Raw genomic sequence first — 61115 nt, 5'->3', positions numbered from 1 at the left:
TCTACGGAGAGACATGTTTAATTCATTCTATCAAAAAAAAATTAAAAGATACTCTACTGTAATAAGGGGCTCTTTAATAATAAAAAAATAATTTAATGAGGATTGTTTTGGATATCAAGACTAGTGGGGATTGTTTTGGATATCTCTATGAAAACCATAACCCATGCATCATGAAAAGTAGATATCGATCGATCGCTAGTAATCGCTGGTCAGCCACACGGCGGTGAATTTGTTCTCGGGTCTTGTACACACCGCCCGTCACACTAGGGTAGCTGGCTTTGTTTGAAAGCTTTTCCGAGAGAAGTTTTTTCAAAATAAATAAATAAATAAAATATCAATCGGCTAGATTTTTCCCTTGTCTAACCAAATTAAAGATCTCCAGAAGTAATTTTTTTATTTTAAAAACAAAAGAGTTAGAACATTATTCATAAGAAACACTTTGGTGTCAACAGGATAAATTGAAGGTATACAATATACCATTAATTTGATACATACACAAATATAGACATTATATGTCCTTAACAACCACATAATATTAATATTAATACTCAAGATGAATTCCATAGATCATGAACTTCAATTTGTCTCTTTGGATCTTTCTCATCTCAGCAACTTCACTCGATTTGGAGAACCTCTGCAATGATGCGATTACCGTCTCTCTACTGTGAAACATGTGTAATTCGTTCTATCGAAAAAAATTTAAAACATATTGGAGTGTATGGTGTTCTTTAATTTAAAACAAAAAGAAAATAGGAGGATCCACTTGATGGAATTAAGACCAGTGAGGATGGTTTTGGATATATCTATCAAAACCATAACATATGCATCATAAAAATAGATATCGATCCCAGAGAAGTTTCCTCAAAAAAATATATATATTTAAGTATCAGTCAGCTCAAGATTTTTTCCTTGTCTAACTAAATTAATTATCTCCAGAAGTAATTTTTTTTATTTTGAAAAAAGAGTAAGAACATTATTCATAAGAAACACTTTGATGTCAGCAAGATAAAGTAATGGTATATAATATACCATTAATTTAATACATACACAAATATCGACATTATATGTCCTTAACAACCACATAATATTAATATTAATACTCAAGATGAATTCCATAGCTCATGAACTTCAATTTGTCTCTTTTGATCTTTCTCATCTTAGCAGCTTCACTCGAGCCCTATTCAACTCCTTGACAACTTCTTTGCTCCCAATGCGCTCCTTTGGAGACAACTTGGAGCACAAGAGGCCACATCGAATCACTGAAACCAAGCAATCATAAACATCCTCTGTTACATTTGCACTATCTCCTCCAACATTGACTGGGAAAAGTTTATGGTCGATAATCTCAGTAACACGATCAGAAAAAGCCATCTCAACATACATGTGGAGGTTCAATCCGTCTCTGAATCTTTCGTCGGTGGGGCTTATGCCAGTAAACATCTCAAGCACTAGAATGCCATAGCTGTAGGCATCTCCTTCAACTGATGCCTGACCTCCCATGCCATATTCTAAAAAAAATGACAAATTAAAATCATACCCTTCTACAAATTATTCACCAATGTCAGTAACATAGTGTTGTTTTTTCTTCTCAATTCAAACATACAAGCCTTTTTTTCCTTATGTATGTTGCCAATGTTAATTAGATGCACTGATTTTAATTTGACCTTCTGAAAGCTTTTGCTAAATTTCTATACATATCAATTTGATAGCTAGGAGCTAACTAGTTTGGTACCATCCATTAAGATAATTAAAAGAACATATGAGACAATACAGATTATGTGGAAGCTATTCTTTCCGTACCGTGATAGGGTAAAACAAAGTCAAAATAAATAATAAACACACCCACTATAAATTAATCTGGTCCGTAACTACTTATACCTATATAAATACTAACACACAAAATTAATTTATCATAAGAATAAGCTTGTACCTGGAGGAATATAACCAATGGAACCTCTAAGTCCAGCCGTACTTCCTGTCAACAGAGAAGACATACCATCAGGTTGAACCAGAAATCTGGCAAGCCCGAAATCACCCACATGTGCAGTCATGTCATCATCCAAAAGAACATTGCTAGGTTTAAGGTCACAATGTATGATTGGAGCGGACCCATGGTTATGAAGATATTCCAAGGCTGTCGCAACATCGATTGCTATATTCAACCTTTGGATAAGGCTGAGACTCCTAAATGGCCTATTTGTACACATGTCGGGATGCAACCATGTTTCTAAGCTGCCATTATGCATGAACTCAAAAATCAAAGCTTTAAAATCATTACCATGGTTGTTACGTTATGAAATTTTTACAATTAAATTCGAATGATTTAAAAGAAAGAATCGATAAATCATGTTAATAAAATGGAAGATTAAACCTTAATTAAGGTTCCCCTAAATAAGTAAGTTAATTGTGAATTGAAACCGCGTCGAAATTTCGAGATTTCGGAATTTTATAGCCCCAGTGCGGATTAGGTTGACCGCAGTGCGGGTGGAAGCCATCCGCAGTGGCTCAGACTTTTTCTGGAATTTTGCAAAAAAAAAAAATGACTAAGTAGTGAGTGCGGGTGAGGGATCCGCAGTGCGGATGAGTTTAGCCGCACTCATGAATTTCTGTATTGCACTGAATTTTCCTGAAATCGGCTAAGTAGTGAGTGCGGATGAGGGTGAACCGCAGTGCGGATCAGGTTCATCCGCAGTAGGCTCGGACTTTTCCTGGATTCGGCTGACAACCGACTAAGTCTCGAGTGCGGATTAGGTAACCCGCAGTGCGGATTGGCTAATCCGCATTCAGGATAATTTTAACCCTAAAACCCAAGTTAAACCTTCTCTCTCTCTCACTTCACCATTTTCCCCATTTTTAAGTGAATTTCGGTTAAGAGAGAAGGAAAAGATCCCGTGAGTTTCCGTTTCGTTCAGACTCCCGATTGTTGCGAGAAATCAAGTTTGGAACCGAGAAAGCAGCCGAGGATCTCTCAGAACCCTTCTATTTGGTATTTCTTTCTCTCCTTTTTACTTTCGAAACCTCGAATTTTCTCGATTTCTCGGATTCTCATTTTAAACCCGAGATTTGTGATCGAATTGCTCGAGGACTAGTTCCTCTACACTTCTTACTAGTTTGTTTGTCATTCTTTTTCCCGATTTCTTCCGATTTATGAAATCTGATTTCTAGGGTTTCGTGCCAAAATTGAAAGTTGGCATAATCGTGATTTGATTTGCCTAACCTGACCAATTAGACTTGTAATCGGTAGGGTTGCCTCCTGATCGTGAATTTTTAGAACATTTAACGGCCGATTTGAGGTTTTGACCAAATTAGGGTTAACCAAACGGTGGATTGAATTGAACCGAGAACCAAAGTAGTGAAACGGTGATTGATGGTCACCAAATGGAGTTTGTATGGTCCCGAGGACCTAGATGAATTTTGTGTGGTTTTAGAGGATTTTGGTAAGAAATAATGAACCGAACGAATTGATACCAAAAACATCGAAATTGATTTGGGAAGGTATAAGCCCTAGAAGTAACTCGAGTAAACCTCTCGACCCTGAACCAATGTTAAACCAAGTAAACGTATAATATAGGTGTAGGCTCGGTCGAGCAAGAACTTGCTAGACAATACGAGACGTCCGATCCTTAAGCTAAGCGGTACGCTCGTCATAATAAGGTGCGGGATTCTTGGACTTGTTTGATACTTTATTTTCAGGAATTAAACTGTGTTTTCGTTTGTCATGTTGAATATCATTGATTGCATCACTGAATTGCGTAGAGCATTTGCATAGCCCAATCAAATTAAACTCGAATTGATCTGAATTGAATGATTTGCATACTGGTATGGTTATAAGTTATGTCGATCTATTGTGATCTGATTTTGATTTAAAGTCACCACGAGTGGAATTGATATGTGTGTGAATGGATTTACGAAGTTAAGCACTTGGATCCAATTAATTTGCCAAGTCGGGCTGTATGCTGACTTGGATTCCCAGGATCCTAAATGGCCTTAGGTGAACGGCCCTCGATATTCCCAGTACCGGTTGGGACGAGGGAGGGTGATTATGTTATGAGATGTGTGATTGGAAATCGTGGTTGACTTGTGTAACGTCTATGGCTCGGTAGCATTTTCCTACGTGTTAATGCATTTGAACGGTCGATTGAATATGACGAATATTGGAAACGATTCTAAAGTGGATTTTCTTGACATGATTTGAACCAGACCTTAATAAACTGTTAAGCCAAGCGGTTGCAGATGGGTGTCAAATAAAGGGTCCAGCGGTTGGCCATCTGTAGGTGTCAGTAACCCTACAGATGTGGGTTTGATAAAGGTTCAGCTCGAAAGAACATCTGTAATTGCTACAAGCCCTACTGAACTGAGTTAGGAATCGAGTTAAGCCAAAATATATGTTGTGTTTGAGATTCATCTTGGAAATTCCGTAAACTGTGTTTCAGGTTGATTAACTGTTGTCGAGTAGTGGCATTCTGTTATTTATGTTTTCTTATATAACTGTTTGCATTGTTGTTGTTTGGGTTTCATTATTGAATATAGAGTTTGATTGCAAGTCCAATAATTCAAATGTGGCAAATTCGCACTGAGAATTTATTCTCACCCCCACCTTCCCCGTTATTTTACAGGTATTGGTGCGACTGATTCCGGAGAGGCACGAGAGTAGTAGGCCTTAGTAGCTTACCAGTATATGACCCTAGATATCTTTTGTTGTATAGATTTAGGGTAGGCCTCGTGGTTGGTATCCGGATGAGATACTTTTGTTGTATTATATGCTGACCAGACTGTGTACTCTGATATATATATTAGAAACTTGTTTGAATTGCTTGTTGTTTGGTTTGAAATGTGAGTAGCCTTGTAAGCATACACGGCGTTGTATGCTTACGGCGGGGGACTGTTACGACCCGTGGCCGCGGGGTGTGACAGCTCTCTTCGGTGGTATCAGAGCTCAAGGTTTAAACCCTAACCAGACTGATAGGATACATGAGTGGGGTACGTTATACTTCGGGTCGTCACGGCTAACGACTTGTTCGTTCTATGAGATAAGTATATGCAAATCTAATGACTATTTTCTTCTTATTTAAGAATTATGGAAGGACGTCGAGGTAGGGGACGACCTAGAACCAGGAACCCACTGAACGAACCGATCATTCATGCGAGCGAGGCTGGATCTGCAGGGCCTGAGGTCCAGAGAGTTGATCTTGGACCTGGAGGTGCGCAGAACCGGGACCGAGATCTAGACGATAGGTTGATCGCGGCTTACGAGAGAGGTCGCCAAGCAGAAAGACGTGAGGTGGCACCGGAGGCTCCCCGAGGAGGTCCGGAAGATTTTAGGAGGTTATACGACTCCTTTATGCGCCTTAATCCACCTCGGTTTAATGGCACTGGTGAGTATGCCGCTGCTGAAGAATGGCTCGAGAGCGTGAGTGCGAAGCTAGTTCTATGTAGAGCACCAGAACAAGATATGGTGGAGCTGGCAGAGCAGCAGTTAGAGGAGGGTGCGAGGTTCTGGTGGGATGGAGCCCGACGTAGTTATGTCGGGGAGGAGGCCAAGATTCCGTGGGAGTGGTTTGAACTGCAGTTCACTCGACGGTTTTTGAGTAACATCCAGCGAGAGGCGCTGCGGAGGAAGTTCCTAGACTTAAAGCAGAGTGGGCGAGCAGTGGCGGAGTATAACAATGAGTTCCTTGCCTTGTCCAGGTACGCGATTGATGTGCAGACTGATGTGGTGAGATACCATAGGCAGTACCTGGATGGACTGGATGGAGGGATATCGATGATTGTGGATACCCCTATGGCTACTGAGTTGCAGGCCATGATGGATCACGCTGAGCAAGTGGAGTTGCACAACAAGAGAAGGAGGTCGGAGATGACAGAGAGGAATGTCAAGCAGAGGGAGGACCAAAACCGACGGTTTAGGTCAACGGGAGGACCGTCGACAGCTAGACCACCCCCGAGACAGTTTATGGCACCTAGACCCCCTCCGAGGCAGATAGCAGCACCGGTACTCCGGCCGGGCTTCGTTTCTGTGTGGTGCCGTTCATGCAACCAAGCACACTCTGAGATCGATTGCAGACGCCGCAACCAAGCGTGTTACACCTGCGGCAGCATGGAGCATTGGGCAAGAGAGTGCCCGAATGCGGCACTAGGGTTCCAGAGGAACGGCGGTGGCAGAGGGCCCATGGGACGTGGATCTGGTAGACCACCATTCCGTGGTCGAGGTGCGTCACAGACCAGCGGAGGCAGGATTGGAGGTCGAGTGGCTGCCCACGCACTCGGCATAGCAGATGTTGCATATGACGCAACGAGGGCTCTGGAGGAAGGTGAAGGCTCGCAACCATCTGATTCTCGAGCTGATGTGATGACAGGTATACTTTCTATCTCGGATGAGAGTGTCTATTGTTTGATAGATACTGGGTGTAGCCATTCCATTGTATCGAAGGCTTGGGTAGAAAAGTATAACTGGTCAACTGAAACCAATAACCAAGTCCTGAGTGTCCAAACCCCTTTCGGTTCGACTGACCGAAAAATAACCATATGCCGAAACCGAAAAGTCAGAGTTGATGGAAGGGATCTCGAGATAGACCTGTTGGTTATGGAGATCACGGGTTACGACGTTCTATTGGGGATGGATTGGTTAACAAGACATGCCGCAACGATCGACTGTCCGCACCGCAGGATTTGTTTTGTGACCGCAAAAGGTGGTATGTCGTGCATGCTGAACTGTAGGAAGGTTGGAGGGTTGATACCGTGCATCTCGGCTGTGGAAGTTAGGCACCTGATCGATTCAGGGTGCACTGCATATCTGACAGCAATAGTGTACACTGATACGGAAGTTCCTGAGATGAATACGATTCCAGTGGTGTCGGAGTTCGTGGATGTGTTTCCGGAAGAAATAGTCAGATTACCACCGGAACGAGAAGTGGAGTTTGGCATAGAAGTGGTACCAGGTACGACACCAATTTCAAAGAGTCCGTATCGTATGGCTCCTGCAGAATTGAAGGAACTCAAGGCCCAATTAGAAGAGATGCTGGAAAGCGGGTTTATTAGACCGAGCACATCTCCATGGGGTGCTCCGGTGCTGTTTGTGAAGAAGAAGGATGGTACCTTACGGTTATGTATCGACTACCGTGAATTGAACAAGGTGACCGTCAAGAATAGATACCCGTTACCCCGAATCGATGACTTGTTTGATCAGCTGCAAGGATCTTCGATCTACTCCAAGATAGACTTGAGAACGGGGTACCACCAGCTGAGAATACGTCCGACTGATGTGGAAAAGACAGCCTTCCGAACGCGCTATGGGCATTACGAATATATGGTGATGCCGTTCGGGCTAACGAACGCTCCGGCTGCATTTATGGACATGATGCAGCGAGTGTTTCACGACCTATTGGATTCAACTGTGGTGGTGTTCATCGATGACATCCTGATATATTCAAGGTCACGTGAGGAGCATGAGGTACATCTGCGGATAGTGTTACAGAGATTGAGTGATCATCAACTATTCGCAAAGTTTTCGAAGTGTGAGTTCTGGCTTGAGAAAGTGGCCTTCCTTGGGCACGTGATATCAGGTGAAGGGTTGGCCATGGATTCAGAAAAGATTCGGGCGGTGACCGATTGGAAGAGGCCAGAAACAGTTACGGAGATTCGCAGTTTTCTGGGGCTAGCCGGATATTATAGAAGGTTCGTACTTGGATTCTCACAGTTAGCTGCTCCCCTTACGAAGCTTTTGCATAAAGGTGTGAAGTTCGAGTGGGGTGTCACTCAAGATCAAAGTTTTGAGGAGTTGAAGAGTCGGTTGGTAACTGCACCGGTTCTTGCCATGCCCATCACCGACGAGGAGTATACCGTCTACACCGATGCATCCGGATCTGGTTTGGGATGTGTATTGATGCAGAAGGACCATGTTATAGCATATGCTTCTCGGCAGTTACGATCACACGAACAGAATTATCCGACCCATGATCTGGAGCTAGCTGCAGTGATCTTCGCTTTAAAGATTTGGCGGCATTACCTGTATGGAGTGAAGTGCCGTATCTTCACGGATCACCAAAGCTTGAAGTATATCTTCACTCAAAGGGAGTTGAATTTGAGGCAGAGGAGATGGTTGGAGCTGATGAAGGACTACGATCTGGATATCCAGTATCATGCCGGAAAGGCAAACGTGGTAGCAGATGCGCTAAGCAGGAAGAGTCAGATCAATCTGGCATCGATTATCACCAGCGAGACACACCTCCTCGAAGAAATGAGAAGAATGAATCTGCACGTGGGTGCATCCCGTGAGTTTGCATTGGAAACGTCATCTCGATTGATTGGAGCGAGCAATAGTGCAGGTACAGCTACAGTTGCCTCGATTATCTTGGCTGCGGTCGAGGTTCGACCAGAGTTACACGAGCAGATTCGAGCAGCACAACAAGAGGACCCAAAGTGCCAGAAATTCCGACAACATTTCGAGTCAAAGGCAGACTCGCCATTTCAACTCCACGAAGATGGTATTCTGCGGTTCCATGACCGCATATGCGTTCCGAATGTCTCAGAACTGAAGAATCTGATTCTGTCAGAAGCACATGACTCGGGGTATACCATTCACCCTGGTGAAGTCAAGATGTATCAAGATCTAAAGCGATATTTCTGGTGGCCAAAGATGAAAAGGAACGTGCAAAACTATGTGGAGAAATGTCAGGTCTGTCAGCAAGTTAAGGCAGATAGACGGAAGAGGGCGGGCTTACTAAGACCTTTGGAGATACCCATGCGGAAATTCGAGTCTATCACTATGGACTTCGTGACTGGATTTCCGAGAACCGTTGGACGATATGATGCCATATGGGTGATAGTGGATCGGTTGACGAAGATTGCACACTTCATTCCACTCCGGATCGAGACATCCGGAAGAGAGCTAGCCGATTTGTTCCTGCAATACCAGTTTAAATACCACGGATGTTCGCGACACATTGTCTCCGACCGAGACACTCGATTTACATCTCACTTTTGGGGAAGCTTTCAAAAAGCCATGGGCACGAAACTGAGATTCAGTACAGCCCATCATTCGCAAACCGACGGTCAATCCGAATGAACCATACAAACATTGGAGGACATGCTTCGATCCTGTGCTTTGAGTTTCCGAGAATCTTGGATCAACCATTTGTACTTGGTAGAGTTTGCGTACAACAATAGCTACCATTCGAGCATTGGAATGTCACCACAAGAGGCACTTACGGGACAGCAGTGTCGCACACCGCTGTGGTGGGGACCCGCAGGTACGTATTCACCTACCGGGCCTCAAATGTTAGAAGAGATTGCCGAAAAGACGAAAGTCGTTTTGAGTCGGCTTAAGTCGGCCCAAGAGAGACAAAAGAAATATGCGGATGTGCATCGAAGACCGTTGGAGTTTCAAGAAGGGGATCATGTGTGGCTTCGAGTTTCACCCTTCAGGGGTGTACACCGATTTGGCGTATCAGGCAAGTTGAGTCCTCAATATATTGGACCGTTTCAGATTTTGAGACGAATGGGACCGGTGGCATATGAGCTTGCATTGCCACCAGCATTGGACCGGGTTCATCCGGTGTTTCATGTGTCACAATTGCGCCGATACGTACGAGATACATCTCATTGCATTAATCACTCGGACCTGCATGTCCAAGGTGACTTGTTCTATCAAGAAGAGCCAATGCAGATATTGGACCGAAAAGAACAGCAACTTCGGAGCAAAACGATTAAGCTTGTCCTGGTCAAATGGGGACGCCATTCGACTAAGGAAGCAACGTGGGAACATGAGGAAACCATTCGTGAGAAGTACCCGGAACTATTCAACGACCAAGGTACACAATTTAGTTCAGAGGACTGAACTCTATTTTAAGGGGGGGAGAAATGTTACGTTATGAAATTTTTACAATTAAATTCGAATGATTTAAAAGAAAGAATCGATAAATCATGTTAATAAAATGGAAGATTAAACCTTAATTAAGGTTCCCCTAAATAAGTAAGTTAATTGTGAATTGAAACCGCGTCGAAATTTCGAGATTTCGGAATTTTATAGCCCCAGTGCGGATTAGGTTGACCGCAGTGCGGGTGGAAGCAATCCGCAGTGGCTCAGGCTTTTTCTGGAATTTTGCAAAAAAAAAAAATGACTAAGTAGTGAGTGCGGGTGAGGGATCCGCAGTGCGGATGAGTTTAGCCGCACTCATGAATTTCTGTATTGCACTGAATTTTCCTGAAATCGGCTAAGTAGTGAGTGCGGATGAGGGTGAACCGCAGTGCGGATCAGGTTCATCCGCAGTAGGCTCGGACTTTTCCTGGATTCGGCTGACAACCGACTAAGTCTCGAGTGCGGATTAGGTAACCCGCAGTGCGGATTGGCTAATCCGCATTCAGGATAATTTTAACCCTAAAACCCAAGTTAAACCTTCTCTCTCTCTCACTTCACCATTTTCCCCATTTTTAAGTGAATTTCGGTTAAGAGAGAAGGAAAAGATCCCGTGAGTTTCCGTTTCGTTCAGACTCCCGATTGTTGCGAGAAATCAAGTTTGGAACCGAGAAAGCAGCCGAGGATCTCTCAGAACCCTTCTATTTGGTATTTCTTTCTCCTTTTTACTTTCGAAACCTCGAATTTTCTCGATTTCTCGGATTCTCGTTTTAAACCCGAGATTTGTGCTCGAATTGCTCGAGGACTAGTTCCTCTACACTTCTTACTAGTTTGTTTGTCATTCTTTTTCCCGATTTCTTCCGATTTATGAAATCTGATTTCTAGGGTTTCGTGCCAAAATTGAAAGTTGGCATAATCGTGATTTGATTTGCCTAACCTGACCAATTAGACTTGTAATCGGTAGGGTTGCCTCCTGATCGTGAATTTTTAGAACATTTAACGGCCGATTTGAGGTTTTGACCAAATTAGGGTTAACCAAACGGTGGATTGAATTGAACCGAGAACCAAAGTAGTGAAACGGTGATTGATGGTCACCAAATGGAGTTTGTATGGTCCCGAGGACCTAGATGAATTTTGTGTGGTTTTAGAGGATTTTGGTAAGAAATAATGAACCGAACGAATTGATACCAAAAACATCGAAATTGATTTGGGAAGGTATAAGCCCTAGAAGTAACTCGAGTAAACCTCTCGACCCTGAACCAATGTTAAACCAAGTAAACGTATAATATAGGTGTAGGCTCGGTCGAGCAAGAACTTGCTAGACAATACGAGACGTCCGATCCTTAAGCTAAGCGGTACGCTCGTCATAATAAGGTGCGGGATTCTTGGACTTGTTTGATACTTTATTTTCAGGAATTAAACTGTGTTTTCGTTTGTCATGTTGAATATCATTGATTGCATCACTGAATTGCGTAGAGCATTTGCATAGCCCAATCAAATTAAACTCGAATTGATCTGAATTGAATGATTTGCATACTGGTATGGTTATAGGTTATGTCGATCTATTGTGATCTGATTTTGATTTAAAGTCACCACGAGTGGAATTGATATGTGTGTGAATGGATTTACGAAGTTAAGCACTTGGATCCAATTAATTTGCCAAGTCGGGCTGTATGCTGACTTGGATTCCCAGGATCCTAAATGGCCTTAGGTGAACGGCCCTCGATATTCCCAGTACCGGTTGGGACGAGGGAGGGTGATTATGTTATGAGATGTGTGATTGGAAATCGTGGTTGACTTGTGTAACGTCTATGGCTCGGTAGCATTTTCCTACGTGTTAATGCATTTGAACGGTCGATTGAATATGACGAATATTGGAAACGATTCTAAAGTGGATTTTCTTTACATGATTTGAACCAGACCTTAATAAACTGTTAAGCCAAGCGGTTGCAGATGGGTGTCAGATAAAGGGTCCAGCGGTTGGCCATCTGTAGGTGTCAGTAACCCTACAGATGTGGGTTTGATAAAGGTTCAGCTCGAAAGAACATCTGTAATTGCTACAAGCCCTACTGAACTGAGTTAGGAATCGAGTTAAGCCAAAATATATGTTGTATTTGAGATTCATCTTGGAAATTCCGTAAACTGTGTTTCAGGTTGATTAACTGTTGTCGAGTAGTGGCATTCTGTTATTTATGTTTTCTTATATAACTGTTTGCATTGTTGTTGTTTGGGTTTCATTATTGAATATAGAGTTTGATTGCAAGTCCAATAATTCAAATGTGGCAAATTCGCACTGAGAATTTATTCTCACCCCCACCTTCCCCGTTATTTTACAGGTATTGGTGCGACTGATTCCGGAGAGGCACGAGAGTAGTAGGCCTTAGTAGCTTACCAGTATATGACCCTAGATATCTTTTGTTGTATAGATTTAGGGTAGGCCTCGTGGTTGGTATCCGGATGAGATACTTTTGTTGTATTATATGCTGACCAGACTGTGTACTCTGATATATATATTAGAAACTTGTTTGAATTGCTTGTTGTTTGGTTTGAAATGTGAGTAGCCTTGTAAGCATACACGGCGTTGTATGCTTACGGCGGGGGACTGTTACGACCCGTGGCCGCGGGGTGTGACAATGGTGGTCAGTGCTAGAGCATGAACTTAAAACTTTGATAAGATTTCTGTGTCGAACTTTTCTTAATACCTCACATTCAGACAAGAAACTTTTAGAAGCACCACGTTGATTCATATTTAGTACCTTCACAGCAACAGTTGTCACGTTCTCAAAATTCATCAGAGCTTTGTAAACAACTCCAAAGGTACCTCTTCCAACTAGATTCTCTGATGAAAAGTGATCCGTATCCCGGAGAATGTCATTGTATGACACTTTTTGATACTCTGAATTTTTGGCCACAAATGGTAAGGGATTATTCTGAGATCCCTTTTTCCAATAAAAAGGGGCTATCAAAAACATGATTATACAAATGCATATAATTCCACCTATGCAACAAATTATTACAATGATAATTTGGGAAAAGTGCTTCTTCTTTTGATTATCCAAAACACATTTGAGTAAATGCATTTCAGGTAGCCCGCCACAAAGTTTGGGATTTCCTCTTATGTCTACTGCACTAGAATTCTGGAAAACCCCATCTTTTGGTAATTCCCCCTCAAAATTGTTGAAAGAAATATTCAAATGCTGAAGTTTCATATGACCAACAAACACAGGTATTGGACCAGATAAAGTATTATTGGAGATATCAAGATCTTGCAACCCTATCATGTTGCTCAAAGAGAAGGGAATAGAACCATTCAACTGGTTTCCTTCAAGATGAAGTACTTGAAGTACCTGGCACCCTTCGATTGTGCTAGGAATTTGACCAGATAATTTATTGTTTGATAGGTAAACTCCTGCTACATTGTTTAAATGACCAATTTCTGGTGGCAGTGATCCATTCAAATAGTTATTTGACAAGTCGAGGCTGATAGAAAGTGAATGAAGATTGAAGAGTTCCTTTGGGATTGAGCCTATCAATTTATTATTTGAAAGATTCAAGGTATTTAGTAATTGCATATTGCTTAATTCTTCTGGTATACTCCCAGTGAATGCATTGTTGCCGAGATAGAGTGCAACCATTTTTGTGAGATTACCTAAAGTTGATGGTATTTCACCTGATAACATGTTTCCCACTAGGTTTATCCCTTCAAGATTCCAAAGATTGCCGATTTCTTTTGGGATAGTGCCTTCAATAAATGTTTGACTGAGTTCTAAGGTAACAAGGTTGGTTAGTTTTCCTATCTCTGCTGGAATATTTCCTGAAATTGGATTTATATAAAGTCCTAGATAGTGAAGACTAGTAGAGAGATTTGCTATGGAACGAGGGAGCATGCTGTGGAGTTGATTGTCTCCAAGGTCCAATGCTTTTAGAAATGTACAGTTGATTAAAGAATCAAAGAATCTCCAATTGTCAGCAGTGGCCGTAATTTGATTTTCATGGAGGTTAAGCCAAGAAAGGTTTTGTAAGGTTCCTATACTATCTGGTATTGTGCCTCTGAAATTGTTTGACATTAACTCGATCATAATCAAGGATGAACAATTGGATATGGATATTGGAATCTGACCATGCAGTTGATTTTTGCCCAGTATTAGCAACTGTAGGTTCTGAAATGCATCACAAAAGTTTGACGGAAGATTTCCATCAAGCTGATTTATATTCAATCTCAAGTTAACCAATGCTGAGAGGTTGTAAATGGAATGTGGTATCTTACCTGACAAATTGTTTGCATCGAGGGAAAGGTTCTTGAGAGCCTTTAGATTGCCGAGTGAAGGTGGGATGAGACCATCTAAATTATTTTCATAAAGACGAAGAACTGATAGATGCGTAAGGTTGCCTAAGGTGCTTGGGATAGATTCTGTAAGATTATTTCTACCTAGACTCAATATTTCGAGTAGTTCTAGGAAACCAAATTGTGGAGGGATGCTTCCTTGGAGATTATTGGAACTCATGGAAATATATTCTAAATTGGAACAATTACCAAGAGTTGATGGAATGTTTCCATCAAGGTTATTCATATACAAATTGAGAATTTGCAATCTACTCAAATGACCAAGCTCTGCTGGGATATTGCCATCTAAATTATTTTCATAAAGATAGAGCTCTGATAGATGCGTAAGGTTGCCTAAGGTACTTGGGATAGATTCTCTAAGATTATTTGTACCTACACTCAATATTTCGAGTAGTTCTAGGAAACCAAACTGTGGAGGGATGGTTCCTTGGAGATTATTGTTTCTCAGCCCAAGAAATTTTAAATTGGAACAATTACCAAGAGTTGATGGAATATTTCCATCAAGGTTATTCACACTCAATCTGAGCATTTGCAATCTACTCAAATGACCAAGCTCTTCTGGAATGTTTCCAGTAAGTTGGTTAAATGAAAGATTCAAACTTTTGAGAAAGGTGAGATTTGCCAAAGAGGGGCATATACGGCCTGACAAACTTAATGAACCCAGAGAGAGAGAAGTTACTCTATCGGGATGGCGGTTGCTGCACCTTATGCCTTGCCATTGACAATAGTGGAGAGAATCATTCCATGATGATAATGCCTCGAATGAGTCATTAGACATGAGAGACTTGAAGGAGAGAAGTGCAAACTTGTCAGTTTCATTTGTGGCAAAGTTGTTTGATGGAAGATGAAAGGAGAATAAGCATATGAGAAGTAAGAGGTGTAAACCTCGCATTTTTTTTTGTGGAAGAAGACTATCAGAGTTGTAAGAGGATATTGTTTGAAGAAGACTATCAGAGGTGTAAAGCTCTCATTTTTTTTTTGGCGTTGTAAGAGGATATTTATAATTAATGACTCTTCTATGATCTTATTTATCATTCAAATATTGGTGGAAGAAAACTATCAGAATTGACCACAGTTCGAATTTTCCTATTGCGAGTCATTGTCTTGTGGACACAAATATTTGTGGCAAAAATGTTTAATGGAAGATCGAAGGATAAGAAGCATATGAGAAGTAAGAGATGTAAAGCTCTCATTTTTATTGGTTATCAAGTGTTGTAAGATGATATCTCGAATTAATGACCATTATCTTTTATCCTACTTGAGAGGGGAGAATTTCATGTATACCCCTAAAGAATTACGCAATAACATATTTTTTTTCTAAAAAATTCATAATGTCAAATTTATCCTTCTAAATTAAAAACTCTTTCCTTCTAAATTAAAAAATTCATACATTTATTCAATTTATTGACAAAACTATTAAAACTCTTTTGAAATTTATAAAGTACTCATTTTAATCTCTATTAAGAAAAATAATGATATGTAGTTTGCTTAACTGAAATATTTTGTCTTCCAATTGACTGATTTTAAAAGCAAATAATTTATTTACATAATAATAATTTTTTATTAATATCCAAATTTAATATTAAATTTCAAAAAATAACCGGATCAGTAACGTTTTTCGAAATCTACCCTTTCCGGAAAAAAATTTTCCGGAAACGGTAGCTACTTCCGGAAAAAAATTTTCCGGAAATAGGATTTTATTTTTTTTTTTTCCGGAAATAGGATTTTTTTTTTTTTTTTTTTTTTTAGGAAACTTTTTTTTCCGAAAATTTTTTTTATAGGAATTTTTTTTTTCACTTTTTATTTATAATTTATTTATTTTTTGTATTTAAGTATTACAAATATTTAATATAGTTTTTTAAAAAATAGATGAAATACTATATAATTTGATTTATTCGAAGGACTGCTACAAATAATCCGGATCAACATTTTTCATGCCAGATTTTTTATGACCGTAAAAAAAAATAATATAATATAATATATGCATATGTATATGTATAGGTATATATAATATAATATATGTATATGTATATATAATATAATATATATGTTCAAATGTGCTTGCATATCAAATTTTATATTTTTTTGAATTTTTTTACTATTTATTAAGTATTTAACAAAATCGCTATCTATATTCAGACCATTGAATTTTTGTACCCATCTTAATAAATATTAAAAAAAATTAGAAAAATTTAAAATTTGATCTGCAAGCACATTTTAAAATATCCATCATGTTGAACGGTTTGGATCGACTGTTTGGACTTTGAAAACTTTGAAAATACCGATCGTTGAATGCCTACCGTTGAACGAAAACTTCAACTGAATTTTTGAGGCACTAAACGAGGGTTCCAATACCTCATATTTTTTATACCTCATATTTTGTATCTTCATTTTCATATATATTATATTATATATACATATATATACATATATTATATTATATATACATATATATACATATATTATATTATATATAGATATATATACATATATTATATTATATATACATATATATATATTATATTATATATACATATACATATATTATATTATATTATATATACATATATATACATATATTATATTATATATACATATATATACATATATTATATTATATATACATATATATACATATATTATATTATATATACATATATATACATATATTATATTATATATACATATACATATGAATATATTATATTATATTTTTTTTTTTTACGGTCATAAAAAATCCGGCATGAAAAATGTTGATCCGGATTATTTGTAGCAGTCCTTCGAATAAATCAAATTATATAGTATTCCATCTATTTTTTTAAAAACTATATTAAATATTTGTAATACTTAAATACAAAAAATAAATAAATTATAAATAAAAACTCAAAAAAAAAATTCCTATAAAAAAAATTTCCTAAAAAAAAAAAAAAAAAAAAATCCTATTTCCGGATAAAATTTTTCCGGAAAAAAAAAAAAAAAAAAAATCCTATTTCTGGAAATTTTTTTTCCGGATTTAGCCTATTTCCGGAAATTTTTTTTCCGGAAGTAGCTACCGTTTCCGGAAACAGAGGCTGTTTCCGGAAAGGGTAGATTTTGAAAAACGTTACTGATTCGGTTATTTTTGGAAATTTAATATTAAATTTGGATATTAATAAAAAATTCGGTAATAATTACCTAAATTCAGACAAACTGAACCCCATTTTAGGGCCATAAAAAATCAGAATTAGTATCATCTTCAGAGTTTAAATTTGATTGGAATTTTCTTGGAATTTGATAACTGATTCAGCTATATCGATTGGATGATAGCTAGGAACGGAAGTAGAATCTGAATTTTGTGGAAAAATTATTTATGTCGATCGGGTCCCACATAAATTGGGGTATGAATTGAAGAATTGCTCTGCAACAGTCAAATCAAAATTGGTTTGTGATGGATACATTTTATTATTAAAAACATATGTAGTCTGCCTCCTTGATTGTCCATGCATTCAATTGTTCACTTATATAATTATTAATATTTATATTTTATCGTAAAATAAAAGTTCTGGTATATATATATTTATGTATTCTATTATGTAATATTTTAATTATTACTAACTATATATTTTCAATTAACAAATAAATAATATTTGTTGATAAATAAGTAGATGGATATCTATGTGAACTTCTAGACGTGCTCATTTATTGTCTCTGATGATAATTATCTCTTGGTACCAACCAGTGACCTCCAAGCCTATATGTCAAAAAATATTTATGTTTATCCTGACTTATTTTCAGTGAGTAATATTTACTTTTTTGTTTATTCCGGATTTTATAAGAAAAATAAAAGAAAAAAGGCCTAAGTTTCTAAACAATCAGAAGTGCCGACAGTCAACATTTTTTGAAAATTATGCTTTTGATTTTATATTTTTTTTCAAAAAAAATATAAAAATTTACTCAAGCTTCGAAAAATTATAAATATTTGCCTACTCCTAATTTCTTTTCTCAAAATATATATGCTTCTATTTTTATGTTTTTCTCAGGAAAAAAATATAAAAATATACTTAATATTCAAAATAATTATAAAATTATACTTCATCCGAAACTTTTGTCCCACCCTACTAATTATTCTACTTCCGTCCCTGAAAACAATTATAAAACTATTGCACCAATACAGAGAAACATGCATTTGTATGTAGAATTCAGGCTAGATATATGCTGACATAAATCTCTTTATTTTTTTTTTAAATCTATACTGACATAAATCTCAATATTATAAATGCATGTGTTCGAACATATTTAGTTTTCCACTTATATCTAACACATGAAATCTTTCTAAATTTGAGAGAGATTGCAAGAATTTGGGTATGCTAAATATTTTCATACCCAATTTGGTATCAAGAAGGATAGATTAATTATATATGGTGAACCAACTAATCATATCATATGTACCATTAGTAATAACAATATAATTAGTTGCATAATTTAAAACATTAAATAACATGCTGACTTGGTAACAGGTCATATGACTGTAATATTATTATTTGGCTCAGGTTAAAAGCTTTTTTGGCATTGGTACTTTTGTGTGCTATTCGTTCAAAAGAACTATCTATATATCAGATAAATCTGACCTCAACATTTTCAACGTGACAGAACCTCACTGGACATCTAGTACTATACTAACTATATGCATATGCATATGCATATACATATATATATATATATATATGAGGTGGGCTACGGTGAGTTGCGAAGTAAAACGCATTTCTACTTCACGCCGTATTTTTATTTTGAAAGTCCAAACGACCGATCCGAACCGTTAGATGTTTAATCCATATTGAAATGTGCTTGGAGACCAAATTTTATATTTTTTAGAATTTTTTTACTATTTATTAAGCATGTTTTAAAATTGCTGTTTTGCTGTGAACAGTAAAAAACAGTAAAATTTTCTGGACCATCAGATCAGCGACTTTCAAAATTGCTTAATAAATAGTAAAAAAATTCAAAAAAATGTAAAATTTGGTCTCCAAGCACATTTCAATATGGAGAACAAGATGAACAGTTCGGATCAACGTTTTGAACTTAAAAATCGCAAAATATGAGCGTGAAGTAAAATAGTCGCTTTACTTCGCAACTCACCGTAGCCCATCTCTCTATATATATATATATATATATATATATATATAGAGTACGGCTAACGCGCTTCCTCTAGCATATGGGCCGAAATGCTTCCGGTGGAAATTTGAAATTTCAAAATCCAAAAAGTCGATCTGAACCGTTCATCTTCTTCTCCATATTAATATCTGCTTGGAGACCAAATTTTACATTTTTGTGAAATTTTTTACTATTTATTAAGCCACTTTGAAAATCGCTGATCCAACGGTAGCTTCTGATTTTTACTGTTTGGTAAGCCACCGTTGGATCAGCAATTTTCAAAATGGCTTAATAAATAGTAAAAAATTTCAGAAAAATGTAAAATTTGGTCTCCAAGCAGATATTAATATGGAGAAGAAGATGAACGGTTCAGATCGACTTTTTGGATTTTAAAATTTCAAATTTCCACCGGAAGCATTTCGGCCCATATGCTAGAGGAAGCGCGTTAGCCGTACTCTATATATATATATATATATATATATATATATATATATATATATATATCCCTGTTGGCTTTACCAGCGGCCGTCCATTATCAAATTGGGGTATGACTTGAAAATTTGGTCTAATCTTCTAGCAAATGCTACATAGTTTTATCCCTGTTCACCTACATTTGATGGAACGTTTATCATCTAGTCTCCAACTTTTGGTAACCTCCAACGTTTATCAAACCTCTGGTCAAGCAGTTAAACTCCCTCCAAAGAAGATTAATAGGCTACCGATGACTGAGCCACGCTACTACATTCGGCTCCAGATGAAAAGAGATGATGGCATGACGGAAACCTTTGGTATAACATTACTTATAAAGTTTCATTTCAGTACATTTAAGTTTAAATGGTACACTGAATTGCTTCTGATCTGGAAGGGGAGGTAACATTCATAACTTAATCTGAACTATAAATTATGAAGATAAAGCATAATAATAGAAACAAAGCAATTTCAGTATATTTGGTACGCCATAACCATTTTTAATGTCCGCCCTATCTAGTTTTTCTCCTTAATCTAGTCAAATATATTACTTGAGTATTGCTTACAACAACAGTTACACCTTGAGTCTCAAATTGTTACAAGTTCAAATTGTTTGAATTTTATTATTTTACTCTTTATATGTTCAATAACATACAGAGAAATTTATTTATGATTTCTAATTTTATTTGAATTAATTTGAGGAAGTATATTCAATGTAATCATTTTTTTTTGTAAATGTGAGAATATCATTTTTAATACAAACTTAATCAATTTAAAATTTGCAACAAATTTTAAAAACAACAAGAGCCAATATGAAATTTTTTGAACCAATCCTATTATTCATTATTGGCCATATATTTTCCATTATGTCAATCTCTAATTAAAACTATAAACAAGACTTGAGAAAATCCATTGACATGCTGTCGCCTTGTTTTATTATATGAGCTAGAGGGTGTCCTTACCAAAAATAAACAGTACTCATTTACCTACTTGACATCCTATAATGGTTGCATAATTCATAATACTGAGTTTCCTAATTATCTATATTCAGACCTAGCATTTGATACTTTCAAATTTTATTTTCAAACTTGATATCTGTTGAAAACCTGGTAAAGCTCATTTTCGAGCCATATTCATAGTTAGAATCTTCTGCATAGTTTAAATTTGATTGGAATTTGCGTGGAAATTTGATAACTAACAGCTATATCAGTGATAGGAACAGAAGTACGTAGGATCTGAATTTCGTGGAAAAATTATTTGATTGGCGGGCTCCACAGGTGGAAAATTGGGGTATGACTTGAAAATTGCTCTAACATTCTAGCAAATGCTACATAGTTTGATCCTGTTAACGTTTGATGGAATGAATGGTTATCATCTAGCTAGTCTCCAAACGTTTGAGGACAAGCCAACTAGCTTTCAAAAAAAAGAAAACAAAATGGAACGGCAGGTTAAACAAATAAACAGTACTAATAGACCATTACTTGTTCTTCTTTGTTTGGCAATGACCACTGCATCCTTCTGTTCCACAATTTACCACTCATGTCATTCTCTCTCAAACCTCTGGTCAGCAGTCAAAACCCGCCCAGGAAGATAAACAGGCCACCAGTGACTAAGCCAATTAAGCTGCAGACACCTTAGGTATAACATTACTTAAAGTTTCATTTTACTACATTTCAATGGTAAACTGAATTGCTTCTAACCTGGAAGGGGTGATGTAATATTTAGAACTTGTTTATAGCAAGTAGTTGTTGAATAAAGATGGAAATCATTAATTATTTATCAAGGACATGTAGTACAATTCAGAAGACAATAATTAACTGGCAATTTAAACCATGAAATTTGACACCATGATTAGTGTAAAATTTTAGAATTAATTACTAATGTTTCTTTCACTCATTATAGGAGGAGGGACCGAATATTTTATTAATAGGAAATAAAAAATACGAATTTTTGAAATCTCGGATGGTAGGAAACACTCCACATTATATGACATCCATGTGGGATGCCATAGTTTAAAACGTCCCTTAACCCAAAAAAATAAAATAATAATAACTGGACATCACAAAGTAGGGCCCACATATTAAAACTTGAAAAAAAAAAAAAACAGCGGATGCTATACTCTTTAATTAACATGCCACAACAGTGAAATGGTAAGAGAGTGTTCTAAATATAGAACGATGAATGTAATTTATGTTTAATTAAAATAAAAATATTTTGTAGCTACTGTCAAGGGTTTCAAAAAAAAAAAATAAGGAGAGAGAGAGACGCCTTCGTTTGTGGCGTCCAGCGCCTTGTTTTTCTTTTTGCACCACCTCATTCTACTGTTGTCCCGAGCAACACTTAAAGGGGGTTCAATATGTGATCTTTTAAATTTTTAATCGTTTTAGGTTTACTATTCAAAAACTGAAAAATTCAATTGCATGTAAAATAAAATAGTAGATTAAGAAGAGTTGACACATGATATGTTAATGGAGTTCGGCAAGAAGGATTACAAGTTTAGAGCCAGTGAGCTCTTACAAAACAAGCGGGAAGTCGGCTTTATGAAGCGAGCACAAAAGACTTTAAGTTCAACTCTCATGTAAACTCTTTATTAATCACTATAACCTAATTAAGATTAAGATTAGTGAAGTAGATTTGAGATTATTGAACAAAAATTAATTGAAGATTTAAGCACAAACACCAATGGTGCCTACCCTCAGATGAGAAAAAAAACGATATTTTTAATTGTTTGGCGGCTTGGGAATGTTGAATAACCAAATCCAAATCTCCTATTTATATCAAAGGAAACAAAATCAAGGTTCTGATGACAACCATTGTAACGGTTGATAAAATGTTGTTGCCGGTTATCAACAGTTACACAACTGTTGTCACAGCAATTTATGCCGAGACAAGCCATTTTTAATTATGAAATTTTTAATGTCAATAGTTACAACAGTTGTCAACAGTTACATAACGGTTGTCAACCAAAGTCCGGATCCTCCCTTGTAAGGACTCAGTTGTCCTTTCCTGCTCCCCTCTTTCTTTCAGCGAGTCCAAATCCTCCCAAGTAACTCAAATTTTGTGTTAGATCACATGCCGTCTGATAAGAATTTGGACCAGACCGGTCCAAGATTGAATACACGAGCTCCTTTAATATTAGTGTTAAAACAGATCCGACGGTTCGGATCTAAACTCAAAATGTGAGTTAACTCCGGTGATATGAATTATCTTTTTGGTCTTTTCCTCTGTTGAACTTTTGAAATTTGTAATCTCAGTCTTCCGACATATTCCCGGATTACCTCTCTTTTTCTTCTCATAAATATCCCCAAACAAATCTCCTCTGATTCTCTCTCTCTTTCTCTCTCGGGCATTGTCGTGCCAATGGCAATGAAGAAGGGAGGAGGATGGTATGTACGCGTTTAGTAGACCCAAATCGAAACCCTCGCAAAACCCTTTTTGGCAAATGGCAATGAAGAGGTTTGGATTGGTTGAATTGGGTCTACTTTTGGACCGAGGAATGAGGCTTTTGTTAGTTGTTAGGTAATTAGTTTTAACTAATTCAAGGGATCCCTCCTCTTCTTTTACATGCCTTTGTCTTTGGTTCATAGCCTGTTGGGCTTTGTTTATTTTACAATAATCTGAAAGTAAACAAGTGGGCATGTGGCATGGGCATGTTTATTTTCCAATAATTAGGATTCTTAAAAAATTTAAATAAAGAACTTACGTTGGAAAAAATATTTTTATCATAGAACTAATGTAAAAAAAAATGCGTCTTTCGTATCTTCTGTGTTGTTTCATGCCAATTTTTCTTTCATTTCGTGTCGTGTTCTACGTCGTGTTGTGATTAAAGTAATTTTCATGTCGTGTATTGTTTCTTGAAACTAGTCAACGATACGTAAATGGTCACAACACGGAATTTGCGATTTATTATACGTAACAGACACACATGTCGTGCTGTGTCGTAACCGTTTCATTCCATGCCGAGCATGAGCCGTAGTGTTGTTTTCTTCCATATTCTTAATTATCAATATACCCCTTTATTTGTTACAATTCTCAACACTCCCCCTCAAGATGGGCAAAAGATATCCACTAAGCCCATCTTGTCACACAACCTAGATAAATCTACTGAATTAAGTCCCTTGGTGAGGCAGTCAGCCACTTGATCTCCAGTAGCCACACTATTGCTGTCATCAAAAAACAAAAAGAAAGGGATAGCAATCCTAACTGGCAGCAGATAAGCCAGCATACAGAGTTAGCCAAAAACCAGAAATATTCTAAGGTGGATAGAACTAAGCCACAACACAATGGGCTGATGTTGCTACAAAAAACAGAAAGTAAATGGAAAGCATAAAATGTCATATAGCATTGTTAGGATCACAGGAAGAATGCATGCCAGGGGGCTCCTGATACATCACCAGCTCTCCCCCAGGGGGAATGCATGCCAGTGGGATAGCATCTTCAATAATAGGCATCCAATCTTCAGCGGCCCTCTGAGTCTTCTTCTTTTTCACTCCCCCTAGCCAATACAACACAGTATTTTTGATTAGTAAGATAAGAGATCTAGCAGTTTTATAAGAACTATCATTAAAACAACAGTCATTCCTATGTTTCCATAAAATCCAACAAACATCACTTAAAACTAATAGGAAACCAGCTTGGTCATATTTGGATAATGTGAATGAGAATTGAAATATATCTTGCCAATCCCTCCAGGTATGCATATACTGTTGACTCTTACCAAGCCAGAACCATACTTGTTGAGCTACCTGACATTGAAAAAAATAAGTGATCCCTGTTTTCATGTTCTAGACAGAATTGACACTGTTGGTTCCCTACCCACCCTTTTTTAACTAGTGTGTCTTTAGTGAGGATTTTTTGGTGCATAACTAGCCACATGAAAATCTTGATTTTGTGTGGTATTGGTACAGTCCACCAGATGAGAGGGTGGGGAGGTAGTATTCCCCTGTTATTAAGAAAAACATAAGTGGATTTAGTAGTAAACTCCCCTGTATGATCCCATCTCCAAGTAAGTTTGTCAAAGTCTGAAGAAAAGGATACAGTGCTAATAATTTCAAGCATTTCAGACCAATCTGTTTGTGTAATCCCTTGAAGAGTTCTCCTAAACTGAATTATGCTACCTTGTGAGAGTATAACCTCAGGTACCAGGATTTTCTGATTAGAGCAGAGTTGGTAGAGTTGAGGAAACTGAGAAGAGAGAGAACAATTTTGGTACCAGATATCCTCCCAGAATAGAACATCAGATTGACATCCTGGGACATAACTCACACTGGTTTGGCCTAATGAACTGACCTTGGTAAGAGCTGTCCAAAAAGAGGATTTAAAAGCTACAGGTCCTGTACAATATTTCAAGAGGATAAGAGTTTTCCAAGAACTATGGAACTCAGGATTTTTCAGCTTCCACCACCATTTTAACAAGAGAGCAATATTCATATCTCTGAGGTGAAGAACACCCAGTCCCCCAAATTGTTTAGCAAGGCAGACAATAGACCACTTCATGAGTACATATTTTTTCCTAGAGGGATCACTTCCTTGCCACAGGAACTGTCTCCTAACCTTATCTATTTTATTCATAATGGTAACTGGGATTTTATATACAGAAAGAGTATACAAAGGAATAGATGATAAAACTGCATTGATTAAAGTCAATTTACCTCTTAAGGATAACATACTGTCTTTCCAACTAGGTAGTCTGTGATTAATTTTGTCTACTAGGAATTGCCAATCTAACAAGGTGAGTTTTTTATTACTTAAAGGGAGTCCTAGATATGTAAAGGGAAATGTACCCCATTGACATCTAAAAAGACTATTGAGATGTACTAGTTTCTACATGTATAGGATACATAAAGGTTTTATCAAAATTAACTCTAATTCCAGAAATTCCTTCAAAGGCCATCATAGCCCACCAGGCTGATTCTACATTATGTTCAGTGGCCTCTAAGAAGAGGATGGTATCATCAGCATAATGGCAGTTGGTAACAGCTTGATTGTTTAGACAAGGGGGGCCTAATCCTAGCAAAACATTATGTTGTCTCCCTTTAGAAAATTTTTTACTTAAGGTATCTGATGCCAAGATATACAAAAATGGGGAGAGAGGATCCCCTTGTCTAACTCCCCTCTTACAATAAAAGTATTCGGTGTGTTCTCCATTGATTGTAAGACAAGACTGTGAGCTGTACAACCAATGTTGAATCCATTGAATCCATTTACTGCCAAAGTTTCTACTAGCTAAAACTTCCAAGATGTAGTCCCAGTGAATTTTGTCATATGCTTTCTCAAAATCCACTTTGACAACAACCCCTGGTTGTTTGAGAGTTTGACAGGAATGCAGAAGTTCATGACTAAGGATAACATTATCTAAAATGTATCTATTCTTAATGAAAGCCGATTGACTTTCATCGATAATCCTAGACATAACAGGTTCTAATCGAGTAGTCAATAGTTTAGAAAGTAACTTAAAACTACAATTAACTAAACTAATAGGTCTATATTTTTTAATGACATTGACATTGTTCTCCTTAGGGATGAGACAGATACATGATTTGTTAATTCTATGTAATTCTAACTGATTTTCAAAGAAGTAATGAGACAATAACATCAAATCTGCTTTGACCGTATTCCAGAAAAATTGATAAAATTTAAAGGTAAACCCATCAGGGCCAGGGGCTCCATTTGGTTCACAGGCAAAAAGGGCTTGTTTGAGTTCTATCTCAGTAAATGGTCTTTCTAAAGACCATTGTTCAAACTCAGTCAATTTATCCTGGGCATCCCAAAAATCAGGTGTTAGATGGCCAAATTTAACTCCTTCAGAACCCAAGAGATCTTTATAATACTGAACTATATGTGTTTTAATAGTAGGGAGATCAGAAGTTAACTGTCCATCAATTTCTAGGGAATTGATTCTATTATTTTTGGATATGTGAGTAGCAATGGTGTGAAAAAATTTGGTATTAGCATCCCCTGCTTCCAACCATTTTTGTTTGGATTTAAGTTTCCACTTTTCTTCCTCATGACTGTAGATTTCCTCAAGTTTATTTTTATAGGTAATCCATGATTCAGCCTCTAACTCAGTAAGAGGCCTATCTTCTTGAGTAAGTTCTAAGTCATGAAGAAGTGTCTGTAGGTTGGTCTTTTCCTTTTTTTGGATTCCATAGAAGTTTCTAGCCCAACCCCTAATGCGTTTTCTAAGGTGCTTTAATTTCCTATTCCAAGATTTAGCTATATTAGGTAATTGTAAAGGAACCTCAGACCACCATTTATCTAGCAGTGTAATGAATTCCTCTTGTTCTAGCCATAAAGGATCAAATCTAAATTCAGGGGGTAGCTGGTGGACATTATGATTAGTGTGGAAGATAAGAGGGCAGTGATCTGAAGAATTAGTACTAAGATCCGTATTTAAACTATGTGGATATGTGAGGTCCCAATCGACAGAGCTAAAGATCCTATCTAAAAGTGCAAAATTCCTACCATTATTCCAAGTGTATTTTCTATTGTGCAATTTGTGTTCTACTAACATGTGATCTTGTATAAATGAATTGAATTGATGGCTAAGGGAATAGTCAAAATGGGGACCAGATTTATCAGTGTGTTTCCGTATGGCATTAAAGTCCCCACAAAGTAACCATAAGTGATTTGTGTCATCTTTCACACTGTTTAATTCATCCCAAAAAGCTTGTTTGTGAGATCGAAGGACTGGTCCATATACAATGGTCATTTGCCAGACCATATTATCTAATTTATTTTCTATGAATAAATTCAAGCAAAATCTATGTAACGAATGATTATTAGCTGTAACTTTATTACTGTCTGCTCCAAATAAAATCCCTCCAGATCTACCAATAGACGGCACCCATAACCATATATCCAACCTAGTAGAAATACTCTTTAATGTCCTATTAGTAAAATGCTCTTTCTTAGTTTCCTGAATTGCAACAATATCTATTTTGTGCTCTACTATCATATCTCTAAGACGTTGACGTTTACTGCTAGAATTTAAGCCCCTACAATTCCAGTTAAGTATATTCATTTAATAACTACATTATGCTCTGAGTCTACTAATTGCTGTAAGTCTAAATGTGCTAACTGTTGATCTTTACGGGGTTGACTAAGAATATTCTTAATGATTAACTCAAAATTAGCTCTATCCATTCGTTGAATACTATCTATGATGAGTTTACTGTCATCTAGAGTATTACCTAAACTAATCTGATATACTCTAAAAAGCTATACTATTTGATCTACCGTTAACCTAGAGTAAGGAAAGCTATTAAGTAACGAGATACCTGTTCGGCTACTACCAGAGGCCTGTTTCCTCTTCTGTGCTTTGCTGAGGATGGGGTCATTGTCTCCTTTCACAGTGAAACGGAGGCTCCGTCTAGGATTGTTGTCTTAGACTTCAGGTGTGTCAGCAGTAGGAGCAGGATCTGGTTCATGGTGCTCATCAGAATCGGAAAGGTGGATAGGAGAATCAGAAGCCCCACCAGCCTGTGAGGCACTTCTGAGTCTGGACTTAATGCCAGAAGTAGCACCGGCGCTGTGATGTTTGCCAGAACTAGTGCCAGATAAGGCCACCTTGGTTTTAGTGCCAGATTGAGATGTGCGGGGCTTCTTGAACTGGGTTTTTGTCTTAAGAGAGATCTGGTTGGGAGCTGGGTGTTTTTTGGGCTTACGGCCCCAGGTATATTTCTTTCTATGGTATGGTGGGAATTTCTTCAACCGCTCTTCCCAGGTCATCTGAGGTTTGGCTGGAACACTGGCAGCCTTAGGAGGAGGGATAAGTTTAAGCCTCACAGCTCTAGCTATAATAGATTCATCGTCTTCATTGTCTGGGTCCTGAGAGGCGGGGTGAGGTGTGTGGGGTCGATGAGAGGGATCCTGTCGGGAGGTATCAGTAGCTACTGGTGATGTTGGAGAGATAGGAGAGCTTAGGTTAGGAGGTGGGGAGACTGTCACAGTAGCAGTGGTATTATTGGGGATGGCTTCAGGGGGGGAGGAAACCATGGGTGGGGTAGATTGCATGACTGGTACAGGATCAGGGACAACCATGGGTGGGGTAGATTGCATGACTGGTACAGGATCAGGGGCTGGTACAGGATCAGGGACTTGTGGGAGGATGGTGGGAGGGGGGAAAATAGTAGAAGGAGGAGAATGGACACCAGATCCAGATGGGGCATCAGGGCCAGTGGTGTTACTAGTCCCAGGAATATTACCAGCACTCAGAAATTGAAGAAAAGTCAGCCATGCCTCTTCAGACTCAAGAGGACTTTTACCCTTGTCTAGAGCTTGCACCATGCGGATACTACCTCCTCCTGGTGGAGGGGGAGGAGGAGGGGGATTGTTTGCCAGTGGTTGATTGCCAGGCTGGAGAGGGTTACCATTTGCATCTCGGCGTTCACTTTCCCCAAATTCTGTACCATTTGGGTAAGGTCTACCCCTTTTGCAACTAGCCCAGGCATTGAGAGGTTCAGTGAGGTCTGTTTCTACTTCTATGTCAATGATGTACTTAGACATGGCACCAGAAGGATCACAGTATTGTACCGTATGAGTTTTTGGTAACAGCTTGAGATCACAGACTGCCAATTTCAGCCTCACAAAACGAACATCATATCCACTTCGTGTAGCACTATCAATTTCTTGCACATACGCACCAAAAGGGTTCAACACCCGATCATACTCTGAGAATTCATCGAGCATAATGGGAAAATTATAGATCCGTACCCAGATGTTCTGTAACGGCATACCTTCGCCGAAACTCTTATCCCATGCGATGATCGGGAACTGGACATCATCAAGCTGGAGATAACCGCGAGTAGCAACAGAATCCAACCAGGTCGGGTTGGGAGCTTTGATAAGGTACTTGTACTCATCAAAGATAGATGCCACCCAGAGATGGTTGCGGAACTTGCTCTGAAGCACCCGCTCCACTGTATCCGGTCCCCAGGCGGCAATGTCGTCAAGGATGAAGCTCATCATGAGATTCGCCTCGATCGCCAGAGATCTAGGTGTTGCTTCAAGCATAACGAGAGGTGGTGTGGTCGACATTGCGGACAGGTTAGGTAATCACGGTCGAGGAACCACGATCGATCTAGGGTTTCTCTCTGGGAGTGGATCTGTAACAGAAGTGTCGATTGGAGTGTTGCGAAGTGATCTCAGTGTATGTGAGATAAGACGACACTCCGATGCGCGATGGCCGACTTTATTACAAGCAAAACACAGTTGTTTATTGCGACATTGTTTGGCCAGGTGTCCACGATCGCCACATTTCATACAGACGGGATGGTTAGGTGTAGATTTCGCACGGATCTCCGCAATTTTCTTACGAACTAGCTCTGGTTTTGATACGATTCGAGCCTTCGGATAGGCAGATGATACAGGGGGTTTGCTTACAAGAATTTGTTGATATGAACTACGCGGGCCTGGGCCTAGTATGGATTGGTTCGCCATTAATGGCGTTTGTGTTGCTTGTAAGAATTTGTTTCTCATCAGGCCCAATCTGCGAATACAGGCTTCCGTCATGGTTCCTAGATTAACAAGAAGGCCTGAATTTGTCGGATTTAAACGAGAAAATGCCACTTTTTAACGATACTAAAATTTATTGCTCTATTTTTTCCTTTTTTTCCTTGTTTTTTCTCTTTTTTTTTTCTTTTTTTTTCTCTTTTTTTTTTCTATCACAGAAGAAAATCGCCTCAATTCAATCAAGACACCCGAGTTAAAGGACTCAGGAATTTCAAAATCTCCCTCCTCTTCTTTTACATGCCTTTGTCTTTGGTTCATAGCCTGTTGGGCTTTGTTTATTTTACAATAATCTGAAAGTAAACAAGTGGGCATGTGGCATGGGCATGTTTATTTTCCAATAATTAGGATTCTTAAAAAATTTAAATAAATAACTTACGTTGGAAAAAATATTTTTATCATAGAACTAATGTAAAAAAAAATGCGTCTTTGGTATCTTCTGTGTTGTTTCATGCCAAGTTTTCTTTCATTTCGTGTCGTGTTCTACGTCGTGTTGTGATTAAAGTAATTTTCATGTCGTGTCGTGTATTGTTTCTTGAAACTAGTCAACGGTACGTAAATGGTCACAACACAGAATTTGCGATTTATTATACGTAACAGACACACATGTCGTGCTGTGTCGTAACCGTTTCATTCCATGCCGAGCATGAGCCGTAGTGTTGTTTTTCTCACTCTAGACACTGTTAGCTTTATGCATACATGAATTTAGAGATTTATTTACAATTAAGATGCTTGGAGAGTAAAAACAAATAGAAAAAACTCCCCAACTAATAGCTGAACATAAACAAAAAAAAAAATGAATTATTGCAAACTTCTTTTTTTTGCCATCTGTTTAATATTATAATGTAAGCTATGTACTTTTTCATCTTCCTCATGAAAGATAAAAAGTTGTTAGAAAAGTATGATTTTAGAAGAAAAAAGGTGGAACGCATGCTTCCGCACAGAATGAGATGTAAAAAAACCCACACAAATTTCTCTTGAATGCATTTCACATGGCATCGCGGCACTGAACTGGGCAGCTTCTGCTGCCCTCACAAGTCTCACGTGTTGCGACTGCTGCTGCTGGATTGCATCTTAAATGGGATGTGTCCTGTGCCAATAAATTTAGTCTTTTTTCTGTTAAATAAAAGTTTGTTCAATATATAGAACAATATATAGAATTTATATCACCTATATCTAACATAATATTTATGTTTATATTCGAACTGTCCAATTAAAATCCTCACAAATATTAAAAAGATTCCATACATTTCACCTAACACTATGTTTGGATGGAGAGTAGAGAAAGGAAGGAGAGGTGAAAAATAAAAGGGAATTAAATAGAATAGAAATTAAGGAAGATTAACATATTTAACATGTTTGTGTTTGAATGATTAATGAGGAAAGATAAATTTAACTTTTTTTTTGTCTTATTCTTGCTTGATTGATTAAAACTTATAGAAGGTTAATGAGAAATTCTGTAACTGTTGTAGATTTGTGACAACAAACTTATATGAGAATTATATAGGTAAATATAGAGTTGGCATTTGTGTTATTTTTTCTAAAAATATTTCTAACAAAATTTGTTTCCATCCGTTACACCCCATATTGGGAGAGAAAATGATTCTATTAAACCTTTCACCGATTCTATCAACCAAACTCAATTTGATGGAAAGTTTTATTTTATTTTCATTCCCTCCCTTTCTCTACACTCCATCCAAACAAGGTCTAAGAGTTTTTATTGAAATTAGGGATACTTCGGCTGGTTTTATTAATTATTTTGTGATTTTATTTAGTTCTTTAAATAAGGAGTTAAATATATTATAAGAATATATATATGAGAAAAAATGAATGCAGTAAGATCTGAAATATAGAAATTAGTTAGTATTATTAAAAAAATGATAGAATAGGGAATAAAAAAACTTTACAAAAAGAATTATCTGTTGTTTTGCCGATATTTCAACTAATATGAAAAAGACAAAATATATACATACCATACTACCCTAAATCAATCAATAAATGATTTTCGTCACATAATTGCAATGTTTTCTAATATATAGGATATCTGACTGATTTTGCAGTTTTTTCTTAAAATAATATTTTTAAATGAGGACATGTAATAAATAGAATTGTCCAGCAAGTTATGAAAATTGTTCAACCAGAATCCAAGATAAAGTACATTTTTTACAATACTAAATTATTTAGAAATTATACTTATTGGTAAAGAAAATATAAAAAAAAATTGTGTTGAATGAAATATACTTTGGTTGAAAGCAAGATACGATCTTGAGAAATGAAGCCGGACGGTACTTTTGTAAGATTATAAATATCACCAATTAAATAAATATAACTTAGCTTTGTGGCAAACAAAACCTTTACCAATAAAAAATGAATGTAGCATACAACATAAAATAATATAGAAAAAAAAGATCACATGCCTTCGCACATGTTAGGATCATGCATCAGGGCACATAGGTTTTTGTCTGTTTTATTCCAGATAATTTGCACATACTTTAATTAAATAACACTTCAAATTAAATATATATTAAAGCACATACTTTGCTTGTTAAATTCAAATCAACTTGCATTCATGAATTAAGTCTGATGGGGTGGCATCAAATTTCACTAATTGTTAATTGGTAAATCGGATTATTGGGTACAGACATAATAATTACTGTTTTTGGATGGTCCAAAATTTTTAGATCAAGTGATTTTCTAAATATCTAATTTTTTTTCAAAAAATGTAAAATTTGATCTCCAAACACATATTAATATGGAGAACAAAATGAACAGTTCAGATAGACCATTAGGATTTTGAAAACTCGAATATTGAGCTGTAGCATGGACCAACCCGTGATATGCATAGTACCATAGACTCACTCAAAGAAAAATATCCTTAATTACCTTTGTATGTGCATGTGATATGTTTGCATCACCACAACCAACAAATTGTCCCAAAACTATAAATTTTTTTTTTTTATAAGGATCAGAACCACAAGTATTTAATACAAAAATGCAGTTTACAGGTGCCCAAGTGCCAATCATAGGCCTATATATAAAGATCAATGCATAGCTGCTCATACAAAGAAATTGACCTAGCAACTTATATTGGAAAAAAAAAATGGTGGGGAAAATGGTTGAGAGAGAAAAATCAAAGCCAAGAGAGATTTTAAAGCTACAATGCATGAAGGAGAAAGAAAGCAAATTCAAGAGGATCATTTTTGCTGTTGAGGCTGATTCTACCACCTCTGCAATTTTTATTTTGGCTTGTATTTTTTGTTCTCCTTCAAATTGATTATAAGTATATATTTAGCTATAATTTTTAGAAGCCAATTCAAATTGATTATTTTTTGTTCTCCTTCAACTTAATGAAGGGATGTAGAATTGATTTATTTTTGAACTAATTTTTTTGGTTGTAATACCTAATTTTATGAAATATCTCTTGTGTAAAAAATCGAGTTGATGTCTAATGGACGAGTCAAATATAAGATATTGGAGGAAATTGAATGAATCCAAATTTTTTCAAATTCACATCTATTGAACTTCCACCAATTCTCACATATGAATCCCATAAATGTCCGATAACTGTTTTGTATACATATCAACACTTGCAGCACAACTACCTTAAAATTAAGAAGGCTTTTGAATGAGCAAGTGAAGGTAAGATATTGGAGAAAACCAAACCAGCAGCAACTCAAAAAATAGAGAAATGTGTTGGTTTGATTTCCTGCAATTCTCACATTCAATACCTCATAAACCCATATATAATATAATTTAATATTTTTTTTCTTGTAAGATTAAAACTGAATATGAGATGTTGGAGAAAACTGAACTCATTTAATTCACCAATTATTTGAAGTAAAAAGTTCAATTCCTTCCAACTCTCATTTTCAGAACTAACAATTGATTCATGCTGAAATTAGAATTGTGGGGTAATTTTATAGAAACAAAATATGAGAAAAAAGAAAAGGCAAAGGCATGTATAGTATGATTTCTCGTTTTCTGATTCCATGTCATGGATATGGCATGAGGTTTTACCAAGTGACCAGCAATATATTTATTTTTCTTTTCAATGATAGTCTTCAATGCCCTTTATTTTTCTTTTCTTTTCAAAGATAGTCTTCAATGGCCTGCTGTTACTTGTGCTGTAACTTGTAACGTCCCTTTTTTTGGCAAATCACAACAGAATATTGTGTGTGTGTAAGAGAGAGAGAAAAAAAAAACATTGAGAAATTCTTCTATGCTTGTCTCACTATGTGTGTTTATTGAGACAGAGTTCGGATCCTCTAAAGTAATCCAAATTTGAGTTTGGTTCCAAATTAGCTGGTTAGTTTCGGCATGAATATTAAAAAAGGCTCTGTTTCAGCTTAGACCGAATTAGTCCGGGTTCTAATCAAACGATATAAATTCAAATTCATAAATTGAGTTACTTACAGGAGATCCATACCTTCTGGTTAGAAGACGAAAATATTTTAATAGCTAGCTCATGAGATATTAATATTTGTGCAAATTGTATATTTTCCCAAAAGATATGGAGAATCCAAGCTTTGGACAACCTCTGCAATGGCGCGATTCCTATCTCTCTACGGAGAGACATGTTTAATTCATTCTATCAAAAAAAAAATTAAAAGATACTCTAGTGTTATGTTGTAGGAATACGGGTACGGGTATCGTATCAGATACGACACGAATACGGCAATACAGTAATTTTCAAAAATCTAGGATATGATACGCCTATTATATATATATATATTATTTTTCTATTTTAATTATGATATTTAGATTAATATTAAATTTAACTAAACTTTTACAAACACTTACTCAAGTATGAATTAAATATCACACTTACTATAATGTAACATAAAATATAGTCTATTATAGTGGGGAAGCATTTTGGCTCTTAACAAGATAGCTTGGGTTCGAATCATGCATAGATCAAAAAATAGTCCAATTATTACATGTTGGCGGGGTGTATTGGACCAGGTGCAGGAGAAAAATTAATTATATATGCTGAAAGCTTGGCACCAGGACCAATCTGTGGAGATTAAAAAATTTTTTGAAGTGTCCCGACCGTGTCCAACCATATCGGCGCATAGACCGTATCAAGAGAGTAAGGACACGCCAGCTGGTGGCGTATCTGATACGTATCGTGTCCGTGTCGGAGGAGTGTCGGTGTCGGATACGTGTCAGACACAGGCACGGTGACCTTCAAGGAGTAGCTCTAGTGTAATAAGAGGCTCTTTAATAATAAAAAAATAATTTAATGGGGATTGTTTTGGATATCAGCACTTTGGTGTCAACAAGATAAATTGATGGTATACAATATACCATTAATTTGATACATACACAAATATTGACATTATATGTCCTTAACAACCACATAATATTAATATTATTATTAATACTCAAGATGAATTCCATAGATCATCAACTTCAATTTGTCTCTTTTGATCTTTCTCATCTCAGCAGCTTCACTCGATTTGGAGAACCTCCGCAATGACGCGATTACCATCTCTCTACTGTGAGACGTGTAATTCGTTCTATCGAAAAAAATTTAAACATATTGGAGTGTATGGGGTTCTTTAATTTAAAAGGAAAAGAAAATAGGAGGATCCACTTGATGGAATTAAGACCAGTGAGGATGGTTTTGGATATATCTATCAAAACCATAACACATGCTTCATGAAAATAGATATCAATCCCAGAGAAGTTTCCTCAAAAAAAAAAAAATGTAAGTATCAGTCGGCTCAAGATTTTTCCCATGTCAAACTAAATTAGAGATCTCCAGAAGTAATTTTTTTTATTTTAAAAGAGAGTAAGAAACAATTTTGTCTCAACAAGATAAATTAATGGTATATAATATACCATTAATTTGATACATACACAAATATAGACATTATATGTCCTTAACAACCACATAATATTAATATTAATGATGATCTAGATGAATTCCATAGCTCATGAACTTCAATTTGTCTCTTTTGATCTTTCTTATCTCAGCAGCTTCACTCGAGCCCCATTCAACTCCTTGACAACTTGTTCCATCCCAATGCGCTCTTTTGGAGACAACATGGAGCACAAGAGGCCACATCGAATCACTGAAACCAAGCAATCATGAACATCCTTTGTTACATTTGCACTATCTTCTCCAACATTGACTGGGAACAGTTTATGGTCGATAATCTCAGTAACACGATCGGAAAAAGCCATCTCAACATACATGTGGAGGTTCAATCCGTCTCTGAATCTTTCATCGGTGGGGCTTATGCCAGTAAACATCTCAAGCACTAGAATGCCATAGCTGTATGCATCTCCTTCAACCGATGCCTGACCTCCCATACCATATTCTATAAAAATGACAAATTACAATCATACCCTTCTACAAATTATTCTCAAAGATCAGTAACATTGTGTTGTTTTTTTCTTCTCAATTCAAACATACGAGCCTTTTTTTCATTATGTATGTTGCCAATGTTAATTAGATGCACTGATTTTAATTTGGCCTTCTCAAAGCTTGTGTTAACTTTCTATACATATCAATTTGACAGCCAGGAGCTAACTAGGTTGGTACCATCTATTAAGATAATTAAAAGAACATATGAGACAATACAGAATATGTGGAAGCTATTCTTTTCGAAAACTATAAATAATAAAGTTAAAAATAAATAATAAACACAGCCACTATAATGTAAGCTGGTCCGTAACTATATTTTTTTATTTATATCTAAAAAAAATATATAAATTTAAAAAACTAACCAAACGTTGCGTGAATTTCGAAAACTACTCAAACCGGAAAAAAAATTTCCTGTTTCAACACCAATTTCTGGAAAAAAAAATTCCGGTAAGTGGATATTAAAACCGGAATAATTTTTTCCGGTTTTAGGATTTTTTTTAGAAAAAAAAAATATTCCAAAAATTTGTTTGTTAGGAAATTTTATTTTTCGGATTTTTTTTTCATTTTTTAGTTTTTATAATTTATTTATTTTTTGGCTTTGATCATTTAAAAATATTTAATATATTTTTTGAAAAATAGATGGAATACTATATAATTTGATTTATTCGAAAGACTGCTACAAATAATCTGGATCAACATTTTAAAAATAGATGGAATACTATATAATTTGATTTATTCGAAAGACTGCTACAAATAATCCGGATCAACATTTTAAAAATAGATGGAATACTATATAATTTGATTTATTTTACATGTGCATAGATAAAATGTGCTTGCATATCAAATTTTATATATTTTTTTAATTTTTTTACTATTTATTAAGTATTTAACAAAATCGCTATATTCAGACCATTGAATTTTTGTAACCATCTTAATAAATAGTAAAAAAATTTAGAAAAATATAAAATTTGATCTGCAAGCACATTTTAAAATATCCATCATGTTGAACGGTTTGGATCGACTGTTTGGATTTTAAAAGCTTTGAAAATACCGATCGTTGAATGCCTACCGATACATATATATACATATATTATATTATATATATATATATATATACATATATTGAGATGGGCTACGGTGAGTTGCGAAGTAAAGCGACTATTTTACTTCGCGCTCATATTTTGCGATTTTAAAGTTCAAAATATTGACCCGAACCGTTCATCTTGTTCTCCATATTGAAATGTGCTTGGAGACCAAATTTTACATTTTTTTGAATTTTTTTACTATTTATTAAGCAATTTTGAATGTTGCTAATCTGATGGTCCAGAAAATTTTACTGTTTTTTACTGTTCACAGCAAAACAGCAATTTTCAAAAATGCTTAATAAATAGTAAAAAAATTCCAAAAAATATAAAATTTGGTCTCCAAGCACATTTCAATATGGATTAAATATCTAACGGTTCGGATCGGTCGTTTGGACTTTCAAAATAAAAATACAGCGTGAAGTAGAAACACGTTTTACTTCGCAACTCACCGTAGCCCATCTCTACATATATCTCCATTCTATTATTAAGCACGTTGGGTGTCCGATCCACCAATGGCTACGATTGAAAGATGAAATTTCGGATTTGATCTCAGCCCTCCAATTACATAATTTGTCTTCTTTTGATTAAATGCATCTATTTTATGTATAAAAGTCTAAATTTTGTTAAAAGCATACTCACCACATGTGCTGCCACACGATATGTTACAATTAAAATTGAACAAATTCTAAAATTTAGCGATATATTTATTTATTTCCTTATTTCTTTGTTTCTATATTTATCCTCTTCAATTAAGAAGACTCCACCTTCCATTTTCTTATTTATTTGTTTCCTTACTTCTTCCTCGTTTCTATACGGATCATAATGGAAATCATTTTTTTTATTTCCTTATTTCTCTTTCTTTGTTTCTATACATATTGGTGTGGGCAATTTAAACTAAAAAAAAAGAATCCGAAAAAAAATATTTCCTAAAAAAAACATTTTCGGAAAAAAAATTTCTAAAAAAGAAAAAAATCCTAAAACCGGAAAAAATTATTCCGGTTTTAATATCCATTTACCGGAAATTTTTTTTTCCGGAAATTGGTGTTGAAACCGGAAAAAAAAATTTCGGTTTGGGTAATTTTCAAAATGCACGCGACGTTTGGTTAGTTTTTTAAATTTATATTTTTTTTGGATATAAATAAAAAAATCGGACTTATACCTATATAAATACTAAAACACAGAATTAATTTATCATAAGAAGCTTGTACCTGGGGGAATATAACCAATGGAACCTCTAAGTCCAGCTGTACTTCCTGTCAACAGAGAAGACATAGAATCAGGTTGAACCAGAAATCTGGCTAGCCCGAAATCACCCACATGTGCAGTCATGTCATCATCTAAAAGAACATTGCTAGGTTTAAGGTCACAGTGTACGATTGGAGCGGGCCCATGGTTATGAAGATAATCCAAGGCTGTCGCAACATCGATTGCTATATTCAGCCTCTGGATAAGGCTGAGACTCCTAAATGGCCTATTTGTACACATGTCGGGATGCAACCATGTTTCTAAGCTGCCATTAGGCATGAACTCAAAAATCAAAGTTTTAAAATCATTACCATGGTGGTCAGTGCTAGAGCATGAACTTAAAACTTTGATAAGGTTTCTGTGTCGAACTTTTCTTAATACCTCACATTCAGACAAGAAACTTTTTGAAGCACCACGTTGATTCAGATTTAGTACCTTCACAGCAACAGTTGTCACGTTCTCAAAATTCATCAGAGCTTTGTAAACAGCTCCAAAGGTACCTCTTCCAATTAGATTCTCTGATGAAAAGTGATCAGTATCCCTGAGAATGTCATTGTATGACACTTTTTGATACTCTGAATTTTTGGCCACAAATGGTAAGGGATTATTCTGAGATCCCTTTTTCCAATAAAAACGGGCTATGAAAAACATGATTATACACATGCATATAACACCACCTATGCAACAAATTATTACAATGATAATTTGGGAAAAGTGCTTCTTCTTTTGATTATCGAAAATGCATTTGGGTAAATGCATTTCAGGTACCCCGCCACAAAGTTTGGGATTTCCTCTTATGTCTACTGCACTAGAATTCTTGAAAACCCCATCTTTCGGCAATTTACCCTCAAAATTGTTGAAAGAAATATTCAAATGCTGAAGTTTCATATGACCAACAAATTCAGGTACTGGACCAGATAAAGTATTGTTGGAGATATCAAGATCTTGCAAACCTATCATGTTACTGAAAGAGAAGGGAATAGACCCATTGAATTGGTTTCCTTCAAGATGAAGTACTTGAAGTACCTGGCACCCTTCAATTGTGCTAGGTATTTGACCAGATAATTTGTTGTTTGATAGGTAAACTTTTTCTACATTGTTTAAATGACCAATTTCTGGTGGCAGTGATCCATTCAAATAATTATTTGACAAGTCGAGGATTATGGAAAGTGAATGAAGATTGAAGAGTTTCTTTGGGATTGAGCCTATCAATTTATTATTTGAAAGATACAAGGTACTTAGTACTTGCATATTGCTTAATTCTTTTGGTATACTCCCAGTGAATGCATTGTTATTGAGATAGAGTGCATTCATCTTGGAGAGATTACCTAAAGTTGATGGGATTTCACCTGATAACATGGTTCCCTCTAGGGCTAACAATCCCAAATTCCAAAGATTGCCGATTTCTTTTGGGATAGTGCCTTCAATAAATGTTTGACCTAGTTCTAACGTAGAAAGGTTGGTTAGTTTTCCTACCTCTGCAGGAATATTTCCTGAAATTGGATTCTTGTCAAGTCGTAAATATTTAAGACTAGTAGAAAGATTCGCTATGGAACGAGGGAGCATGCCGTGAAGTTGATTGTCTCCAAGAGCTAATAATCGTAGAAATGTGCAATTGATTAAAGAATCAAAGAATCTCCAATCACCACCAGTTGCTTTAATTTGATTTGATTGAATGTTAAGCCAAGAAAGGTTTTGTAAGGTTCCTATACTATCCGGTATTGTGCCTCTGAAACTGTTTGATTGTAATTCAATCCAAATCAAGGATGAACAATTGGATATGGATATTGGAATCTGACCATTAAGTTGATTTTCGTACAACTGTAGATGTTGTAGGCTCTGAAATGCATCACAAAAGTTTGACGGAAGATTTCCATCAAGCTGGTTTCTATTCAATCTCAAGTCAACCATTGCTGAGAGGTTGTAAATGGTATGTGGTATCTTGCCTGACAAATAGTTTTGAGCGAGGGAAAGGTTCTTGAGAGCCTTTAGTTGGCCGAGCGAAGGAGGGATGAAACCATCTAATTTATTTTCATCAAGATAAAGAGTTGATAGATGCGTAAGGTTGCCTAAGGTGCTTGGGATAGATTCTGTAAGATTATTTGTCTGTAGAGATAATTCTTTGAGCTGTTCTAGGAAACCAAACTGTGGAGGGATGCTTCCTTGGAGATTATTGGAACCCATGAAAATATATTCTAAGTTGGAACAATTACCAAGAGTTGATGGAATGTTTCCATCAAGGTTATTCATACCCAAATTGAGAATTTGCAATCTACTCAAATGACCAAGCTCTTCTGGAATGTTTCCATCAAGGTTATTCATATCCAACCTGAGAATTTGCAATCTACTCAAATGACCAATCTCTGCTGGTATATTGCAATCTAAATTATTTTCAAAAAGATAAAGCTCTGATAGATGCGTAAGGTTGCCTAAGGTGCTTGGGATAGATTTTGTAAGATTATTTCTACCTAGACTCAATATTTCGAGTAGTTCAAGGAAACCAAATTGTAGAGGGATGGTTCCTTGGAGATTATTGGAACCCATGTAAATATATTCTAAATTGGAACAATTACCAAGATTTGATGGAATGTTTCCATCAAGGTTATTGTCATCCAAACTGAGAAATTGCAATCTACTCAAATGACCAAGCTCTACTGGAATGTTTCCATCAAGGTTATTCATATCCAACCTGAGAATTTGCAATCTACTCAAATGACCAATCTCTGCTGGTATATTGCAATCTAAATTATTTTCAAAAAGATAAAGCTCTGATAGATGTGTAAGGTTGCCTAAGGTGTTTGGGATAGATTCTGTAAGATTATTTCTACCTAGACTCAATATTTCGAGTAGTTCTAGGAAACCAAACTGTGGAGGAATGGTTCCTTGGAGATTATTGTTTTTCAGCCCAAGAAATTTTAAATTGGAACAATTACTAATAGTTGATGGAATGTTTCCGACAAGGTTATTCAAACTCAAATGGAGATCTTGCAATCTACTCAAATGACCAAGCTCTGTTGGAATGTTTCCATCAAGGTTATTCACACTCAAATTGAGACTTTGCAATCTAATCAAATGACCAAGCTCTGCTGGGATGTTACCAGTAAGCTGGTTATCTGAAAGATTCAATCTTTTGAGAAATGTGAGATTTGCCAAAGAGGGGGATATATGGCCTGACAAACTTAATGAACCCAGATAGAGAGCAGTTACTCTGTCGGGATGGCGGTTGCCGCACCTTACGCCTTGCCATAGACAATAGTGGAGAGAATCATTCCATGATGATAATGCCTCGATCGAGTCATTAGACATGAGAGACTTGAAGGAGAGAAGTGCAAACTTGTCAGTTTCATTTGTGGCAAAGTTGTTTGATGGAAGATGAAAGGAGAATAAGCATATCAGAAGTAAGAGGTGTAAATCTCGCATTTTTTGTTTTTGGGTTGTCAAGTGTTCTAAGAGGATATCTCTAATTAATGGCTATCTTCTATGATCCTATTTATTATTAAAAAAATTTGGTGGAAGAAGACTACCAGAGTTGACCACAGTTGGCATTTTCCTATTGCGAGTCCTTGTCTTGTTACATAGACACAAATATATATTCAGAGCAGAGGAGAGTTCAAATGCCTCCATTTTTTGTGCCTCCATCATGCCTTCATTTTTAAAAATTTTAATAACTCAAAATTTAAATCTTAAAATTCAAAATAAAACCGTTGAATATGAACTATATCATTTTTTCTATGCATGTGTAAAAAATTATGGCATTTAAACTTGTTTTGGTTGTCATCTTGAGCTTGTAAAAATGTATACTAATGTGGATAATTTCTAGACGTTGATTTTTCAACTTATTGATTTATATTAAAGCAAAATTAAAATGTGATAATTTTTTTATGGACACAGAGAGAAAATAACATAGATCACATCTAACGGTTTTATTTTGACGTTAAAGTTTTGAATTTTGAGTTATTTAAGTTTCAAAAAATGGAAGCATGATGGAGACACAAAAAATGAAGGTATTTGAACCCTCGTCTTCTAAGTATATACATTTCCATGATGATCCATATCTACTGTTGACATGTATGAATTAAAGCGGAAAATTACGCGTATGGATATTTTTCATTATGCAATTCTCAAATTAAAACTGGAAACAAGACTTGAGAAAATCCATTGGCATGGTGTCGCCTTGTTTTTTATGAGCTAGAGGGTGCCATATATCACCAGAAATAAATATTTTAGATAACTAAAATATAATAATGTGAATTTCGTATAGGCAATTAGTATGTATACTGTTGTAACCAGTTAATGTATAGTTAACGCATCATTACCAGTTAATGATATATTGACCCCTAAAGTTATCCACCGACCTTTATTAAAGGTTGTCCACCTGCCTATATGTATTAAGGGCCTGTTCGGCCAGGTCACTATTCACGTGGGAAAAAAAAAATTCAGTTGAACTGAATTTTTTTTTTCCCACGGGAACAGTATTTTTCAGTTCAAATCCCGTGCCCGCACCCATTCCCATTTGTCGGCCGAACAGGCCCTAAAAGAGTTGTCCCCCACCTATATATATATTAAAGGTTGTCCATTAATTGACCTGTAAAGGTTGTCCACCTACCTATATAACATTTATGTCCCCATCCTTTGAATTATTGAACAAGAAAATACATTGAAGGCGTGTTCGCATGTCACGGGATTACGGAAGGAGAATGAAAATGAGAATGAGAATTCAGTTTTGAAAAAGTGGGAATCCACGGGTACGGAATGCACGGGATTAATTATGAGAATATAAGAAAATAAGTGTTTGTTTGTATCATGGGATTAATTGTGGAAAATCTTTATTTATTTTAAAATATGTATATTTATTTAATTGTTTTAGTTTAGTTTAGTTAAACATAATTTTTCGTTTAATTATTGTTTTTAAATAGTATAGCGTTATATTATTTATTGATTTTAACCAATTAAGTTAAAGTTAGCTTAATATAAAAAAGTAATTAAATATAAAATTACAATGAAAAAAAACTGCCGTGCCACCATCTATTTATTTAGACCAATAATATATTGTAAATTTAATATTTTAATCGGTTGTAAATTGTAACATTTGGTAAACATAATTTTTTAAAAATTATATTAATGAAATTAAATAAAATTGATTAAATAATAATATTGAAAAGATCAACCATTTCTAATAAAAAAATATTACTAAAATGATACAAATAAAATAAGAAAATATTTATAAATAAATTAAAAAATAAGAAAACAACAATTAAAAATATTTACAAAAAATAAACATTTAAAAACATTTACAAAAAATAAACATTTATAAACAAACAAACAAACAAACAAACATTTAAAATATGTAATTAAAAACATTTACAAAAAATAAACTTTTACAAGCACTTACAGAAAAATAAACATTGAAATTATGTAATTACAAAAATTAGAAAACAAACAAACATTTAAAATATGTAATTAAAAATATTACAAAAAAAAAGTAAACAAACAAACAAACTTTTCGGTTGTATCGTAGGATTAGTTGTGGAAAATCTTAATTTATTTTACTAGTATGAATTTTTATTTAAATTTTACATCTATTTAAAAGAAAAAAGAAAACATTATACCAAAATATTTAGAAATATTGTAAAAATAAATACCTATTTCACAAAAAATATAATGACAACTCTTTTAAAATCTGTAAAAATGTTGTGTAAAAAAAAATATGGCCCGGATTGTGTTTAGTCCCACAATAGATATGAAATTTGAAAGAAAGATATAAATACAATATCAAAGTGTTTGTGATAGAGTGGAGAGTGGGAGGAGAGAGGGTGACATGATTTTTGTACCCACGTGGGTGATGTAGAGAGATTGAATGGAGAATGGAGAGAGATAGAGAGAGATTGAGTGGAGAGAGAAAGATTGGGAAGTTAAAAACAAACTCTGAGTCCGGGTTATTCATAATATCAAACTTTTGTATTGAAATATTATTGATTGGGAATAACTCACGGGGTGTACGAGGGGAAAATACTAGATCCCCGAACGGGTGCATAGGATTGTAAGTGGATTTTGTCCAATCTCATCAAATTCCCACTGGAATTTTGCACGCCGAACAGGCCCTAAACGAAAGAGCTTTGCTCGTGAAATTAAGGGTATGGATTTCATTAAGGGTATGAATTTCATTGAAATGTTCTTGCAAAATATGAGCTATTTATTTTAGATGGAAAGATAAGATATATTTTATACTATAATAAAACAGATATGATTGGATAGATAATAAATTAAACATATATACGATCATCTAATCCATACCTAATATGAAATTATCGGTTTAAATCTCAGCATTCAAAGAAGAAAACAAATTCAAGAGACGAACTTGGTCAGGAATCTTTAATTAGATTGTCAATAAGTAGCTATAATATGATAACCTCATCTGAATCAACATAAATATTGGATTCGCACTCAAAATTTGAATTCCTGTAGACGAAACGAATTTGGTTTATCCCGACTGTTTCGGATGATCTCAGAAATTTGAATAATATTATTATTGAGAACTATTTTTTAATTCAATTCAGGCATCGATCCTATATATATTTCATAATGTTAATGTTCAAGTACAAAACAAGTTTTCCTTTTTCCTTTTTTTTTAATATTGAAGGTACTTTCTGTAATTTTTGGTCACTGAATAATATTCTCATTTTTCAATTAATTACTACACACATAAAATAAAATAAATAAGAAGTGAATAATAGGCCGGCTTTTATTTTGATTTTTGGTATATATTTATCTATATGTGCTAAAAATAGAAGTCATTTTAATAGTCAAATTAATACGTTAAATCCTCACCTCATTTATATATTATGTAAGGTTTGAATCTTAAAAGTTTTTCAAAATAGTGTAAAAATATATATTTATAATGGAAAACAACTTTGTCATTTTGTCTATTGATTAATTGTGTACGTGTACCAAATTTAATACAATAGTAAAATTTGCAAAAATAAATACATTATATTTTACATGTACATGATCCAAATTAATATATGAAACTGCAAAACTATGAAATTATTGATTAGCAACTCAAGCCTTATATGAAACTTTTACATAACTTTGGAAACAACCAAATGAGTTCGTTTTCAAGAACAGAAGACTGCCTCCAAGACAGTTGGTGTTGTTGATATCTGAGGAAAATGGTTTATGGATGCAATGTTGTGGGAGGGGCAACCGAGTAGAATTGGTGCATTAACACCTTGATGTCACTAGTGTAAAAACTGGAATCAGGATCGGCCTATTTGGATCGGTTATATGAGTCAACTGATCCTAAAAGGTATTTGAATCGGTTTTCTTAAAAAAACCGATCTTAAAAACTATTCAGATCGGGTTTTATTGTCAACTGATCCTGATTTATGAACTATCAGGATCGGTTTTTTGTTAGAACTGATTCTGATACTATCAAGATCAGTTATTCTAAATAACCGATCTTAATAATTCAACTATCAGGGTCGGTTGTTTATAAAACCCGATCCTGATAGTATCAGGATCGATTCTAACAAAAAACCGATCCTGATAATTGAAATATCTCAAATAAATCTTATTAATTGAAATATATTAGAAAATAGCATCTGGATCGGGTCTATACATAATAACCGATCCAGATAACTTAAATACATCTAACAAATTAAAATATATCAGAAAATAGCATCTGGATCGGTTCTATACATAATAACCGATCCTGATACTTTTTTTTTTTTTTTTGCAGAACCAACTTTGAAAAAAAAAATAGTATTAGAATCAGTTATTTCAAATAACCAATTCTAATACTATTTTTTTTTTTTTTTTGCAGAACCAACTTTGTGTGGTGCGCTGTATGTAGTCTAAAATGCTTTGTTTGGATTGAAAGCAAATTGCCACAGTGACAGCTTCAAAATTGAGATAGCAAATTTTATTTTATAATTAGTTTTTTTCAATATTTTAAAATATTTATGTTTGTAATTTTAATATTGAGAAGTATATGTAATTAGGCATTTGTGTTATATGTAATTAGTGCGGTGATTAATAGAATATATATATGGATGTTGTATATGGCATATGGTTCAATTATAAAAAAATTTTGATGAAAATTAATGTAATTTATATTATTAAAATTTATGTGATAAATAATTAATTATTTGACATTGATATTTCATTTTGAAGTCATTTTGACTATTGAATTTTTTTATACAATCATGCATGATGCATTAATGACTTGTGCCATATAATAATATACATAGGACTTGAACCCTTGTTGTGTGGGGTTGTGAAGGAACGAATACGAATATTAGCATTTGGTCGATCGGAACCGTTAAAATGAAAGAATGTCATATTAATTTCACCATTATAAAATTTGATACAATTCGGGATTCGTGTACTAGTTCATCAAAGCAAAACAATATAGCAACATCGCACGGCCGTAAATAATTTACGTTGGCCATACAAACACAAATAAATAATTTTTATATTTTTCACATTTTTCTTAATATTTATCTGTGTACATGCATTACCAAACGTAAAAGAAAATAAATGGTAGCCGTTTGATGGTTGATAGACCATCAATATGAGTGGGGTTTACCTTAGTGATCTTTCTTATATATAGTATCAGGATCGGTTTTTTTATAAAAAACCGATCTTGATACTATTTTTTTTTTCAAAGTTGGTTCTGCAAAAAAAAAATATCAGGATCGGTTTTTAGCAATAAAACCGATCCAGATACTATCAGGATCGGTTTTTAGCAATAAAACTGATCCTGATACTATTTTTTTCAAAGTTGGTTCTGCCAAAAAAAATTAGTAGCAGGATCGGTTTTTTATAAAAAACCGATCCTGATACTATGAGGATCGGTTTTTTATAAACAACTGATCCTAATACTATTTACTCCCTATATAACCTGCTTAGGGTTCTTCTTATTTTCATTTCGCGCCTCTCATTTTCAACTTAGCGTCTCTCTCTCTGTCTCCGTATCTCCCTCTCAAATCCTCAATACTCTTTGTCTCTCTCTCTGTGTCTCCGTCTCTCCCTCTCCTCCGTGTCTCTCTCTCTCTTTCTCTCCGTCTCTTCCTCATTTTCATCTCTCTCTCTCTCTTTCTCTCCCTCTCAGTTTTTAATTTTTTTTATTGTTTCAAAAATTAATTAATGGTGTTTGTATATTATTTTACAGTTTTGAGGACATCTCGCTCAAGTTACTTAATCATCCGGCCGATCAACTATCATGGTATTAGCTTTATCTAATTTTCTCATTATTATACTTTTAAAAACACATTTTTTTTGTATTTTTTATTGTAAAATATTTTTCCATCTAATTGTTACCTTTGTTTTTGTTTGTCGGGTCTTTTCTAATCTCAAGTGATGTGATTGCAAAAGAGGTAATTATTATTTTTTTTATTGTTGTGCTTTACATTAATTTCATAAATGTGTGTTAATTGAAGAAATAGCTCAATTAGTCACTTGTATGTTTGTTAATTAAATTTTTTTGGATTTAAATTTCTTGTTATAATATGTAATGCTTCACAAAACTTTGTATGAACATGAATTTTTTGTAATAATTTAAGATGTGTATGATATTTAATTTAGGATGTGTATATGATATTTGATTATTGCTTCTTACTGTGCAAAAAAAAAAAATCTAGGATGCTGGCCAGCAAAATATATATGGAAGCTGGTCAAATAAATAAAAATATTTTTTTTAGCTTCAATAAAACATCAGGATCGGTTATTTTAAACAACTGATCCAGATTACCACTATTATGATCGGTTGTTTAAAATAACCGATCCTAATTGTAAAAAAAAAAAAACACTTTTAGGATCGGTTATTAAAAAATAACCGATCCTAAAAGTTTTTTTTTTCATATCATAATTCCAAAAAAAAAAAAAAAACTTTTAGGATCAGTTATTATTTAATAACCGATCCTAAATTTTTTTTTTTTCCAGATTATAATTCCAAAAAAAAAAAAAAAAATTAGGATCGGTTATTATTTAATAACCGATCCTAATTTTTTTTTTTTTTTTTTGGAATTATAATATGAAAAAAAAAATATATATTTTAGGATCGGTTATTAAATAATAACCGATCCTAAAAGTTTTTTTTTTTTTTTTTTTTTTTAAGAATGAGGATATGAGAAAAACCGATCCAGAATATAACTATTAGGATCGGTTCGTTAAGAAAAACCGATCCAGATAACTGCTATTATGATCGGTTATAATAAACAACCGATCCTAATAGTTACTATGTGGATCGGTTCTTTAAAAAATAAAAAACCAATCCTGATAGTATCAGTATTGCCTTCATCAGGATCGGTTGTATTCCGATACTGATATGCGTATATAACCGATCCTGATTCCATATTTTCCACTAGTGTGTAGTTTCACTTTTTCTTTTTTCGTGCTTAGAGTTGTATAATTCTCTTATGAACTCGTTGTAATAAACACATCTATATTAATGCAACTTGGTAGTCACCGCCAAGGATTTCAAAAAAAAAAAAAAAACTTTGTATATTGTTGGCCAACACTCATTGGTGGAGGTGCGGAGCTACCTACATCCAAGGCAGTCCATGGATTTTGAAAAATAGTACCAAGTTCGTATATAGTTGGTTTAGAGTTGAGTTTTTTCTATCTCCAGATTTGAGTTTTGCCTACCCATGACTGAGTCAAAGCTCTCAATCAGTGAAATTGGCCGAGTTGCTGCAAATTTGATAGTCTTTCATCAATCTATTTCGAAATCTAACGACAAGAGGTGTAATTAAGAATGGTCTGATATTGGGACCACAATAAACCTGTTACTTCTTTTTCAAAGGAATGGACTAAAATGTTTGACAAAGTAATATTATGAAATTTAATGTAATGCATTAAAATATTTTGTTAGGTTAACTGTTAAAAATAGATTGAATTTTAATAGAAGAATCTTGTGAACTATGTTTCAAAATAAAGTTTAACACTTCAATTCTTTAGATTAATTTTTTGTGTTAATAATTTTCAATCTAATTTAGTCGATTTCTATCAATTTTTTTGATTTTGATTCATGGTCAATTACCAATTTCGTTTCCAATGAAAATTATTTAATAATATTTTAATAAATAGTTTTATAATTTAAATAAAATAATAATAATTTATTTTGTTTATCCTGGGGAAAAGTCTGGCGCCACTACCAACACTCAGCAAAAAAGTGATAACATTTATATTGTGAAATTATATTCAAATGCAACACTTGATGAAAGAGACTTGGCATCAATGTACATACATGAGATTGTGAAAAGGCCATTGTTACTACTTTTCAATAAAAATGATATGCCCCATGTGACTTAAATAAATTGTTTAATTATGATGTGTCGGCCCTGCATGCATGGGAAGCAGGCTATCAGAAACATGGTTTGAAAATCGGCCTAGTAAAATCAGAATCGATCGAGTACAAGCTGATTTATATTCGAGTTACTCATCTGAGCAATTTTTTCTTAAAAAATCGTTTGAATTGAGTTGAATTGGCTGATTCAACCAATTATTTTTATCCAAGTTTGGATCGATTCTTAATTTTGGACCGATTTCAAAAGAATGGACCAATTCTCTGTATTTGTTGGGACGGAGTTTAAATCATATATGCGCTATTAATTTGATGCAACTTGGCCAAATTGTTAAAATTAGTTTAGCTAAATTGTTGAAAAAACAATATTTACTTTTAGTAAGTTGAAGTTTTTTGTGCATTGAATAACTAATATATATATTATGGAAGTATAGTTGATGACTTTAATTTAAAGATGAAAAAATCATAAAAATTTCATCCATAATGTATTAATAAAGAAATTGGTATAAATTTTGTTAGAGGATTGTTTCAGACACAATTGAAACTCAGTATTCTCTATATATAATGAAAGACCTTTAGAATTATATAGCAAAAAAATGGCTGACTTTTGTTTCATGGAGAATCAAAACAATGATCTAATTATCAAGGCGAGGAAATACTTCTTGGCCCACAAAAAAATGAATTTCTTTTTTATTCACTCTCAGTTCACAGAGAACTCATGTACACTAGTGGAAAAACAGAAATCAGGATCGGCCTATCTGGATCGGTTATTGTAGGGCGCAGAAAGTTGCACGGCGTCAGGTTAGCTAACGGTGCGGGATTTCACATGTGTGGGTGAGTGGTAATGCTCCCAGCTGGGCTCAGTGTTCTGCCTCTTTGAATGTGAGCAGGTCACCGAACTCAGGGGAAGGCATTCACTCGGGATTTCTTCCTGCTTTCCTCCTGGTTCACCCCTTGTGATGACCTACGTTCATGATCAGTTGTCGGAGGTTTTATTATTTGCGATTGTGAGGACGTTTTACTCCCGACGGGCGCAAGCCCCCGCCGTTAATTACATCAGAAAGACCTTTCGAGTCAGACTGAATACCTCATGCATTCCGGGATGTATGCCTATTTGGGTTGAACTGAATAATGAGGCTAAAAGGGGCTCATGTATGATTTACTTTGGTCATGTATTTGGTTCTCATTTAACTTGGTGTCACACCCTGCGGCCACGGGTAGTAACAGTCCCCCGCCGTAAGCATACAACGCCGTGTATGCTTACAAGGCTAATCACAATTTAAACCAAACAACACGCAATTCAAAACGAGTTTCTAATATAAATATCAGAGTACACAGTCTGGACAGTAAATAGTACAATATAAGTATCTCCTCCGGATACCAACCACGAGGCCTACCCTAAATCTATACAACAAAAACACATCTAGGGTCGTATACTGGTAAGCTACTAAGGCCTACTACTCTCGTGCCTCTCCGGAATCCGTCGCACCAGTACCTGTAACATAACGGGGAAGGTGGGGGTGAGAATAAATTCTCAGTGCGAAAATTTGCCACATATGAATTATTGGACTTGCAATCAAACTCTATATTCAAAGATGAAACCCAAACAATAACAATGCAACAGTTATATAAGAAACATAAATAACAGAATGCCAATACTCGACAACAGTTAATCAACCTGAAACACAGTTTACGGAATTTACAATATGGATTTCAAACACAACATATATTTTGGCTTAACTCGATTCCTAACTCAGTTCAATTGGGCTTGTAGCAATTACAAATGTTCTCTCGAGCTGAACCGTTATCAAACCCACATCTGTAGGGTTACAGACGCCTACAGATGGCCAACCGCTGGACCCTTTATCAGACACCCATCTGCAATTGCTGTTTGGCTTAACCATTTCCTAAGGTCCGGTTACAAGTCACCAATACAGGTCAACTTGACACAATGCAACACACGGAATCAAAGTTACCTATACAGGTCAACTTTGCTAAATCTCAACAAATATATTTATCAAAGCCACACATATAGGTCAGTCTCGCAAAATCATAACAGGTCAACGCATAAGTCAGCAGCGTCACCTTATCCAGCCACCTAAACAGGTCGGTCTGGCAAATTCTAACAGGTCAACGCATAAGTCAGCAGCGTCACCTTATCCAGCCACCTAAACAGGTCGGTCTGGCAAATTCTCACAGGTCAACGCATAAGTCAGCAGCGTCACCTTATCCAGCCACCTAAACAGGTCGGCCTGGCAAATTCATAAACACAGGTCAACGGATAGGTCACCGTTACCTTATCCAGCCACCTAAACAGGTCGGCCTGGCAGATTCATTCACAACAAGCACAATTCATAGAACTAAACAATTAATAACCGTACCAACATGCAAATCAACCTTAACTAAAACAATTCAATCATTCTCATTTATGCAAGAATCAATATGCAGTATGAATTCCAAAGTATGCAACAATTAATCATTCAACATGACAAACGAATAAACAGTTTAATTCCTGAAAATAAAGTATCAAACAAGTCCAAGAATCCCGCACCTGTTTGACGAGCGTACCGCTTAAGCTAAGGATCGGACGTCTCGTATGGTCTCGCAAGTTCTTGCTCGACCGAGCCTACACCTATATCATACGTATACTTGGTTTAATTCGGGTTCAGTGGTCTATACGTTTACTTAGGGCTTGTACAGTCCTAAATCAGTTCTCATGGTTTGGTATCGATTCTTTTCGGTTCCTTCTTTCTTACCAAAATCTCACCAAACGGTACACAATTCCTTCTAGGCCCTCTAGCCTTATACTATTTCACTTTGGTAACCATCAATCACCGCTTTACTACTTTGGTTCTCGGTTCATTTCAATTTACCGTTTGGTTAACCCTAATTTGGTCAAAATCTCAAATCAGTCGTTAAATGTTCTAGAAATTCACGATCAGGAGGCAACCCTACCGATTACAAGTCTAATTGGTCGGGTTAAGCAAATCAAATCACGATTAGGCCAACTTTCAATTTTGGCACGAAACCCTAGAAATCAGATTTCATAAATCGGAAGAAATCGGGAAAAAGAATGACAAACAAACTAGTAAGAAGTGTAGAGGAACTAGTCCTCGAGCAATTCGAGCACAAATCTCAGGTTTAAAACGAGAATCCTAGAAATCGAGAAAATTCGAGGTTTCGAAAGTAAAAAGGAGAGAAAGAAATACCAAATAGAAGGGTTCTGAGAGATCCTCGGCTGCTTTCTCGGTTTCAAACTCGATTTCTCGCAACAATCGGGAGTCTGGAAGAACCGGAAACTCACGGGATCTTTTCCTTCTCTCTTAACCGAAAATAACTTAGAAATGGGGATAATGGTGAAGTGAGAGAGAGAGAAGGTTTAATTTGGGTTTTAGGGTTAAAATTACCCTGAATGCGGATTAGCCAATCCGCACTGCGGGTTACCTAATCCGCACTCGAGACTTAGTCGGTTGTCAGCCGAATCCAGGAAAAGTCCGAGCCTACTGCGGATGAACCTGATCCGCACTGCGGTTCAACCTCATCCGCACTCACTACTTAGCCGATTTCAGGAAAATTCAGTGCAATACAGAAATTCATGAGTGCGGCTAAACTAATCCGCACTGCGGATCCCTCACCCGCACTCACTACTTAGTCATATTTTTGTCAAAATTCCAGAAAAATCCTGAGCCACTGCGGATGAGGTTGATCCGCACTGCGGTCAATCTAATCCGCACTGAGCCCATAAGGTTCCGAAATCTCGAAATTTCGACGCGGTTTCAATTCACAATTAACTTACTTATTTAGGGAAACCTTAATTAAGGTTTAAACTTCCATTTTATTAACACAATTTATCGGTTCTTCCTTTTAAATCATTTCAATTTAATTGTAAAAATTTCGTAACGTAACACTTGGGAGCATGTTTTATTTATTTGTCGTGATATATGTATGAAGACATGGATTTCATATGTAAGAACATTACTGAGAAATATCATTTATGTATTTTTGATATGAAAGGAGCATTTGGATGTCATTTATTTATGAAACATGTCAAGAGAGGGGCATTTCAGATTATGGCTGGGACCTGGATGTGTTCAAATATTATTTAAAATTATAGAGAATTGAATTTGGGTTCATTTGGGACTGATTTGAGTCGATTTGGACTTAGTATGAAGAAGTTATGGCCAAAAAGGACTTGAAAGGACCTATTTGTGAACTTTTTATGTTTCAGGGACTTGTTTGTAAATTTCCAGGGACCTGAGGCTGTGAGTTGGGCTTTTGACAGGGTCTGGAATGCAATTTGGGCCTTTAAGGGCTTGTCTGAGAAGGTTTTATGCTGGCAGGGGTCTTTGTGTAAATTTACAGGGACTTCTCTGTATATTTTAATAAAACAGAGGGGTTTATATGCAAAAGGGGATCTTCTGGTCATATGTGGACTTTAAGATCAGTGCAGAGTTTTGAGATTTGGGCTTTTGGGCCTTTGAGATGTGCACAAGCCGCTGGATTGAGATCATTGGGCTTTAGGATTGGTGTCAGATCGTTTTAATTCATTTGAATCACTGCCAGGAACCGTTTGATTTAATGGTTTGAATGTGGGCCTTTAGATCTGGGGCCTGCTTCAGGATTCGTGCAGATGAGATCTCCGGCTAGGGTTCTTCTCTGACAAACTCGTTCCGGCTGATCTGGGCCACGGTGGCGCCGGCCAAGGGCATGGTTGTGATCGCCTCTACGTCAGGAGTTGATTGGTACCATTGTCGGTCACCGGCGGCCATCAGAAGGGGCGGAACAGACATCTACAGTACCTATCGGTACCGATTGGATTCTAGATCGATTTTTATCGATTTCTTTGGGTTTTCTTTCAATTGACTGGTCATTTGAAGTCGTGTGATGCTATAGGAGACATCAGGGATACCAATTTGAGGCTTAGAGAAGTTTTAGACATGTTTTGAGCTCCATGACTTCGGTTTCAGTACCGAATTGGTACCAATGAGTGGTACAGAAGGTTTAAAGCCAAATTGAGTATTCTTTAGAGTTTCTTACATGTTTTAGAAGGATTTGGATCATCACAGAAGCACTGATTTGTGCTAGATCAGGTTTTGGTCAAGAAGAGGATATATGAACATGATATTTCCAGATTTCCAGATCCAATTACTCTTGAATTTTGTAAATAAGTCATAAATTTTATTTCATGAGTTCAAATATGAACATGTCAAGGATTTTTGTTCCAAATTTGATATTTTTCTGAGTCCATTTACTCAGTCAAATGGCTTGATCAAACTCAAGGGCATTGGAGGTAATTTTACCATTTAATTTACAGAATTTTCATTTTTAAAAGATGAACTTTGAGAGCTCATAACTTTCTGTAGAAAAGTCCAAATGGGACAAACTTTATATCAATTTTGTGTGTTTTGATGTGCTTTATCTAACTGTGAAGTCTGTTTTCCAATTTGGTCCTTCCATTGTTCTAAAATGGCTGATCTGTCAGCATAGGTCAATTTCACTGTTTTTGAGTGCTTATGCTGTACCAGTGGCACTTCTAATGCAATTTAGTGCTGAGGCTGGGTATGTCATGGTACCAGGGATTGGTACAAGCCCTGTCAAGGTCTAGTTTGGTTCAATACAGGTTTTCAAGGGGATTTAGCCACTGTTTTCATACCAGAAAAGTGTAAAATAGAGATCAAAGAGTTCAAAGTTCATCAAATCATCATTTTAATACATTTTAAACATGTCAGAACTTGGAAATATGCAGGGAGACCCTTGATTGTTTTGAAAATCATGTTTTGAGCATATCCACTTGATTTTAGAGAGCAATATCACTAAAACTTCATTAGACAAAGAATGTAAATGGCACATGGCAGTATAACTGCTGCATATTTACATCTTAGTCCTCAGTTTTTCACTATTTGCACTTAGGTCCTCCAAAATAGTGAAAATTAGCCATTTAAAGGGCATAATCTCACCATTTCTTTGGATCTAGTTGCATCTAGACTCTCTCAAGTGGACTTAGGGTTGAGAACTGCAAAGGATGCTTACTTGCTCACTTTAAACAGTTCTTGTGTGATTATCTTTTGTTTAAGTCACTTTATTCCTTTTTAATCACTTTTAATCAAAGAAATTAAGGGATTGGATAAGCAAGGATGCAAGCTTGCTCACTACACTTATCTTGACCCTTAATTAATTTGCAAAAGTGATCAAAGGAGACGGAAAAGAAAAAAAGATGGAAGAAAATAGAGAAAATGTGTTCAAATGTAATTTTTATAAAAGATTTATATCAAAACAGTGGATCTTTGCATTTTTGATGTTTTTATACATTGTTTAAATACTTTTGAGAGAGGTTATCAGATCAAAAACAGAAAAGAAGCCAAGATGTAACAAAAGAAGATCAAAGATCAAGAAACAAACTTTATTAATGAAAATTAATACATGAAATGACCCCCTAGGGGCCTTACATTGAATCCAAACCCTAATTACCTATGAATTAGGCTTGCTTATCACAGATGAAGCTTAATGGTGTGTGTGTGCACCACTGTTTGTGTGTAGCTGTGTGTGTGTGTGTGTAGAGGTCTCTAGCTTGTTGCTTGTGTTTTCTGTCTAACTGTTGATGTGTGTCTCTCTTTAGGTGCCTTTTTATAGGCTAGGAGCTAGGGTTTTGTATTGCCCTAGCTGAGGTGGTCTCATCTTGACCAGAGGTGCTTGATCAAATGCCTCTGGCTGATTGGCTTCATTCCATGTGTGTTTTGTGTAGGGGATCACCCAATTGTGCTTTGACATGTCATTTAACTGTGTTGTATGATTTGTAGCCTTTGGATTGACCATTAGGGCATTGCATGGCATCATAGCCCTTGATTTCATGGCTTTTGGGGTGCAACTTGATTTGCATGACTCCCACTGCGCAGGAGGAATATTCCTCTATTTTGGAATGACCTCAGGTGTCCCAGGCACGTGTCCTGGGGACCAGAGTGAGCTGGGAGCAGCTGATAGGCTATGTTGTGCTGGACCCGAGCCATTTCATGGCTTAACATGGGCCTTTCTCGATTATTGAGCTTCCAAGCATATGGCATTGACAGATAGCATCGTATTGATCCCCTTATCATGTTCTAAGGCTCAATTTACCACCTGCATAACTAATTTGATGCTCTCAGCCATGGCTGGAACTGAGCTAGTGCTCCTTGCTCAATTCATCTCTCTGAGTTTATTAAACTTCAAATTGAGGGCATAGATAGCATCGCCTGAGCATATTGAGTATCCCTGTGAAATACCGAGGTTCAATTATGCTTTAAACTCAAGTTCCCAATTTTGTTCCTTTTCCTTTCTCGACTAAAATCAAAGCTTGTGAGAGAGAGACATTGTTCAATTCTCGGGTACAGAGAGGAGATCACCAATATCTTTTGATTTGAGGTAAGAGTTATCGATAAACTCTTGTAACTTTCATGAATTTCAGCTTTGAAATTCATCCATGGCGCGAGAGAGAGGAGGAAGAAGAAGTCAGAGAAAGGGGCCCACATGTCGCCTCACTAACTCGTGCCTTCTCTCTCTTTCGTTCTCTCTTTTATCCTGTATATGCTTGGTGCATTGTAGGCCGCACAAGGGGACAGTGTTATGGTTCACGGTGCTCCAAGAGCATGTGAATTGAAGGGGTCACGGGCGCTGAGTTTAAACTCAGCGCTTCCTTCCTTTGGGTTTGGCTAGACTGGGTGTACGGTGTACCAATGCACTGCCATCTCGGTGCACATAACTCGTTTCCCATGCTCTATGTCCATCCATCTCCAGAGATCAGCGAAATTTCGCTTCTGTTACTGACCAGAGGGTCCCATCTGTAAGGTGGAGGTTTGCGGCTCCCATTTTGTACCCAGAATGCTTAGGGTTATTGCTATGGGCACCCAGGCTGAGGTGGCACCAATCAGAGGCTACCATGTCATCAGAAACTTTGAAAATTCATAACTCCTTTACCATTTGGAGTTAGAATCTGAACCTTATATCAAAATTCATGGTTTTAAATGTAGAATATTACCATGAATTTTAATATGTCATTTCCCTTTGCCTTGGGAAGGTTTTAAATCGTTTGGCATCTTTCCAAGTGTTTAAATTATTACCAATATTTAATTGGCAATATTTTAGGGTACAACAGTTATATGGGACACCCGATCCTAATAAGTATCTGAATCGGTTTATTTAAAAAAACCGATCTTAAAAACTATTCAGATCGGGTTTTATTGTCAACCGATCCTGATTTATGAACTATCAGGATCGGTTTTTTGTTAGAACTGATCCTGATATTATCAGGATCAGTTATTCTAAATAACCGATCTTAATAATTCAACTATCAGTGTCCGTTGTTTATAAAACCCGATCCTGATAGTATCAGAATCGGTTCTAACAAAAAACCGATCCTGATAATTGAAATATCTCAAATAAATCTTATTAATTGAAATATATTAGAAAATAGCATCTGGATCGGGTCTATACATAATAACCGATCCAGATAACTTAAATACATCTAACAAATTAAAATATATCAGAAAATAGCATCTGGATCGGTTCTGTACATAATAACTGATCCTGATAGTATCTGGATCGGTTTTTAGCAATAAAACCGATCCAGATACTATCAGGATCGGTTATTATGTACAGAACCGATCCAGATACTATCAAGATCGGTTTTTAGCAATAAAATCGATCCAGATACTATCAGGATCGGTTTTATTGCTAAAAACCGATCTTGATATATATATATATATATATATTTTTTTTTTTATTTATTTATTTTTTTTTACAAAGGATATGCTTTAGAACCAACCCGTAAAAAAAAAAAAACCAACCTCACTTCTACTTGGCAAACTACCAACAAAATAAGCAACAACATAGCTTTCTATGCTACATATTATATACTTGTTCATGTTTTTCAGCAATTGCGACCCTTGTTTACAGAAGGCTCATTTTTTTTTTTAACATGCCATGACCTGTAGTATATGGCTTGGCAAATTAGTCAGGAGCCTTATAAAAACTAAAGAAAACTTGAAATTTATCCAAAAAAAAAAATATTATTTCAAGTAAATGTAATATGATATGACTTCGTAGCAAATCCTTATATTTCTTTTTTTGAAGGTTAAAATCCTTATATTTCATCTATGCCTGTACAGAATTCATACTTACACCAATATAATATGTGAATTACACTCTCAACTAAGATTGGACATTCCATGATAAAGTATGATTTTCATTCTTAATCTCATCCTCTGTGAGTGCATGAGCATGACATATATTAAAATCACAGCAAACCAGGCAACTAACCAAAGTATATATATATTATTTGTACAAGGAGCTGTCTTAGAAAATAGAAATAAGTACACAAAAATTTGCTATACTTTGTAAAATTTAAGAATATATTCTCTGTACCTTACATTTACAAAGAAATTTGCTCTCTTTACTTAAATAAAAAAAAAAAAATCAAGATCGGTTTTTAGCAATAAAACCGAGTCAGATACTATCAGGATCAGTTATTATGTACAGAACCGATCCAGATACTATCAGGATCGGTTTTATTAGTAAAAACCGATCTTGATATTTTTTTTTTTTTTTTTTTTTTTTTTTTTAAAGAACCAACTTTGAAAAAAAAAATAGTATTAGAATCAGTTATTTCAAATAACCAATTCTAATACTATTTTTATTTTGCAGAAGTATATGTAATTAGGCATTTGTGTTATATGTAATTAGCGTGGTGATTAATAGAATATATATATGGCTGTTGTATATGGCATATGGTTCAATTATAAAATTTTTTTCATGAAAATTAATGTAATTTATATTATTAAAATTTATGTGATAATATAATTAATTATTTGACATTGATATTTCATTTTGAAGTCATTTTGACTATTGAATTTTTTTACAAACTTTATATCAATTTTGTGTGTTTTGATGTGTTCTATCTGACTGTGAAGTCTGTTTTCCAATTTGGTCTCTGGTTTAATCAGTATTGACAGATCTGTCAGCATAGGTCAATTTCACTGTTTTTGAGTGCTTATGCTGTACCAGTGGCACTTCTAATGCAATTTAGTGCTGAGGCTGGGTATGTCATGGTACCAGGGATTGGTACAAGCCCTGTCAAGGTCTGGTTTGGTTCAATACAGGTTTTCAAGGGGATTTAGCCACTGTTTTCATACCAGAAAAGTGTAAAATAGAGATCAAAGAATTCAAAGTTCATCAAATCATCATTTTAATACATTTTAAACATGTCAGAACTTGGAAATATGCAGGGAGACCCCTGATTGTTTTTAAAATCATGTTTTGAGCATATCCACTTGATTTTAGAGAGCAATATCATTAAAACTTCATTAGACAAAGAGTGTAAATGGCACATAGCAGTATAACTGCTGCATATTTACATCTTAGTCCTCAGTTTTTCACTATTTGCACTTACGTCCTCCAAAATAGTGAAAATTAGCCATTTAAAGGGCATAATCTCACCATTTCTTTGGATCTAGTTGCATCTAGACTCTCTTAAGTGGACTTAGGGTTGAGAACTGCAAAGGATGCTTACTTGCTCACTTTAAACAGTCCTTGTGTATTTATCTTTTGATTTAAGTCACTTTTTTCCTTTTATTAATCACTTTTAATCAAAGAAATTAAGGGATTGGATAAGCAAGGATGCAAGCTTGCTCACTACACTTATCTTAGCCCTCAATTAATTTGCAAAAGTGATCAAAGGAGGCAGAAAAGAAAAAGAATGGAAGAAAATAGAGAAAATGTGCTAAAATGTAATTTTTATAAAAGATTTATATCAAAACAGTGGATCTTTGCACTTT

At 35.5% G+C, this 61115-nt stretch overlaps 2 protein-coding genes across 4 annotated transcripts; both read right to left on the bottom strand.

Annotated features, from left to right (window-relative positions):
* Positions 1-1131: 1131 nt before the first annotated feature.
* LOC144561089 (putative LRR receptor-like serine/threonine-protein kinase At3g47570) lies at positions 1132-42544 on the bottom strand. Of its 3 annotated transcripts, XM_078310318.1 has the most exons (3): positions 42216-42544; positions 38972-40447; positions 36121-36631 (listed from the first exon to the last, which is right to left on the bottom strand). In XM_078310318.1, exons 1-3 carry the CDS (start codon positions 42253-42255, stop codon positions 36276-36278), a joined length of 1872 nt encoding a protein of 623 aa, XP_078166444.1. In that variant the 5' UTR covers positions 42256-42544; the 3' UTR covers positions 36121-36275. The 3 variants fall into 3 exon arrangements, with proteins under 3 accessions (XP_078166441.1, XP_078166444.1, XP_078166432.1); XM_078310315.1 differs by lacking the exons at positions 36121-36631; positions 42216-42544 and adding an exon at positions 1132-1508 and having other exon boundaries at positions 38972-41207; XM_078310306.1 differs by lacking the exon at positions 42216-42544 and having other exon boundaries at positions 38972-41207.
* On the bottom strand, positions 12367-15177 carry LOC144563965 (receptor kinase-like protein Xa21). Its single transcript, XM_078313419.1, has 2 exons — positions 14355-15177; positions 12367-14282 (listed from the first exon to the last, which is right to left on the bottom strand). The coding sequence occupies exons 1-2, from the start codon at positions 15088-15090 to the stop codon at positions 12367-12369; spliced, it is 2652 nt and encodes an 883-aa protein (XP_078169545.1). The 5' UTR covers positions 15091-15177.
* Positions 42545-61115: the final 18571 nt, after the last annotated feature.

Source organism: Carex rostrata, chromosome 1 (genome assembly GCF_964058835.1).
Source record: "Carex rostrata chromosome 1, lpCarRost1.2, whole genome shotgun sequence".
Taxonomy (NCBI): domain Eukaryota; kingdom Viridiplantae; phylum Streptophyta; class Magnoliopsida; order Poales; family Cyperaceae; genus Carex; species Carex rostrata.
Note: the sequence above shows the minus strand (reverse complement) of the source record. Positions and strands in the feature narration are given on the sequence as shown.

What these genes read in the sequence shown, in the direction of transcription:
- LOC144563965 (XM_078313419.1), bottom strand. Translation starts at nt 15,090, where the DNA reads ATGCGAGGTTTACACCTCTTACTTCTCATATGCTTATTCTCCTTTCAT. An exon ending in TTTAGAATATATTTCCATGA is followed by an intron (nt 14,283 to 14,354) that starts GTTCCAATAATC and finishes TATTGAGTCTAG; the next exon opens with GTAGAAATAATCTTACAGAA.
- LOC144561089 (XM_078310315.1), bottom strand. Translation starts at nt 41,192, where the DNA reads ATGGGTTCCAATAATCTCCAAGGAAGCATCCCTCCACAGTTTGGTTTC. An exon ending in CATTGGTTATATTCCCCCAG is followed by an intron (nt 1,509 to 38,971) that starts GTACAAGCTTCT and finishes CATTTTTTTTAG; the next exon opens with AATATGGCATGGGAGGTCAG.